The sequence below is a fragment of the Protopterus annectens genome, chromosome 1.part0 (genome assembly GCF_019279795.1).
Source record: "Protopterus annectens isolate FY-2018-M chromosome 1.part0, PAN1.0, whole genome shotgun sequence".
NCBI lineage: Eukaryota > Metazoa > Chordata > Ceratodontiformes > Protopteridae > Protopterus > Protopterus annectens.
Window position 1 is genome coordinate 1,106,760,607 of NC_056725.1, and position 72,089 is coordinate 1,106,832,695.

Consider the following 72,089-nt stretch of genomic DNA (forward strand, 5'->3'; position numbering starts at 1 on the left):
TGCAGTACCACAAGGTCCAGTCCTGTGTCTTGTCCTGTTTAGTATCTACTTCCCTGAAGTAAACTTCAACATGGAAGGTCTGTGGTTACTGAAGTTTCCAGAGGACTGCAAACTAGGAGCCATAATTGTAAACACTAAAGATGTGGACATCCTACAAAAGGGCCTCACTGAGACAGATGGCTGTTGTCAAAGCCATGGGCTCTAGCTCAATGCCAAAATGTGCATTGTCATCCCCTTTGTTAAAGGCTCTGTAGCCAAGAATGACAACATAGGCGGTAGTACACTTAACAATGAAAGTGTGACAAGAGACCTTGGGTCACAGCTAGACACGGGACACAACAGTGATAATCACATCCCCACAGTAGTCAGGAAACCCTGCTATGTGGCACACCCCATCACAAAATGCATCTCATGCAGAATAGAAGAGGACATTGTTCCCCATTACCCATCACTCACTAGAACTATAAAAGAGTACAACGCCACTTTTGCTACGTACCTCACAAGCCAACTGCAACAACTGGAAAGCCTGCAGCAATACCTCACAAAGAGCATTAGCTGCCTGAAATACATGCCATACACAGACTATCACAAAATGCTCCATCAGTACTCCCTTGCATATCGCCTAGTCAGATGTGTTCACTGCCTAACATACAAAGCTATGTCAAACGCAGAGCTATTGGACATGCTCCACGTTAAAACACTCACAATCCCCCTGACCTTTGGACCCAAAACCACGAGTGAAATATAAAAGGAAGGGGTGTACACATTCACCTTATGGATACCCCCACCTCCAGGTTAGTGGCACAGCAAGAGGCCTTGGAGACCATGCAAGTGCAACTAAGATTGTGCAAAGCTGCTCATCAGATTGTAGCCTTCTACAGATGACCTATCTTGTCACAGGAACCTCACAAAGTATTCCTGAGAACAGTGGAAAATATCAAGGTCCTATCAAACAACATTATATGAGGTGATTACAACTACCCAAACATTGAGTGACAGAATCACTTGTGTACAACGTCCATTGCCCAATGTTTCCTAGAGTTTAAAAGCTCTAACACCCTGGAACAGCTGGTCACTATAGCCACTAGAGGTGACACCATACTGGTCATGATCATCACCAACATGAGGTACCAGTGTTCCACAACAGAGATAAAACCCTTGCTGGTAATATCAGATCATAAAGTAATCACACTGGACGTCCACATCATGCACCCCCACCCAGCCAATTAAACCACCATGAAGACATTTTCAAAAGCAAACTGCAAACGTCCCAAGACAAAAGTGGAAGGTTCCAAAGACCTCTTGCTATAGGAAAATGGTATACAATCTGCCAAATCAGTTACAAGTGCATCCTATGAGCATCTACAGGGATGCATGGATCAAGACATCACAAATAAAACCAAGATGCACTCCTCCAAAAATAAGAAAACAATCTGGTGGTCATTGGCCATAAATAAGCTAGACAACAGAAGGAGGAGACTAACACCCAATAGAGACAACTTCACTAAAGGAAAGGCATCACTGATCATTATTAGGAAGTAGCAATGATCACTCATGGAATAATCCAAGGACACTGTCAAATGACAAATTGCCAAGAACTGTAAGAATAACAACCACAAAGCCTGCTGTAGCTTTACCAGACATGTAGGTGTCAACTTCCAAATATGCTGTCAGCTACTGACAAATGACAAGGAATACACTGAACCAACTTTCATTGGCCACATCCCGGGGGACAAGTTCAGTGTAAACCTCCCCCCATCACCCCCAAAAGGGCCTGTGTCCATCACAGAAGGATGCAGAGCCCCAGATGTCATGGACATGCAGGTAAGGACAGTTCTCTCCAAAGCCAACAGCACAGCATCAATGGGAATGGATGGTGTCCCAGGCTGCATCTTACACTAGTCCCAACAGGAACTACACACTCACCTACATTCACTGCCCAGACTCAATCCTACCACAGGGTATGTACACAAACAATGGCATACACTAACAGTCATCCAGCTCCACAAAGGGGGTGCCACAACAGAACCTGGAAACCATTGCCCTATATGCCTACTCAGCCTGGTCTACAAAGCTATTGATCAAATTGTCATGGAACCCATAAACAGAGACAATGGGGACCTCCAGACACTGGACACTACACAAGCTCACCTTGTTAAAGGCAGATCCTGCCTCCTAAACATAGTTGACTTACTTCAAACAGTCACCAAGGACATAGATGGAGGTGGAAGTAGTCCACACAACCCACCTGGACTTCACTAAGGACTTTACCCACCATTCCCCACTCTGTCATCATGGACACACTTACCAGCCTGAACATCAACAGGTATGTCACAGGATGTGTGGCCTAGTGTCTCACAGATCAAACACACATGTTCAGAGTTGTGGGTGCCATGTACGACTTGAAGACAGTCACAAATGGCATCCCACAGGTCTTGCTCCTGGGACCCCACCTGTTCAGTGGACACTGCTCAGAGGTACAGACAAGCACAGGATGAGTATGGCTGAACAGGTTTGCAGATGACTGCTAACTGTGGTCCATAATCGACTCAATAGCTGACACACACATCCTCCAGAAGGGGCTTACAGGCACAGATACCTGGTGTCAAAACAATGCCCCAACAAGAATGACAAAGAATGCATAGTCATCCCGTTTTGCTAAAAGAAAGTGCAAACAAATTACCACATAGGTGGTACACCAGTATGTATGGAGAAAGTCATGAAGGCCCTAGGGACACAGTTACATAGTGAATTCTCCATTGATGATCACATGGCCAAAGTATTCAGACATTCATTCTATGTAGCCCACCCATTGTAACCTACTGTAACCCACTTTGTCTAGCCTGATGATGTCACCATCCTACAAATATACCTGTATAAAGGACAGCTCACAGTCATATGTATAGCTTGTCGTGTAAATGCATACTCCTGTAGTGATGGAAAGCAGTTAGGTAAGGGTTTGAATCCTGCACTTGACATCTGTGTGTGTGTGTGAATTCCTTGGAAAAGAGCAACCTTTTTGGAGAGTAGTCAAACACCTTAAAGGTGGTATACTAATCTTTGTCAGGTCTGATGATGTCACCACCCATCAAATATACCTGTGGAAAGAGAACTCACAATAATGTGTATAGTGTGTTGTGTAAATGCATACTCCTGTAATAACATATACCAGTTAGGTAGGGGTTTGAATCCTGCACTTGACAACTGTGTGTGTGTCTGTTTGTGTGTGAACTCCTTGGAGAGGAACAACCATTTCAGAGAATAGTCAAACACCTTAAAGGAGGTATACTAAACTTCGTCAGGTCTGATAATGTCACCACCCTACAAATATACCTGTGGAAAGAAAACTCATAGTAATGTGTATAGAGCGTCATGTAAATACATACTCCTGTAGTGACATAAAGCAGCTAGGTAGGGGGTTGAATCCTGCACTTGACAACTGTGTGTCTGCTTGTGTGTGAACTCCTTGGAAAAGAACAACCTTTTTGGAGAGTAGTCAAACACCTTAAAGGTGCTATACTAATCTTTGTCAGGTCTGATGATGTCACCACCCTACCAATGTACATGTGGAAAAAAGAACTCACAGTAATGTGTATAGCGTGTCGTGTAAATGCATACTTCGGTAATGACATAAAGCAATTAAGTAGGGGTTTGAATTCTGCATTTGACAACAGTGTGTGTGAACTCCTTGGAGAAAAGCAACCTTTTTGGAGAGTAGTCAAACACCTTAAAGGTGGTATACTAATCTTTGTCAGGTCTGATGATGTCACCACCCTACAAATATAGCTGTGGAAAAACAACTCACAGTAATGTGTATTGCGCGTCGTGTAAGTGTGTATTCCTGTAATGACATAAAGCAGTTAAGTAGGGGTTTGGAGCCTGCACTTGACAACTGTGTGTGTGTGAACTCCTCGGAGAGGAGCAACCTTTTTGGAGAGTAGTCAAACACCTTAAAGGTGGTATACTAATCTTTGTCAGGTCTGATGATGTCACCACCCTACAAATATACCTGTGGAAAGAGAGCTCACTGTAATGTGTATAGTGTGTTGTGTAAATGCGTACTCCTGTAATGACATAAAGCAGCTAAGTAGGGGTTTGAATCCTATACTTGACAAGTGTGTGTGTGTGTGTGTGTGCGAGACTGTTGGTCAATGGGTTGTGGGTTTTGCTTTTACTACTGTATGACACCAGTATGTGCATTGCACATGTGAGGTAGCTGTGTGGCAAATACATTTACATACATGTGACCTCAATTATTTCATGCATGGAACCCTGCTTTCTCCAAGAACACATCTGTCATCTATTCAAGAGTGTGCTGCTGCTGTCCGGACCTTATGTCACATCTGTATGCTTGTGACAAGGCCAGCCACTGCAATGATCCCTGGCCTAGGTCAACTGTCACACACACTCATTACGGTTTCTATAGAGTTGTGTGAGTGAGTTTTTATGTCCGAGGTAGATGTCAGAACTGTTCAAACACAGCAGGGCCTATCGCTGATGGCTATTCATTATGGGTGTACAACAACCTTTGTGGATATGCATGCAGACCCCTTATTGCTTATGTGATCCACCGAGGGATTTAAACATACCTTTGGAAATGTGATTATCAAAGGAGAGATGACGTGCCACTTGGTTGCATGTACACATCGGTACCTGTTCTTCATGTTGGTAACTACTACCTATGTGGTACTATGGGGATACTATGTTCTGTAAAGGTGGATGACTATGCCTTGGTTGGCTTATAGCTTTACAGCAAGGATCTGTCTGTGTGATACCCTTGTGGAGGATGTGTGTGTCATCTGGAGAATGCATTATAGGCCACAGTATGCATCACCACATGTGGATGGACATATCCCTACTGTGATTGCTTGTACCTAAGAAAGATATATTCCAAACATTAGTGGTCTCAGTAATGTGTGCAGGTGAATACCACTGGTTACTGGCATAGTATAGTACCTGAAGTGTCCAAATGTTACTGTGTGTCCTACATCTGTGTGTCAGTTGTCAAGACATCATCTAATGATTGGTTATGGTCAGGCTGTTGAAGTAGTGTATACTAGCAGAATGCAAATCAATGACAGATATTAACAGTATCACCCACAGCACCATGTCTAACCATGTCATACACACATGTGTAGTCAGGTTCCAAAATGTGTGTAGTACAATGCATACTGGCCACCAATCGAGACTATGGAGTGTTACTGTGTAATACAGGGCATGACACCCTGCCCATGTGTCCACTATGCATGTACATGCAGACAGTGCACCTCCACCATGTTCACAAATGTACACCTGCAAATCTGTGCCACACACATCCCACACATACTGACCACTCTCTAACACATGCTGCCAATACTACACACATCAGCCAAGTGGCACATGGGCGGACTATACACTATTGGAACTAACACTGGTGTGAACATTACTACAATGACAATCATAGCTTACATGCATCATGCCTGCTCAGCCACACCTTACTATACTGCCATTAAGTCACCCTGTGCATCAGCATCATGGTAGCCTGTTCCTGCATTGATGTCACAGATGACAGGAGGTGGCACAGTATTCATCATATTCACAGGGTGTGTAGTTGGTTTGCCAGAGGCCTACAGTGAGCCATACAATTGACATGTGTGTGTGTGTGTGTGTGTGTGTGTGTGTGTGTGTGTGTGTGTGTGTGTGTGTGTGTGTGTGTGTGTGTGTGTGAGGGCCAAGAGTACTGCTATGGGCCAGTGTTGATGTAATGTGTGCGTGTATGTGGTAGCCCTAGGTGTGTTGCTTATGTGTGTCTGTGTGTGTGTGTGTGTGTGTGTGTGTGTGTGTGTGTGTGTGTGTGTGTGTGTGTATGTGTGTGTGTGTGTCTACATGCACATAGTTCCACCATGCGGCTGTCATATACGGGTATTTGTGGGACAGCCACTGACTGTACCTGCTAGGCTTTACAGATCACCGTCTCTGGCCACGGATATGGTACCTGTGCCTGGCAGGGGTGCTACTGACACTATCAAGTACTATCCCCAGAAGTATATGGATGTACGCTAGACCCAGGCCCCTGCTGGGACTGTTCAGAGCCATGTGCACGTGGTCTTCCAGGACGGTCTATGGACAGCCCAGCCCCAACATTGCTGGGGCTGGTACTGGCACTACGGGAGCGGCTGTGACTTGAGGGATGTCAGCGGCGACTGCCAGCTGCTGATGTTGCTGGCATACATCCACATCAACGTCTCACCCGCACTGTCCTGACACATTGACATGACATTGCAGAGGACATCTAATGTCTCACCCCAACGTCTATCCATGACCTCAGTGTAGTTACGGATGATACCTGCTAGGTCACGGATACTGTCATTTAACGCAGTATGTGCCCTCTGTGCCCTTAGCCCCTGTCTGGTGTACTGTTACATATGTTCCTGTGCCTCCATGACAGCCTGGAACATGCACGAGGTTGTAAGACCTGTGGCACATCTGCCAGTGGCATGATGGCCAGCAGTGCTCCGACGAGAACCCATGGACATCTGCCTATGTGGTACCCTTCCAGACATCTGGGTATGGCTGCTGTGTTGGGATGCATGTGCCATAGATACCACACTGTCATGGCCAATACCAGCTGTACGCTGTCCTTCAGCTAAGGGCATTGGCGATGGATGTATTGGCAGTATGACTGTGTGCATGGATGGGGTGGACACTTGTGTACTGTCGATTGTTGGCTCAATGACAGACCCTGGCAAACATGCCTGTGCCTCAGCACACCTATCATCATTATCACTATCATGCTCAGTGACATCAGTTTCCCTGCTGCAGTGAACCAGCCCAAAATCAGCACCTGTGAAAGGGAGACAGGAAACACACTTTACGACCTGTACATGATGTCTGCACACATGCACACATGCACACATGCACACATGAACACATGAACACATGCACATGCACTCATGAACACATGCACACATGCACACATGAACACATATACACTCCTCACTACTACAGACACACACAGACACACACGCAGACACGCACACCACCAGCAATCCAGAACATACTCAATAGCGTGTGATGGTGGGGTACAGTATCACAAGCCAAACATTTATATCAAATGTGTCAGCATGCAGGATGCGTGTTGCTTAACAGCATGCAATGTGAGTGTAGACAGCCTTTGTTAATAACAGTATACATGGCTTTGATGCATGTGTATTTTGTTCAGTGATTGGTCTCACCCTGGAACGCAATGTGTACATGGACGCAACATTGCTATGCAAGTATTAACGTCTCTGCAATGTCTTGTGCACCATCACTCACAGGTATACATACCATGGCTGAAAGTATCGGTGTGTCACATAGATATCCAATTCTGATTAGAGCATCTGTGTCTTTAGCAGACTATTGTGGACACAGGTTAAGCACATGCATGCTATGTATACACACAGGATGAGTGGTGCATGTATACCTGATGGAATACCATTGCTCAACATAGACATTGTACAGTGGTTATGGTGAGTGTAGGACATATTGTGGACATGCTAGTGCCAAGCATGACATGGCATGCTACCACACAACTGCAACATTAAACTTCACAAATACACAATGTGTGTCATGTGACCTATACACTCAATAGTATTATAAGACATGTGTGTCACTATGTACAAATGGTGATTGCTTTGCAGATTGTGTATTGGTGCATATGTTTGCACACACACACAAAACATTGAGGTGCATAGCAATTAATACTATGTGTAGTACTGCGGCCACTGTAACTGGATGTGGTGTAGTACCATGTGACAACATCATGCAGCATCATGTGGTCACTCAAGGCTACTAATGTGTGTCAGACCGGCACATAGCATGTTGTACCTGTACTGCAGTACCATGGCTACATTCACCATTACAAGGACAGTTGTTACATGGGTTCTTAAGGTGCACAGTAGGGGGCATTAGCTAACATGAATGTGTTATGTGTTGAAAGAGTGTCGCACAGCCACATGAGAGGACTCTACCCCTCAGGTATGTTATGTGTGCTGTGTGGATGACAATTGGGATACTGAAGTGTGACCTTACAGCGTGTGTATGAATACGCCATGTGTAGCATGTTAACATGTACTGCGTATGACATAGTTGTGTGTGTTGTGTGCATGTGTATCGACTGTGCCTATCCAATGTCCACTACAGTGTTGCCACAAATGTGTGAGATGCTCTGTGTGTTGCATGTGTTTGAGTCAGCTACTCATGTTACTGAGATCTGCATAGTCTCACAGCAAACATGCACAGCATGCATTATGCTCTGGTGTGTGACGTGTACATGGCCTAAACCTCACGTATGACATGCACATTTATTTAGCAATAATAAATGTAGAACACACTCACCAGCATGGGTGTGCTGCCTTGCTGTCACATCAGAGGGACCTACAAGGGTATGAGACAGTTTGTCAGTGGCAACAACTGTGGCATTGCTACTGTGTGTTTGCAATCTTACAGTAGTATGACTGTTGACAGTCACAGACCTGCATATTATATTCCAAAATATTATTATTGCACAACACTAGGCATCATATCTTGTAACTACACACTACACATCTCACATAAGCATGATCTACCAATAGAGATAACAGTAGTGTACAGCTATGCCATGTTACCTGCATGCTCCATGTCAACTTGCTGGGTGGCTCTGGTCTCCATTATGACACATGAAAACAAGAATAAGGCACAGACTCCTTGCTCCAGCACAAGCAAATAAATAATTACTTCAGTTGAAATTCAAAAATTAATAGCTTAAAGCTTGAGTAGTCTGAACGCAATTTTATTGTTGAAGCGTTTTCGCCATGCACACTAGCACAGCTTCTTCAGAGAACAAACAACAAATTTAAACTAAGTCAAGCTTTTAAACCTTAAAAAAGGAAATGATGTCATGACAGTTTTAAATTTTGCTACAAAGCGAAATACATATAGCAATCTAAAATTCATACATATATGATATAGGATGATGTTAAAAACACATAAATACAAAAGTAATACTCAATAGTTATGAAAACTAATGATAAAAACAACTTTAGTCTTTAAGAATTGTCGAAGCCATTCTGGACGATCTAGAGAACATATTTAATAAACAAACATTCTAAGAAATTGATTAAAAAACTAAGAAGATCCTAAAGTACAAATGGAGACCTAATACCTAAAAAAGTCAACTTTATGCTCAGTTGACAAAAAATTAATTAAAATCTGCTTAACTAGCGAGAATACTACTTACACCTACTATTGTAAAAATAAAAGAACAATAAGTGTAATTATGAAAAATGTTAGACGATTATCTTAAGTAACTCCTCATTTTCAGGACTGCAATAATATTGCAGTTCTCATTCAGTCCAGGGTGATTGAATGCGTCTGTTCTAAGTTGCCATTCAAGCTCACATATTTCGAGAAGCAATGGAATAGGGCCACCCCTAAGGTTACCTTGTATTTGGTCTATGGCCATAAATGAAAAACTATGGCCAGGTTGGTTAATAATATGCTTAGCAAGTGCATTGCTGTCGTTTTTATTTTTGATCGCGTACAGATGTTCGTACATGCGATCACGTAATCTACGATTGGTCTTACCAATATAAAAAGACGAGCAGCAATCGCACAAAGCAGCGTAAACAATAGATTTGCTTTCACAATTTAATGGGGCTCTAATTGTGTATTTTTTGTCACGTATATTAAACGTCTGACCCGATCTAACTTTATGACATCTATTACAAAGGCCACAAGGGTACATACCCACCTTCCTATTAAAAAGTTTATTAGAAGAGTCCCTTTGTAAGAGTTCTTTTAAATTGTTATTTCTTTTAAACACAAATCTTGGGAATAGACCAAATTTGTCAGTAAGTATGGGGTTACTCAAAATAAAATCCCAATTCTTACGTATAATTGTAATAATAGCTTTCGAATCAAGGCTGAATGTAGTAATATAACTTAAAGATGGGTCAAAAGAAATTGTCGTAGCAGAATTTTCAACTACTACAGTATTCGTGTTAGTAAAGTCATTAGAAGTTTCTAAGTCAAATGGAGGTATAATAACAGGGTTGCTCCTACATAAAATGGCCTTGAAAAAAACATTAATTCTCTTTATGTTTACTTCTATAATGAGTTCATTGATAAGTTGGATTGGGTAACCTCTGTTTGAAAACATTTCCAGTAAAAGATCACATTCCTTGTGAAAGTCTTCCAAAGTGCTGCACATTTTTGCCGCTCTCACCAACTGTCCCTTAACTATAGCTCTTTTTTGTTTAAAGGGATGGTGGCTGGAGAAATGCAAAAGCGAATTGCAGTACGTTGGTTTTCTGTAGATGTTTGAAACATAAGTATTAGACTGATAGTCCTTTGACAGTTTAACATCCAAATAATCAATGTCTAATGTAGAAAACTTGTAAGTGAATTTTAAAAATTCTGTGGTGTTATTAATGGAATTAACAAAAGAATCGGCCGGGATGGTCACCCTAAAAAGCAGAAATATATCGTCCAAATATCTCGTATAGAATTGAACTGGTTCCATGAGGGTAGGTGATGAAAAAAGGAGATGTTTCTCCCAATACCCCATAAAGAAATTTGCCACAGAAGCCCCACAAGAGGAGCCCATGGCAACCCCTTGTTTTTGAAGAAAATACTTCTTATCAAAGATAAAATAGTTTGATGACAACACTATGTCCAAAATTTCAGTGACAAGATCTATTTCTATCTTTGGAGCTCCCAGTTCTGCAAGTAAAAGTGCAATCCACTCTAGTGCTTCCTGGTGGGGAATTGATGTATACAAGTCTACAACATCTACAGTGAGGAAATTGTCGTCACTGTTAAAAGGTAGACTGTTGATTCGCTCAAGAAAAGACCAGGAGTCCTTACATACTCCTGGGAGGGATTGCACATACTTGGACAGAAGCTTATCAACAAGTTTGGCACTGGGGTATGTCATGGAAGACCTTCCATCAATTAAAGCCCTCATGGGTGGATTAGCCAAGTCCTTATGTACCTTGGGGATGCCAAACATAACAGGGATCTTTGGTAGTGTAATATCTATATAGTTGTAGGTATCGAAGTCAATCTTATTTTCAAGAAATAAATCTCGAAAATAACCTCTCATCCTGTTATGTGCACCATGTATTTCATTAATAGAAGCTTCAGTATAAGCTGGTGACTCCAAAACAGAAAGCATCTTCTCCTTATAGGTTTTGTTATAAAAAATAACCAGCCCACCACCCTTATCAGGCTTAATTAATCTTATTGGAGCTTTACAAAGATTTTCAAGTAATTCAATCTGTTCTTTAGAGGTGTTAAACTCATAAGTAGTCCTCTTCGCAAATCTATTATTAAACATGTGTCTAAAATCTACTTCACACACTTTTTCAAATAAAGATAAAGAAGGGTGAAGGGGTGGATTGAAAACACTGGGTAATTTCAGGGTTGGAGGAGCTGGTAGGGTACATTCATTGTTGAAAAACAATTTCAAGTTGAGCTTTCTTACAAAGCATTTCAAATTTATAATTTCTTTAGACCCCTTCACCCTTCTTTATCTTTATTTGAACAAGTGTGTGAAGTAGATTTTAGACACATGTTTAATAATAGATTTGCGAAGAGGACTACTTATGAGTTTAACACCTCTAAAGAACAGATTGAATTACTTGAAAATCTTTGTAAAGCTCCAATAAGATTAATTAAGCCTGATAAGGGTGGTGGGCTGGTTATTTTTGATAACGAAACCTATAAGGAGAAGATGCTTTCTGTTTTGGAGTCACCAGCTTATACTGAAGCTTCTATTAATGAAATACATGGTGCACATAACAGGATGAGAGGTTATTTTCGAGATTTATTTCTTGAAAATAAGATTGACTTCGATACCTACAACTATATAGATATTACACTACCAAAGATCCCTGTTATGTTTGGCATCCCCAAGGTACATAAGGACTTGGCTAATCCACCCATGAGGGCTTTAATTGATGGAAGGTCTTCCATGACATACCCCAGTGCCAAACTTGTTGATAAGCTTCTGTCCAAGTATGTGCAATCCCTCCCAGGAGTATGTAAGGACTCCTGGTCTTTTCTTGAGCGAAATCAACAGTCTACCTTTAACAGTGACGACAATTTCCTCACTGTAGATGTTGTAGACTTGTATACATCAATTCCCCACCAGGAAGCACTAGAGTGGATTGCACTTTTACTTGCAGAACTGGGAGCTCCAAAGATAGAAATAGATCTTGTCACTGAAATTTTGGACATAGTGTTGTCATCAAACTATTTTATCTTTGATAAGAAGCATTTCCTTCAAAAACAAGGGGTTGCCATGGGCTCCCCTTGTGGGGCTTCTGTGGCAAATTTCTTTATGGGGTATTGGGAGAAACATCTCCTTTTTTCATCACCTACCCTCATGGAACCAGTTCAATTCTATACGAGATATTTGGACGATATATTTCTGCTTTTTAGGGGTGACCATCCCGCGGCCGATTCTTTTGTTAATTCCATTAATAACACCACAGAATTTTTAAAATTCACTTACAAGTTTTCTACATTAGACATTGATTATTTGGATGTTAAACTGTCAAAGGACTATCAGTCTAATACTTATGTTTCAAACATCTACAGAAAACCAACGTACTGCAATTCGTTTTTGCATTTCTCCAGCCACCATCCCTTTAAACAAAAAAGAGCTATAGTTAAGGGACAGTTGGTGAGAGCGGCAAAAATGTGCAGCACTTTGGAAGACTTTCACAAGGAATGTGATCTTTTACTGGAAATGTTTTCAAACAGAGGTTACCCAATCCAACTTATCAATGAACTCATTATAGAAGTAAACATAAAGAGAATTAATGGATTTTTCAAGGCCATTTTATGTAGGAGCAACCCTGTTATTATATCTCCATTTAACTTAGAAACTTCTAATGACTTTACTAACACGAATACTGTAGTAGTTGAAAATTCTGCTACGACAATTTCTTTTGACCCATCTTTAAGTTATATTACTACATTCAGCCTTGATTTGAAAGCTATTATTACAATTATACGTAAGAATTGGGATTTTATTTTGAGTAACCCCATACTTACTGACAAATTTGGTCTATTCCCAAGATTTGTGTTTAAAAGAAATAACAATTTAAAAGAACTCTTACAAAGGGACTCTTCTAACAAACTTTTTAATAGGAAGGTGGGTATGTACCCTTGTGGCCTTTGTAATAGATGTCATAAAGTTAGATTGGGTCAGACGTTTAATATACGTGACAAAAAATACACAATTAGAGCCCCATTAAATTGTGAAAGCAAATCTATTGTTTACGCTGTTTTTGTGCGATTATGCTCATCTTTTATATTGGTAAGACCGACCCGACGTGGATCGCGCATGCAACATAACTGAATTACTACCAAAAATAAAACTAAAGCAAAACAAAACGACAGCATACATAACCAACATTGCCAACCAACCTATTTATGGTTTTAGTTTTTCATTTATGGCAACCTAGGTGTATACTTTCATTGCTTCTCGAAATATGTGAGCTTGAATGGCAATCTCAGAAACATGCATCAATGAACACTCCTGACAACTTTACGCTGCTTTGTTTTGCTGCTGCTCATCTTTTTATATTGGTTGACCGATCGATTACGTTATCGTCTGTACCAACATCTCTATCTGATCAAAAATAAAAAAATAAAAACGACAACTAAGCATTTATTATTATTAAACAACACACATAGTTTTTCATTTTATGGCCATACCAAATATAAAAGTAAACCTTTAGGGGTGGCCCTATTCATTGCTTCGATGGCAGCTTAGAACAGATGCATTCAATTACCCCGGACTGAATGAGAACTGCAATATTATTGCAGTCCTGAAAATGAGGAGTTATTTAAGATAATTGTCTAATGTATTTCATAATTACACTTACTGTTCTTTCATTTTTATAATAGTAGGTGTAAGTAGTATTCTTGCTAGTTAAGCAGGTTTTAATTCTCTTGTCAACTGAGCATAAAGTTGACTTTTATCAGGTCTCCATTTGTACTTTAGTTTTTTTAATTAATTTCTTAGAATGTTTATTTATTAAACATGTTCTCTAGATCGTTCAGAATGGTCATGACAATTCTTAGAGACTAAAGTTGTTTTTATCATTAGTTTTCATAACTATTGAGTATTACTTTTGTATTCATGTGTTTTTAACATCATCCTATATCATATATGTATGAATTTTAGATTGCTATATGTATTTCGCTTTGTAGCAAAATTTAAAACTGTCATGACATCATTTCCTTTTTTAAGGTTTAAAAGCTTGACTTAGTTTAAATTTGTTGTTTGTTCTCTGAAGAAGCTGTGCTAGTGTGCATGGCGAAAACGCTTCAACAATAAAATTGCGTTCAGACTACTCAAGCTTTAAGCTATTAATTTTTGAATTTCAACTGAAGTAATTATTTATTTGCTTGTGCTGGAGCAAGGAGTCTGTGCCTTATTCTTGTTTTCACTCGTCTACGTTTTTGTGGAATTCTCCATTATGACACATGTCAGTTGTTGTTATTGCTGTTGTTGGCCAGGAGCCACCTGGCTCAGGAGCAGCTCCTCCACTCTGGTCCTCCACTCTGGTGAGGTGGGGATGGATGGCTACCCCACCACTTGTGGCAAGCTGTTGTCTATGGATATCAGATGCATGCTGCCGGACATGTCTAATTAAATCACTGCAGTGATGGCGTACCTGCTCATATGTCCGGTTATGCATGCCTATGTCATTTACCCTATGGAAAAGATCTTGCCACAGTGCAGTCTGCTCATGCTGGTCCTGGCTGGTGCTTGAGAACAGCATGGTGTAGTGCTGAACCATGGTGTCCGTCATCACTTCATCCTCTGCTGTGCTGTATGAGTTATTACGATGGTGGGCCATTACCCTGGAAGACAAAGAAACAATATGTGTAAGCAAGTCAAGTGGCACACTAAATATTCTAAAGTACAGACATCATTTAACTGCCATATATAGCAACCTATTGGCTGTCAAAGGATACACACTTTCAATACCACATATCAGTGCTCAACCCACAGCTGTCTGACAGTGCCTGGCACACTCCATATATCAAACCATGTTCTGCACAGCAACAAAGATAAACCAGTATGTAAGACTATACAACAATATATGGCATATTGTATGCAACACAATGCACCACCTAGCCACAGGGGGTATATATCATGCTAATGCATAATGTAACATGTAATCCATTGCAATGATTGTAGGGTCCAGTCACAGTATTACCAGCATACCACACTAGTCATTGATGGCAAACCCCTGCCTAACATATATGCTCATTCGTCAATATGGGTGGCATAATGTTGTACTATACTATACATGTTGCTAGATACACACCTATATCCTGTAACACACATATGGCCGAGGCCATGGTACAGCCATACACACACACACACACATTAGACATACATACCAGACACAAAGGTATGTCAACACACATGACCTTTACCTGTGTACCATACAGTACTGTGTGTCAGTAGTTACAAGACCTTATGCCTGAGCTATGTCATCTGGAGGACTACGGGGAACAAACAAAACAGTGGTTCCAGGACATGTGTACATACACCTTACTGCGTTGTTTAGGCATACAGCTTCAGGTAGTACTACAGTTCAGTCAGGCGTTGGATTCACCAGCAGTCACACTCAATAAACATACATGTACTGCTGTGGCCTACAGTGGGACACCCCAGTTGACACCAACACACTATGTCAGACCATCTGGCATACTGCTTTTTGTGCCTAGCAATAGCATATGCATCATTTGCTGGGATCACAGCTAGGACACTACATACCATGACAGAAACAGTTTCCCACTTAGCTTTCACACATATACAGGACTCGTACACATTCACCAACACATTCACCATCACACTCAGTCAACCTCACAAAACAATTATTGCAACAGGTACATGTGGGTGTGCATCGGTTCATAGGTAGGTTATAGGCTATTGGCCCTAGAACCTATAGATGTATAGCCATATGCTACCCTGGCCTTTGACACACTGGTGATTTCATTTCACGTGGCCCTGTCAAGCAGAGCCACAGAGTTGATTCCCAGGGTGTATTTACTATCTCACACACAATCATCGGGTTTATATATGACGACTGCTAATTAGAAGCTTCGTTTTCTATTGATAGGTGTTTGTGCCAGGGTATGGGATGTCTCTGAGATAGGGATCTATCCATCCAGCGTGTGCTGTTTATTGAGGTGACAAGCTTTATGTCCCTAGAGCGTGTAGCTCATAGGGATTGTGATCTGATTACATGGAGCATGTCCAACAGCTCTGGATTTCACATAGCTTTGCGTGTTAGGCAGAGGTCACCTCTGGGTGGATGGTATGTGACACAGTCTGGCTGTAGTTTTGAGGGACGGTCTGCTTAGAGAATCTGTTTGAGGCTGGTATTACCCTTTGTGAGGAATGTCTATGTCCTTTCCAGTTACTGTACATGTCTTGTGAGGTACATACCACATGGGGCATTGTACTCTATAATGGGCTTTCTGCGTGTGTAGTAGGGGGGAACACTGACCTATACTTCCCTGGATGACACACATTTTGTGATTACGTGTGCCACCTAGACAGGTTACATGACTAGTGTGGCACTGTGAAAATCAAAGGGGAGACTACTGTCCACCTGTGTCCCATGATCTCTTATCACACCTTCAGTGTTAAGTAGACTACCCCTATGTGGTAGTTAATGGGTACTAAGTTTTTGCAAGGAGGGATGCCAATGCAGTGTCAACATTGAGCTTGAGTCCATGGCTTTGTCACCAGGCATCTGTTGCAGTAAATATGACCCTCTCTCTCTCTCTCACTCTCTCCCTCTCTATATATATTTATATATGTGTATATATACACACATACATATGAATATCCATTGGTGTACATATTGAGATACATATAGGCACATATGCAGTTCACCTTTCATGGTGGGACTATTGAGTATGGGAAGGTTGTGAGGTATACAGTTATGTCATAATATTGCACAGTGTTGTGTGGAATGCATTGAAGGTGTTCTCAGCCCATGTAGCTTTAGCAAGCCTCATTGGCTGCGACACTGTAAACCTGAAAAATCATACCCACAGCGTTCAACCACCACATGTCATATACCAGCACTGTGTGCTGTCTGGTTTGCCACACACTACAGCCTATATAGGAATATGCACATAACAACCTTCAACAACATCTATGTATCCACCTTTCACAAACAGTTGCAGTATGTCCCTTGCTCTATGCACATGTACAGATGCTAATACATCTGACACAGACAGATCTCTCCATATGTGTGTGCCATACACACACAAGGACCACACTGTTGTAAGTCTATGTACCTCATGGCTGACCTATTGTGCCTTGCTGCAACATGAACAGGTGTCACATGTGAGCACACAGTAATATTAGAGGGTGTATATATAGCTGCAAATGCTTAATTACCATACTAGCCTGGTACAGCTGTTGCCAATGCTAAGCTACACATTGATATGACTATCATGCATTTGTTACTCTGCCACATCCATGGTTATATAGATGTAAGCGCTACTCCCCCAAACAGACATTGTCCACACTACTGTACAGAACACAGATAACATGGTTCAGATGTTTGACATTTAATGCTGAGCTACATATATCACAGTTATGTCCCACTGCACAGCTACACACTGATATGTCCATGGCAGTAGTTTTGCAGGGCATCTGTGCATAGATACATACTGCTGCCACATATTGATGTTTCAAAGTATGTAGAGTGGTCTTCAAATACATCTACTACATGCCAGTAAATCCATATCTGTTGCATACCTTTCCTTTGTATGCATTTGTATTTTTCACTCAGCTGTATCTTTGGCTGAATGTACTATATTTTTTATGTTTTATTTTTTTTTATTAGTATATATATTTTTCCCACTGGTGTGGGTGGGGGTGTGAGTCTCTCTCTCACTCTCTCTGTCTCTGTGTGTGTCTCTCACCATCTGCAATGGGATGATTGCATGTGTGGCCAGCATGTACAATATGCTTTTATAGGTATCTGCACATGTGCATGTGATGGCCTCTGCACCACGTGGTGTCCACCATTTGGTAATTGCATGCAGCCTGCTGTATGGTGATTGCAGTACTCACTGTCATAGCAACCCAATGCTATAAATTGCTATGTCAGGTAGGCATAGCCCTTTTAGCTTTCCAGAGTGGGGCCCATGCTTGTTTGCAGTGGAGACCATTGTGTAAGTCAGAAGGTTGGTATAGTTCTTATATCTGAAGCTAGGGGTGTAGCCAGTGATATAATTGTTGTACTCGGACCTGAATGTTGCCACTTCCACTACACAGTTTTCAGTGTAGAATTGTACTCACCCCCACATATGCTAACACAAGATACATGGGAGTATGTAGTTTCTTTTCTACTTATACAATTTACTGCCATACAAAAGTAATTATTGAGATATATTCATTTGGCACATGAATTGTTTGCAAACTGCTATACTGTGAATATTTATTCACTCGCTTTTGAACAGTTTTTGCTTTTTTACTGTTGACATTAGCACAGGCTACTCAAGAAAACTGTACAAATTTCTGTACTGAGTATGCCTACCTACATCCTTGGTAGACCCTGAACACACAGGTTTATTGTACATTTGGGTAGGGGTGCAGTAGGACAGAGGGCATTATGTCTTAATATGTGAACTTTATCTTGCTGGACTTAAAGGGCTGATGTGTACCTGTTAGTTTACCAGGGCAAGTAGTCTGTCTGCGTAGCTCCCAACTGTGGACCTATCCAGATGGTATCCCGAGGTTAGCCTGTTATTCTTTGTGCACCACACCGGTCTTTTCAGCACTGGAACAATGGCATTGTCACAGTTGGTTGCTAACAGTACATGGCTACATCCCTTGGCATTTCAGTGTTGTACTCCTAAATATTGGTATGCTTCTGGAATTCTTTCCAAAGCTATTTTCACAGTGTGTAGGAGCAGAATAGCTGATATGCCTGTGTGTTTCTGCATCTGCCAGGCCTCTCAAACACTCAGGTACATATTTGAACAGACTCAGGGTAAAGTGGGTCGAAGTGAGGTACACCATTACAATATTAGTAGCATTAGGTTGAGACTTTGAGAGAACCAGAGCATATGGATTACTACACATTTCCTGAAGTACAAGTGGTGCCTAACTCTTACATTTTGTCACAGTTGGGGAGTATGGCCTCTACCCTAGTCAGGTATGCTAGTGTTTATCCTGCTATAATACTGAGTGGGGGTTGTAAAGTGCTGCTGTAACATTATTTCCTGCTAGAATGGATGGTTCTCTTTTCACTGTCATGTAATGCAATTCCACAAGAACTGCTGGTAAAGATCCGCAAAACAGGATTTGTGTTATGGCATTCCTATTTGGCCTTTACATTCACTCATTCTGATGCATGATATATTGGTGTCAGCACCAATTTGTTGTATTTTTACCATGGCTCAGTGGTACTTAATGCTGTCTAGTGTGTACAAGGTCCGGGGTTCGAGACTGACAGAAGTATTTTATTTTGCTGCTGAGCAGAACAAGGGCCCTGACATACAGAGTGACTAAGGCACTTTTAAGCAGTTGTAAGCGGGTTTGCGTGGGTTTGTACGATGCTTAGCTAAACGCACACAAGCTTAGCTAAGCGCACATTTGCGCAAACCCACTAACTACTGCTTAAAATTGCTTATTCCCGCTAACCCCGCGCTCATTTCTTTGAAAGAAAAGAAAATGGGGAGATAGGAAAGTGGTGAAAAAAGGGGCACAAAGAGGGAAAGACAGTAGGGCAAACAGCTCGGGATGTGCAGGATGGGTGTAGGGAAGGTCCATAGCTGCCCATTTCTTTAACAGCAACAGCTGTGCATATACTAGTATTTTGAATGGAATTTTGAAACCTTCCACCCCTGAGAGAGGGGTGAGGACAACAAAGTATGTTGTACTGCCAATTAAATTTCAGTTTGTGTCCAGCGGACATGTGTGCAAATTGGGCAGCTATGTATGGGGCGTAATTTTTTTTGGGTGCAGATTGTCCATTTTTTTGTTCTGGTGAGAGTGGAATGTGGGGTAGGGGTAGTAGGTATATTTTGGGAGGCAGGTTGGGGAGGTAAACAGACAAGACAAACAAGATGCATACAGGAGTGGAGTATGACACATGGGGTGTGTGAACACCATTGACAGGGAAGTTTGTTTGGAAATCGCAAGCCCATGAGCCCACAGATGGCAACAGTGAAACTGAGATCCCCACCCATGGGCAGTTACCACTGCACCTTCACAGCCTGGGGGTGGCTGTGCTGAGGGCTGTGTAGGAGGGGCAGGCTCACCTGTGAGTCGCGCCACTCTTGTCTTGAGCTGGCGTAGAGGATCAGCGACTGAACATTGGATCTCCCTATGCACCACAGCCCGGACCGTTCGGAGGGTGAGAGGTGGCCCTCCTCTGGCCACGCTTGCACAGGGGGGGACAAGCCCCATCCCCTGCAGCACTTCCACCCAAAGGTGGCACAGGACCAACAGAGTAGGGGGTCCTGGGCTGGGCACCAGAACTGCTGGTGCCACTTGCCATCGCCAGCTGAGGTGGGACAGGTGGGTCCACTGGGACCGGCCTTCCCATATGTTCTATATTTAGGAGGATTTAATGACAATATGGGTTAGTAATATCCAACAGCATTCCAGTTTAGTTGTAAAAGCATACAGTAGTATTTCCATTAACCCAACACACCAGAGTTCCAACAGTTGAACAGCAAGCATAACACATGCATATATAGAACAGCAGTGGACATTCCAACAGCATGCAGGATTGATTGGTGGCAACAGGCCACCAAGATTGTGGTATGTGAACAGGGCACATGCATTGAAGTAAATGCAGATATTTATATAACAATAGGACATGTGTTCCAAACAAATGTTATGAGATTAGACATACCCATTGAGGTGTGGACTTGCATTCTTTGTGCAAATACAGTAGGGTGTAAAAAGATACCTCCATTAACAACTTATCTCTACTTATAGTTTACACTACATTCCTATTGACTGCAGTTAAATATCCCCTACATGTATTATTACACTAGGCAATGTCCGTTAAATTGAGAAATGGGTTTTGCTAGTTCTTGATATACCTGACCTGTATCTGACATACAAACTGTTCTGGATGCAGATGTTACTGCTACATATTTATATTTTTCATTTATATTTATGTATCTACATATCTGGATGTGTTCAGGTGACATTATCAGGTATATGTTAACAGCCCCCTACATTTCTAGCAGCATACTGACATTTCTGGGGAACACATTAACAAGCTACTCATGTGCCAGATTAACCTGTACATGCCGGCCTTTAACCGACAGTTGAGGATTGTATATATGTTTAACGGCTACTGGCATACCCTTCATACACTTTATATGGGCCTACCCATGTGTGGGGTGACTGCACTTAATACAACAGTACTATTTCTATTATGCAAGGGTACAACAACATATCGAAGAAAGTGACATGGACACACTCCAGGAATTATACCTTTATTAATAACATTACACACTTTTATAGTGGATCTCTAAATTATTTGATATATATTGCATGCAGACATCTTATTCAGGATGCATTATACCTTCATTTATGGTTTACAACACTCTTTTTCTGGCTCTTTCAGTTATTCTATATAACAATACATGCAGAGGGATAATTCAGGACTTATTATACCTTCATTAATGGGTTACAACATTCTTTTTCAGGCTCTCTCACTTATTTTATATAATAGTTCATGCAGACAAGTTATTCAAGCCTTATTATACCTTTATTATTGGGCTGAGACACTTTTAGCCAGGCTCTCTCACTTATTTTATATAACAGTACATGCAGAAAAATTACTAACCTGTCTGGTGGTGCAGCCTTAGCAGCCTATCTGCATAGGCTTGCTGATTCGCAGCACAGACACCTGCAGCTGTGAAGTAAATGAAGTGATATTGAGACATATGCATATCCATACTATTGACTACACTAGCAATCTTTAGATACTTCAGTCCATGGTTACCTACTCAGTAGTGGGGCATTTTGCATCCCAAAGGCCTCCTGTATCCATTGGTTCAGTAGGTCCTGCTTGCATCTCTTCAGGTCTGCATGGTGATATCTAACCTGCTGACCAGTCCAAGGGACACCTGTGGCACTGGTGAATTCATGTGCGAGACGGTTCCAGGCCTCCGCTTTGTATTCCATGCCCTGGAACTGGCCCTACAGGAGTCTATCATCATGACGATGGATGAGGAGCCAAACCATCAGTTTTGACTCCTCAATGCCCCACCATTGCGCTTGGAATTGAGAGCCCTCTCCGACACCAGCCATTGCTGCCTGCAGATGGGAGCTGCAACCAGTTATGGTGAGTATTCCCACCTATGGAGCTTAAATATGCCTCATTTCCCACACTTATTTGTGACTGGCCGGATTTGAAAGTTCTCAACTGAGTGCACACCTGCTTAGCACTGGGTAAACTTTGATTTATATGTATATGTGTGTTGACAGTCCATGGACATCAAATGCTGTCATGGCTTAGTGGATTAGTACTGTGATTATGGTGCACACTATCCCGGGTTCGAGACCTGCTATTGCGTTTTTATTTTACTACTGGCCTGACTGGTAGGGGGTGTGGCTGGGTTTAGCTGACTTTGCTCAACTTTGCCCAACGCTGCTCGATGTTGCCCGATGTTGCCCAATGTTGTGCTAGTTAGCATGGTGCGCACCTCTACGCAAACATGTCTCGTTTTTGCTGGTTGGCGTGATGCGCAGCTCCGCAAAAAGCTATTGTGCTAGTTAAAGCAGTGCTTAGCTATGGGCAATTATTCTTAAATGTGCTTAATACTGGTATACGTTGCTTAGCAGTGCTTCACATTGCTTAACATAGGTTACTTATGCATTCATCATTATGCATGACCGTTTCACTTTCTTATATATATTTAAAATATCGTTCACTACTACATAGGCCATTTCGATGCATTTTAATGTAATTTAAATGGTAAATGTCAGGAATTATTTTTATTCACGGATTCCCTACAGAAAATGGAAAGGGGAGTTGTGGGACTCAAACCAGGAATGCCTCCTCTTGATGCGAAGGCTCTACCACTACACTATTGCTATTTGGCTTAATTTGTATCTAAGTGGTCTATTATCTTCTTCAATGTCTAAACTGTTAACTGTAGCTAAGAAATGGGCACACCTGCACACACATGCGCAAATATGGGCAGCTATATGGTGAGCAATAAAAAAAAAATTTGTTTTACATTTTATTTCATTTGTACATGGCTTTTTAATGTGGGGGAGTGTAGTGTTGGGTGTATACACATTTGAGCGGACTCGCTCATATCTGCTGACATTTGCAGAGTTAGGCACTTGCAGGGGCATGGATATTTGGACTGCTCGGCTGTCTGACATGCCCCCTGCACTCCTACACACTCTGTGTTAGCCTGGGAGTTGAGTCAGCGTGCCCTCATGCATATGCATGATGCGCTGATGTCTAACTCTTACACGGCAGTCTCCGAGTAGGACTTTGTTTGTCCTACATGGAGGACTACTGAAACCCCCCCTTGGTCTTATGCATTAATCATTTGTAAAACAATTAATATTAATGCAGCTGTTCTAAATTAAGGGTCAGGTATCCCACCAGCTGCATTATCCATCATGTAATCTTTATACTAACATGACTCAATAGCTTTTTGTGATATAGCTTTGAAATCATTAGTGTAAATATGGACAGGCTATAGAAGCTACATGAATCTATCACTTGGATGATCCCGTAGAAATGTATGAAGGTGAGACCTGGGTTCAGTTCCATGTATAAATAAGTTTACAGCATGAACAAACATTGATTGACTAGGAAACCAGAACCACACAATAAGACTTCAAAGAAACAAGTTGCAGACAAGGACAGGACCTGAAATGGAAACAGTTATCTTTATTGGGTACAACCACAATAAATGTTAAGTGCTTTCGTCCCCAATAAAATTACATGAGACTTCTTCAGAACAAAAAAAACATCTGCGTAGATCAGGTTTAAATATTATTCAAACACATTCTCAACCAAGCAAAGTTAAAAAACAATAAAACAATTAAAAACATTAAGCCTCAATGTGCCTGAGATTTAGTAAACAATATATACTATTATATGCATTCAGGCCAGGGTACTCAGATGCATTTAGCTTTAATTGCCATCTTAGTTCACACAATTCTAAGTGTTCTGGTAACACCCTCCCTTGACTGTCTAATACTATCTGCTGCAGAACAAAAAAAAAATTACATGTTCATTATGTTCTAGTATCTAGTATGTACTTCTACCATTTTTTATATCATTTAGTTGTTCATACATTCTTTCTCTGAACTTTTTACAGGTTTTTCCTATATAAAATGCTGGACATTGTAGGCATTTTGCAACATAAACAACACTTTTAGACTGACAAGTGAAATAACCATATATATTAACCTTATAGTCACCCAGTCTAAATTTTACCCATTTCAATAACATTGAGGCACTGCCTGCACATCCCACATTTAAAGTTTCCAAAGGGCCTATTAATATTGTCTTTTCCTACCCTATTATTTTCAAGTAGATTTTTAAAAGATATATCCCTTTTAAACACAATAAATTACTTAGTGCCTAATTTTTCTACTGTCATATAATCTAAATTAAGGGTGGACCAGTTTTTATTGACAATTTTTACTACAGCTAAATTGTCTTTATTGAATGTTGTAACAAAGGAGAAGGTCTATTTCTTTTTTGTTTTTCTCCTCTGTTCTTGCTCCTTCATCAATAATACCATCACAAGATGTGGACTGTTGACTTAAGATGGGCCTGAAAATCCCACTAGCGCTTTTTGTTTGAACTTCCATATTTACTTTCTGCAGTAGGTGTTCAGGGTATCCCCTTCTCCTAAACATGTCCATAATAAGATTGGTTTCAGCTATAAAGTAATCATCATTTGTTACTATCCTGGCTGCTCTTACCAGCTGCCCTTTTACCACTGATCTTTTTTGGTATGAAGAGTGGCAACTACTGTAATCCAAATAAGAGTTTGAGAAAGTTGGTTTTCTATAGATCCTTGATCTAAGTTTCTGCTTCTCTTCATCTATACTAATTTCTACATCCAAATACTATATTCTCTCCTTATGTAGAGTGAGTAAATTCTAAAAGGGTGGTACTATTATTAATGTAATCCAGAAATTCATCCAAGAGCTCTGATGACACGCCCAAACTAAGAAAAGGTCATCCAAAAACCTTGTATAATATTTTATATTTTCCACAAATCTACTTTTAAATATGTATTCAGTTTCCCAAAAAGACATAATGTAATTTGCATACATGGAAGCAGAAGCGGCCCACATAGCTACACCTACCACCTGCTTGAAGTATTGTCCCTCAAAGAAAATGTAATTATTGTGAAGAATGACTTCCATGAGGGCAATTATCAAATTGAAATGATCCTGTGTGTATTTCTTATTCATACGAAGCAGTGCTTCAAGCCATTCTAAACCCTCCTTATGGGCTATAACTGAAAATAAATTTTTAACATCTATAGTAACAAAAAATCATGCCTTCAAAAGCCGCTACTTTGTTTAAATCCTTCAGAAAATCCCCACAAATCTTTACATACATACCTAGGTTCTTCCACCGCCTCTTTTAAATAAAAGTCTACTAACTTTTGCATAAAGTGGGTCTTGGATCTTTTTCCATCCACTAAAGATCTAAATGGGGGTTGATTCTGGTCCTTATGGATCTTAGGGATCCCAAAGATACGTGCACTCACCGGGTATTTGTTTTTGATGTATTTATACTCATCCTGGTTAATTTGACCAAGAATATTGACAATAATATGTTCTCAGAAAATAGAAAAATCTTCCTAGTTGTCAAAGACCATTTCTACAATAACAATAAGAATAAAAAAAGCCTATTTTCACTAATTATATATTAGATAATTTTAAAAAGATAATAAACAAAAATCATATGATAAAAAGCTTAATATTTTTAATATTTCCGATAGCATACACAACATGTCTGGACTCTTTCAACATACCTAAAATAAAAGTAATGGAAGAAAATGGTTTAGTTTTCTGGCACCAGTTTCTCTGCAATAATAATATCCATAAACCATGTTCTGTTATAGCCAGGTATAACATAAAGCACAACAACTGGTTGAACATACAAATATTTAGAGAATACATAGTTAATGAATTCAAAATATGTCATATCAGCAGCACAACATCTTTACCTAAACTACTTTCTCTTCTTTGTGAAATAAACACTTTGCACATTAATAATATTCTTTCGCTGTCAAGTATACGTAAATCTTTAAGAACCAATATGCAAATCCCAGAGGACTCCTTATGGAATTTCACAGAAAGAATAAACAAATCCATTGTTTCAGATAGTGATAAAGAATTAGTACTTAAATCAATTAGCAGCACAACATCATCCCCTTCTTGGAAATTCTTCACTTGAAAATATATCCATAGGACCTTTATTACCCCACATAATATGGACTTGCTATCAAAAAATAATGTTAATAAATGTTGAAGATGTGAGGAAATACTTTGTGCAGATTGGGTACACATGTTTCTTACATGTAAAATAATAGCTCCATTCTGGATAGAGTTCAGAAATTTCATAAAAGCATTGTGGTCGGACAACTGCAAAGTATCTGACCCATTATTACTGTTTAATGCACCGATACCAACACATATCCCTAAAATACAGGTGCACCTTCTTTGGTCCTTGCTTGTAATTGCAAGAAAAATCATTACGTCAAATTGGAACTGTAAACAAATCCTATCATTTACAGATGTTTTTAATATTAGCTAAAGTTGTATTTAATAGGGAGATGCAAACTATTTCAGAAAGAACTACTAAGATAACACATAAGAAATTAGTTTGGTTAAAGCTTGAAAAATTACTAGATAAAATGTAATTACAACAATGACATTATATCTGTTATGGACATTGTAAATAGTTACTGTTCCATGGTATGATGTTTTTAAGACATACATTGTGTATATTTATATATCATATTTCTTGTATTATTTTATTTAATGAAAATCAATAAAAAATCTTTAAAAAAATCATGTCATCCAGCGTGTTGTCTATCCTTTTAAAAGCAATGTTAATTTCATTTTGTGAAACTCCTGCATAAGCACCATCCACTAAAATAACATTCATACTGTTACTATAGACTATTTTGTCCATGATTATCATCCCATTTCCCTTATCAGGTTTCATTACATGAATTTGTTTATCAGTGACCATATCAAATAAGCACGCCATTTCACTAGCAGTCATATTGTCTTCACTCACATGGGCCTCTCCCTTCAACATTTCCCTAAAACCCACCTCACAAGATTTTTCAAAACAATGCACAAGATTATGCTTAGGTGCATTAAACATACTAGGTTTTTCAAACAGCTTTTAACACAGTCTACATTTTCCCCATTTGAAATAAAGAACAAACAGAAATTTAATTTTCTAGTATATAGGTTCAAATCAAGTAGTAAATCTGCAATAAGGCTTATGCGTGCAGAAATAAAACTGAACCCCTTAGATAGCACATTTGCATGCATCTGAGTAATATTCTTACTAGAATAGTTATATATCTTAAAATATTTTGCAGTATTAAAAATAATATCAGGCCGTCTTTGTTGGTCTACCATTTCTTCATCAAAAATGTCAGCCACCATTGAATCAGATTCAAAAGGGCCATTCAAATTTATCTGTGTGTTAAGATCACTAAATAAATCATTTGAGCAGTCAAAATCAATTGAAATGTCCATGGGAACACTAAAATTGCTTGTTTCAGTGTTAATATTAAATATTGTTTACTAAAGCTCAGGCACATTGAGGGTTAATATTTTTTAATTGTTTTATTGTTTTTTAACTTTGATTGGTTTAAGGTCCTATCCTTGGCTGCAATTTGTTTTTTTGGAAACATTGATTGACTGCTATAGTTCTACTTGTGGTATTTAAGGTGTAGCTAAAAATATGTATTCAATGCCAGTGAAAACAAGTCTCCAGTGGTGTATAGTATGAAATAAGCAATAGAGGGATAACATCAAAAATCAGTAAGGGCTGTAATACTGTCATTGACTGCAAAATTTTCAAATGGCTTCACAAATTACTGAAAATGTCCCAAACACTTACCTCATCCATAACATATGGTGGAGTTCTGGATTATGTAATTCATACAAGAATGCTGGAATGTATACTGCAGTGTTCCTTGATAGTTGTAATCATCATTCATATTGGAGGCACAGGAATAGTTTTATTACATTTTGCTCTCTTCCAGTGCACATATCTTAGACAACTTAAATAACACAAGGAAATTCACATGAAAAAAATGAGGGTCTATTGCAGGTGTCTGGATGCTAGGAACTAGTAATATACTTGTTCACTGATATTTGTTTTAAAATGCAATCATTCAAACTCCCACTAGCCTGACCTCCCATTTCTATACCACCCTTCCAACATACAATGTATACCACAATGAGAACTCTAAAAATCTCTCCCCAATCTTTGCTTTCTGATTCCCTTTTTGGTCTCTAACCGTAAAACTCCCTTCTCACATATAAATTTAAAACTCCCTTCCTGCTCCCAAACCCTAAACTAAAACTCAGTTCTGTCTAAACCTGTAATCCTCCTCCAACTCTCTAACCCTAAGACTACCTGCTCATTCCCTAATACTTACTCTTCCTGCTCCCTAAACCTCAAATTCTCTTCCCTCTCCCTAAAGCCAACCCCCTCTCCATCTTACTAACACTAACACTGAAACTCTTGTATCTCTTCTCCTTCCCTAGCCACAAATTGCCCTTCCTGCTCACTAAACCTAAAATCCTATTTCTACTTCCTAAACCAAAAACTCCCTTGTTGTCTAAGGCCATAATCTACTCCAAACCCCTCCCACTCACTCACCATGTCTGCCTCACTTACCTTGCTTAAACCCAAGTATTATACTCATGTAGCTGAGACAGATGATTGCCTATCCTCATATTTAAGTTCAAGTGGCAGCCTACCTGAGCTACAAGGTGCTTGAATTCCTGGCTAAGAGACAGTAGTCTTTGAGCACTTGGGACTCAAATGCTTGTAGCAGAACTAACATATTATACATAAAGCAAATTGTATAATTCATGTTTCTTGCCCTCAGTGAATTTATAGCACACTGATATTTTTAAAACAATTGCATGTATGGTTCTTCTTCTGTTAGAATAAAAGTACACTAAGTTTTACAATATCCTCAGTTTAAAATAATGATGTTACATGATAAGCAATGTCATGGCTGTCTGCCTAAAGCACCTCATTAAAACGTATGCAGCATGATTTAATACCTGAAACATCAACATGAAATTGAAACACAATAACATTGACAGTTTAGCTTCTTTTACAACTGATGTCATATAACAACCTACCTTTCAACTCCCCAGAATTTCACAGAATGTGACTGATTTAGCCTCGTATATTTGCCCTGTCCCTCATAAAATGTTTGATGCCCTGGTAAAGTAGTGAGGATTACAATCAACAATGCAAGGCATTAGAGTTTCATACTTCTTATATTTTACAAAATGCCTGCTGATGAAAACTTTGTTAGGTGAGTTACAGTAATATTTAAAAAAATGTCCTATATGTTTGAGTCTTTGCCCCTGTATGTTTTTTGAAAGTTATGCATGACAAGATCAGTTTGCTTGTAAAAATGCTAGAAAGTAGTAAATGGATTGCTGAAGACATTAAGGCTCAAGTATTCAAACTAAATTAAAGATTACAAAGTCCACAGTCCTGTTCCAATAAAGGCTGTCCCTCCTATATAAATCCCCTGTTCAGAGGATAATCAATAGCAGAAAAATGTGTGCAGCAATCACAATTTATTGAAATAAAAACAAATTCAAGAACAAATAACATTGCCTATTTAGATGTTTATCTAACTAAAGATGTAATGGAAGGTTATATTAAAGCCTCCATTTACAGAAAGAAAACATATTCAAATAAATTTCTACATTATTCAAGTAGTCATCTTACCCATGTGAAAAAGGATGCAGTTAAAGACCAAATGGTAAGGGCGGCCCGGAAGATTACTTTGGATAATTAATTTATGGAGGAAATTAAATGGAGGAAATTAAATTTATAGGCAATATGTTTTTGAATAGAGATTACCCTAAGAGCTTAGTAGATACTATTTCAAGGGAAGTTATTAGAAAAAGACTCTCTGGAGTTTATAAACCATTGCTAGGACAAATAAGCAATAGTGAAATAAATAGTATTAATCAAGACAGACATATTGAATCCCAGCTATGTGGTACTAATTGTGATAATAATAGCTTACAGGAAACAACAAATAAGGATTCTAAATTGCGTAATGCCTTTGTTACAACATTTACAGATGATAGCTATAGTATTGCTAGTATTATAGATAAAAACTGGGAAATTATTTCATTAGATAGGAAAGTATCCTGTGTTTTAGGCACTAACCCTAGTATCATTTATAAAAGAGATAAGAATTTGAAGGATTGGTGTAATACCTTCCCAAAACAGGATAATTATGGAATAGAGAAAATGTATAAATGTAACATGTGCAATCAGTGTAGCTATATTTTGGAATGTAACAACATTGTATTGGGTTGCAAAAGTATTGATATGAGAGGACAATTTAATTTTAATACTAGGGGAGTAGTATATGCTGCAAAGAGTTTGGATTGTACAGCTTACTATATTGGAAAAATGAAACGTAGACTTAGCATATCTATGAACACTATTATGAAACTGGTAAGGCAAAATGTACAAATGCATTATTTAGACACATTCAAGAAAACAATGGCCCCAGTTTTAGATTTGTGGTCTTAGAACAAGTAAGGGATGGTTCAAGGGGTGGACCATGGAAAATAATGCTAGAAAATAGAGAGTACTGGTGGCAAATTTATTTAAATGCATCAGTTCCACCAGGTATTAATAATGTAATAAGTTTGTCTAGTGTTTTAAAAGTAAAAATATTTTATAGGTAATATTATTAAATTGCTTAATGTTTTTAAATATTAAGATATAGGGGTTACTTGTTTTATACTTGTTTTATGTGGTAAAAGTGTCATTATGGCTTTAAAATATTAATTAATTAAGTGATTGATTATTAAGATGGGTATTTAAGGCATTGTAAGTGTTTGTTCTGATGAAGATTGAAGGTCTAACCGAAAGGGCTTATCAATACATTTCATCCATTACTTCATGTCTGAGTACTCACAGTCATTATAATCACATTATCTCAGCTAGTCACTAAGCTGCAAAAAAAAAAAAAAAAAAAAAAAAAAACAAGATCCGTTCCCACCAGACAACCACATAAGAGTCAAAATGTGTTTTTGACTTTTGAGATATATAATTCAATAAAGGTTTTATCATAGTATTGTGTTACAAATATGTACAATATCAGCTTATTCTTCATCCTTACAAATTTGAAAAATTAAATGTGAATTTCTAAAATTTATAGCCATGCATGTAACCATTATAATTTATCTCAAACTGTGCAAAAATAATTTACTAAAAGGTATATATTTTAGTACGTTTGCTTAAATTTTCACTGCCAAGTCAATGAATGGTATATGCTGCCATACAAATTTGATTTGCGATATTGTTTGATGGATAAACAAAATAAATATTTAATTCCTTAATGCTTAAATTACTATTTCAAGGTTAATGATTTTACATTTAAGATAACTATCCATCACCTTTCTGATCGAAACACATACCATATTTTGTTACACACTGCTTAACAATTCAAAGGAAAGTTATTAATAAGACAGACTTTATTGAGAGTTACTTAAGGATTGTTAATGAAATCCAGCACTTCAAGTTTCTTAAAAGAAAATCTCTTAGTATTATTGAACCTTCCCATTCAATATTGTTTGTTACTGTTTGAGAAATTGAAGGATATTTTATAATTCAGTTATTTTAACCAATGAATGAATGACTTTTAAGTCAATGATAAATTTAGGACATTTCATTTTTTTTTTTTTTTGTAAAAATATTACAGATCACATAGAATTAATATTACATTGCTTTTTCTTAACTGCATTAATCCGACTAAAAAACAATAATTAGACCAGAATTCTGAGTAGTATGGAAGTTATTGTTGTGATCCATTTAAAACTATATATCTCCTGCAATGTGATAACAGGTATCAGGCCCATCTTTGGTGCTGGAAGACAAGAAATGCTTTAGGTCCTATTCTCAGTCCAAGTGATTAATTTGCTGACACTAGTGCATCACTGGGGGTACTGCACTCATGAATGTCTTATCTTTTGGATGAGATATGAAACAGAATTCACATCTGTTAGAGTTGGTAGTAGCTCATGACACCTATCTTGAAGAGTAGTCCCCAATACCCTGGCCAAATTTCCCTTAGTTATATAAATACTACCATATGTCTCCCTGAAAAAGAAGCCACACACCTAATGGGACTAACCAGGTCAAAAAAGTTTAGCTAGATAAATCAGTCAATCAGTAAATAAACACATAAATAAAAATATGCATGGTGTGCCTTAGTTGTCTTAGGGTTTGTGCTTGGCTCTGTGTTGTCATGTTTTCACAGTAGCACTCATGTGACATGTGCAGGAATGTACACAATCACAAGGGAAGACATAGCAGACCTTATCTGATCACAAGTACCTTAGTTGTCAGTGGAAAAAGTTGGTTCTAAAACAGAAAATCCACTCACATCTGACTTGATGAAGCTTATACTATGTCTGTTTATTGACCTGCTGATGGGGAACTAATTGGCACAGTGTTGGCAGTGGCTAAATGGTGGACAAGCATGGGAGGAGAAAATAAACATTTAATGAAAAGATGGTTCACATATTAACATTGATATTACAGTTAACAGTACAGATAATTTCCCAAAAACACATGGGAGTCTAAAATATGTTGAAGGACTAGTTCTAAAGATTCTGTCTTTGCTCATTATCTTCATGCAGTATTTACTGGAAAGTATGAAATTCTGTTAGCAATCATTAACTGGTCTCATTGCTTGGAAAATACTTTTTCAGTGAGGATTCAAGTGTACATTTTACCCGCAAGAAACACAAATTCTTAGGCTCATAAATGAATATCAGGCTAAATGCCCTTGCAAGTCATTTCAAGCTAACAAAGTATCCCATTAGTTTATATTACCCTTACCCAATTCTAAGGTCTATAATTATGTACTACCTACATGATAGTGATTACTTCTGTGTGAGATAGTACCTACTATAGGGGCCATATTGGAGGAAACCACATTAAGGTGCTGCCTCTGTCCATAAATAGTACAGCAGGCAGTCATTGGGTAAATTTCCTCAGTCTCATCCACAGATCCAAGATATGTCTGAATAAAGATAGGGATGAACAGTGATTTATTTGACATAAAGAAAATATGTTTCAAATATTAGCACTGATATTCTAATATGTAGCTTAAATATTTTCAGATCTGCTAAACAATGGTCTTACCCTCAAGAATGACTGTGCTTTTGGATACTGCTTTTCAGTTGTCCAAAATATTAAGATGGTAGCTTGGAATCCTAAATGGCTTTCTTCAGAGATAACACAAGTAATTACAGAGAAGACTTCTGGGAAAACAATGAATAGTGCTGCCCTGCCTACAACCACTGACCAGGTCACCAGACAATGATGAACAATCCAGGCCATTTAAAGGATAAGACTGGAGCTCAAGGCTTGGTATACATTTTTTTTCTTTTTATAATAGTAAGAGAGAAAATGTATATATGTCTTTTTTTATTTAATTTAATTAGAGCTTCGGATTTCTTTTGTGCAGTCTCAGTGGCTTCTGCCTTCCTGAGGGGTATAATGTGCTACTCTGTCTTTATGCCAGTAGTGGAAGTAGAAGTGCTAACTATCCTTTAAAGATTTTTAGTTTTCACTGGATTCACTGAAAAAACATCCCTAATATTTCTTAATATTGTTTGTCAATTCCATGTAAAATATGTGGTTTTATTACTAAATATTACACACTGCAGTCACTAAATCAGACTTCATCAAAAATATGTGTTAATGCCAAAACACTTATTCTAATAACTTTTTAATTGTTAAGAGCCTTGTTTGCTGTTCATTATTTGTTTTTACGTATTCCTTTATTCTTATGCTAAGAGGCTGAGAGGTTTATTTTTATCACAATCAAATGAGCAGCTTTAAAAAGTAAACAAGTTATAGGCTACATTCATGAATGGCTATATTAAGTGCAGCTATCATGTACATGGAGCGACCTACTACACACATGGTATCACACTATTTTATATTCATTAATGGCTTCATACTCAGGTGCAGATTCTGTAGTGTTCATGAATTTCAGTGTCTTTTGCTGTTGTCTGCTATGAAGTTGCAGATAAGCCTGCAATATGCAAATATGCCACAGTGAACCCAGAATATCTTTGCACAAAACAGAATTGCCCAGCAGTATCAGCACACTATCTAGCAGTCACAGCAAATCCACAATTAAAGAAATGTGTATCATACATTGTGATGTGCAGTAATAAAGCTACAGAAATTATCCAAGCCCAGTGCAAGTTGCAGGATATTTAAAAGAATACATATCCGGAGCAATCTATCTAGTAGGCCCAAAAAACAACTATGGATGGCTCCATAAGTTGTGTACTAATAAAATACATTTACCTGAAAATATGGAATCCGTAAAATTTCTGACAAAAATGAATAAAGATGAAGGGTATTCATGCCCACTTCACCAGGGAAAGCAGTACCTAACAGTGGGTGCGGTTCATATGTGGGGAACACAAGTAATGCACATGCCCAAGGAAACATGGAGATAGAAAAGCAGATGTGGGGTGTGGGTTAAGAAGAGGGCCACACAAGATGTCTGTTGGAACTAGAAAATTTGAGGGACAGTCAGACGGGCATGGGCATTTTTTTTTTTTTTGTGGGAATAGGCACCATTTCGAGAAAGAAGAGGAGAAGGGCAAAACAGCTGGTATACACATATAACAAATAGCACCAGACATAACAAAATTTGGAAATAAACATAAAGGAAAGGTAAAGTACACAGACAGCACACTCTGTAACCTGGGCAGTGGACATTTGACAAACAGGGTAGGTATATATACCAGCCATGGTGAAATGCAGAAATGCATATGTACCTTATGCATTGTGATCTTCTGACATGTTACAGAATCTGTGACAGTTATACCTGAATGTGTATGACTGATGACAGGTTAATGGTGTAGGAAAAGAAACAGGGATCACAGTACACATTGGATATGGAATCCAATACTCAAGTAGTCTGACAGCAGTGCAAGTGTAAGTCAAGCAACAGTAGAGATGAACAAATGAAATACTAGAGAAGACCAAACCCCATATAACCTATGTGTATTGTTGTAAAGATATAGTATAGTAAGAGGAAAAATTAGTGTGAAATATAATATATATATATACAAATGAGATGAGCAATGCAACATGGTCACTGGCTGCCTATTAACTTATTGTTGTGTCACACAGGCTTTCTACAGTGGAAGAATACAGAACACAAATTGGAGAACATCAGATTCAGACCTGTACCCCTCAACTATGTTCACACCATAACCCTGACACATACCTGCCTAGCAAATCCATCTTCATAGTAACTGCAATTAGAAACTCAGCAGTATGACTGTACAGGGAATGAATAAAAACATGGATTAGGGCTTTAATATTACAAGATTGGTACACTACAGTCCAACATGCCCTATGTGCTGTGCATTTGTAAATCAAAACATACAGGCCTGACTGCATATCAGCACATTGGGTACAACGGAAATACACAGCAGTAACATTTCATAACTCACAGTCAGAGACATTGCAAAAGAACACATATCTGCACTTAACAAATACACCTGGTCATCACTGGTATGTCATACATCAAAATGTAGGTTAGATAGGAGGGCAAGAAATGTCTAAACAGAATTTTTTGTTACATACCAAATCGTACTTCACACACGTCCCTGTTATTCAGGGATGTCCCTGATTTTGACTCAGATGGTGACTCTGTACCTCTCCCTCCCTCCTAGTAGCACTAGGAAAAAGGTGACAAATTACACTTAATAGATAATAAGTAGAGATATGTGCTACCTTAACTTTACCAAATGTACATTATTTCACATTCCTATATGCTGTTGATATTAAACATTAAAAATAAAAACATAGAAAAATGTGTGCCTGATTGTCACTGAGTATTTATGGATTAGTTCCTGATTATGTTTAGATTTATCTCTGATTGGTTGAGAGCTATATTCTAAGTATAGAGGTGAAGTATACCTCTATGACCAAAGGATAACACATACAGCTAATTGACATAACCACGCTGTTTCCAGGAAATGTACAGATAATGCAGATATTCATAGTAATCTGACAAATGTTATAAACATGCACAAACTAACTGTATATATGAATGAGCAGATATCTGAACAGTCAGTTTCAAAATGTTAATACTGACAGATAAAAATGTAATCTAAGCTATTCCCTGTGTGTATTCAAATCCAGATGCATCCATGATATACTTACATTAGCCTCTTGCTTACAGGTTGAGCTAAGACACAGCACAACACCTTCCATATTTACAAAATAATGTCCAAAGTGCCTGAATTCCTGTGGATAACATAGGAATATACACCCGCCTGACACATAAAAGCTTTTATGCTCCATACACAATTGAGATAGCAACAGTCAGATTGCATTAAGTTTTACAAAGTCCAGAATCTGATACACATGCCAACCTGTAGTGCTTTCTATTAATGTGTACAAAGACACATACAATACTGCACATCCATTTTGTAAAGCACAGGAAAATAATGTAGGTCTGTATGCCGCTGTATTCACACATACAGAAGTAAACTATGTGATGATCTCAAACTATTGTGGATAACAGAGAACTGTGCAGTCATCTGTAACCTAGGTGCTATAAGCATCAGTGAAACACAGCCATGCTGGATGTGTAAAATGATGTATTGTATAATTTGGCAAACAAACATTGCAGTTATGTTCAATAGTATGTACATAAACACAACTAAAAAAAAAAAATGGAAATTGAACCCATACATAGGGGAAGAGCACTCACCTTGCTTTATTCTTTAACCAGGTGAGCTAATTGACAGAACAGCTAAGTAACGACTATAAAATGAATATTTAGGACATATGGGTCACAGCTATATGTGTGATGTCCATGGGAATGTGTAGTTAAAGTGGGTATTATGACACTTGGCATATGCAGGCTGTTTGTACCTTACCTACCCTCCGATGAAGATCCTCTGCATACCTCAGATGTAGGTCACTGTAGTGGTGGCAAACCTGCACTCCTTTCCTGAAGATTCATGTTTGTCATCGGTGCTCCTTCACAATCTGGTTCCATTTGTCAATCAACATGGAGTTCTTGGACCATGTTGACATATGTTGCTCAGTTCCAGCGTAGATGGTGAATATCTGGGTCATCTCCGCCTCAATCTGGTTCAGTGCCTGGACTTGCTGAAGCCTCCTAGAAGTAACCATCTCAGTAATGTAAGTCAGGAAAATAGCCTTCAGAATTTGATCACTGAGGTCCCAATCAGTTTACAGGTAGCAATGGTGCAAGTAGTAAATGTGTCAAAATCACATTTTAAAAGTTGGGCTTCTCAGATAGTATCAGGTCATTGGAGGGTAATGGGTATGTGCTGCACATGGTCCTGTTTAATGATGCCTGCTGGGTATTTGCATGGACCACTTTCCTGTAATGCCAAGCTATTGATTAATGCACTGAATTTTGAGAATTTACATGGGCATGCACAAATGGAATTTTTAAAACCTTGAATGATACTGAGGCTCATTAATTATGAATGGTGCAAATGGTACTTAAAATCTATGTGCACATAGCTGGTCTTACTTTACCTGACTCACAGGTAGCTTCAAAGATAATGTGGCACCTACTGGGAATGCTGTGGTGGGATATATTGCTTTTATTACAGCTGTGTTATTATTACTCTTTATAAATATATTTATACATGTCGACAGTCACTTTATTGGTAAAATTATTTGTAATATAAAAGTATGTGTCATACTGGAGGGGTGCAGAATTGAACAAAATGTATAAAGGTGGGAAGATCTGCATTACTGACAAGTAGGAATTCCAACTATGCACTTTTGCAGATAAATGGGAAGAGCCCCAATGAACAGTGCATACAGAAGGACTGACAATACACCTGCATGCATTGCTGGTGAACCTGTACATTCTTTCCTATAGTTAGGGGAAATTATGCATTCCAAGTATATCCCTACATTGCATGCTAATCAGTATTCATTAATATAAATATTGATTGTTGTTGTTGTTGTGTCTTTCGGCTTCTCCCGGTTAGGGGTCGCCACAGCGGAACTCTGGACCGCTAATGATTGGCAGTAGATTTTTACGTGCCGAGTTGCCAGCTCTGACACACAACCTTCAATGAAGGTACACCCATTCACGCATGTCTCCACACAGAAGACGCTCTAGCTGAGAATTGAACAGGACAACATCTTACTGTGAGGTGACAACGCTACCGCAGCACCACCACCGTAGTCAATATTGATATTTTGATATATTGATATGATAATCATCAATGCTTAGTTATACATGCACTATAAATAGTGCCAGAATTAAAATATATCCATGTTCATGTTTGGCTACCTTGTAGTGACTGTGGTATGCCTACAGATAACGAGACATTCTGAGGGTTTGTGTAACTTGTGCAATTGCTAATATCTATATACTTTCTTATAACAGAAACCTAACAGTGGCTGTTAGTGCATTTCATCTTATGCAGACACAAAGGGGATGACAGCACCTGCTCACTGTTTATTATGTTGATATGCAGGTATGCACACGAATGGAGTGCAAGTCAATTCAATTATGCTTGCAAAGTCATCATGTCCATTTCTTAGTCCTATATATAATATACCATGTGCATATCACTGTCTTCCAGATGGCAAACCAGAAAAAAAGACATCATCATTGATGCTCTGCATCAGTACGGATGCAGTCTCCTTGAATGGGTGCAAAATACTGTATGAAAGAATGAAGTGTGGACAGTTCTGACCAACATGATAAACACTGTGGGAGGTCACAATAGATTCCAGGAGGCCTGTTAGTGACATTGCTCTGGCATGATCCCGCATGCAGCCAACAGGATACGCTGGTATGAGAGGTTGGGAAATGCCATGAGTGGTCACCCACCATCGATTCTGTGGGAGAGATAACACTGTTCCTGGCATCCCTGCATACCATCTGTTGCAATTATCATATACCCAGTGAAGGTATAGAATAGAAGCAGGTGTTCCAGGCTTTAAATGTATGTCATACTGTATGGACATTGTTGCATATACTACCTCATTACAAATTGTTGCTTCATGCATATTCATGTAGTGTTATTTTTGTGTTCTAGCAGCAGAACTACACCGTGAAAGAGGCAGTACACATGTTGATGATAACCAATATAAATGAAATGGCATGTTATTCTACAAATGTGGTACATTCATAACACTTTAAGCAACATATCTAAGGTTGTCTTTATTTGCTTGCACATGCCTATCCACATCTGCACAGCGGCAACACATATCAGGTGAGTGCCACCATATACTGTTATTGTGACTAATAGCTATTATTGCCTCTGCTGCCTGTCATGACAGTGATGAATACTGACATGCTGATATATCCCTGCCATTGTTACCTAGAGATACATCAGCATGAGACATCGGCCATGCAAGTGCACCTAGTGAAAGATCAGGTATGATTTTCCACAATGTGCATAGTTTGCAGCACTGTGTATCACACCTGTGATGTATGGTGTTCAGGTCACTGTTTTCCATACACAGGAACATTTGGACAACACATGCAATGTATGTCACGTGTGTGTCTCCACATCCTGTTAGTGTGGCCTATGTCATCATGTGCTGCTGCCTGCATTCATGACAGTGCTGCCTACCCATATTGTGCACTTTACTTGTTTTCCTACTACAGGATCCACATTATGACAGCTGAGAAACTCACCACATAGGGAGGATGTAACTGTTATGACATTTTCTCTGTTTCACACATCCGTCTTGAAACTCCTATCAGTGCCCTCCATTAATACTGTGTCAGTCTACATCTACATAGTGTAACTGCCATCTACACATCAGCATCAACATGTCAGGATGAGTATATATTACATACTGTGGTTATACTTCTGTTGGAATAGTACACAATGGTGAGTATGTGCTTACTAATACTGTGCTGATGTTTTTCTTTCCGTATGACAGTTTACATTTCAGCCCTCATCCCCAGATTTGGATTTCCAAGAGGATATGTTAGGTGTGTCTTATTTTGTCCTTACTCACGTATGTAATATATTTTGCAAATGTAACTTAAATGTCTCCTTCCTTTTGAGTCCATATCACTTGATCGAGTTTTCAGAAACTCAAAATTCATATGTTCAAGACCATATGATTCAGTTTTTGAAAAAAGCTGTTGAATGGAGAGCACAGTACAGTGCAGATTGGGAAATTTAGCCTTTTCCTCAATGTAGTGCAATCTCATTAAAAAAAAAGATTTTTGTGTTTTTATCTTTTTCTTTTTTCTTTTTTTTTTTTTTTTTTTTTTTTTGAGTTTTTGGAAACTTGATCATGCGGTCTCAACCATATGAATGTCAAGTTCCTGAAAACTTGATCATCTGACATTAACCTCCTTCCTATTAAATAGATTCCCTGAGCCAAGACTACACATGACCTCCTGGTTAAGTCCATAGCCTCTCTAACATTGTATTCATATAGTTGTCTTATATGTTCATAATAAGCTTAACCATGTAACTTCTGTCATTGTAAGTGATCTGTATCCCCTATCTCTTCTTATAGCATGTCCATGGCCTGCCTTCTCCAGTAGCCCATCCCCTGATCCCAAAGTGGGATGTGATGTCTCTCACTGAGCTAGCATGGCCAAATGCACAACGGACACAGAGTTAGTGATACAGTCTGGCCCAGATGATGACATGGTAGAAAAGATGTCCAGCCATTCTGATGATGTGAGAACATCAGATGTTGTCCAGGATGATGCCTGAGCACAACTGTCTAATTTGGATCCATTAGTGATGTTGACTTTCCCCACACCAGAGAAATACCACCTGGCATAGAACACATGGGCGTGCAGCTGGTGAGCGTGTGCGTGTGTCAGAGGGTGTCTGCCTACTCCTAGAGACAAATGAAGTTTCCCAGTGATGTCATTTAGAGATGTGGACTGTTACTGACCATGTGTCTTGTTTCGAGCAGCATTTAATATTGGCTAAGAAAAGAAAGTTCAAGAGAGACATTAATGGTTTTAAAAATGAATTTGTGTTTTCATGACCTAAGACAGATAATATAGGTCTGTGAATGTGCAAGACTGAGAGAATTGTCTGTGAATGTACTGATATTCCTGTGAATATTACAGCTATCACACCTGCAGCTGTTATTAATGCAGTCATTGTTTCAGTTTTAGATCTAGTGGATTTTCCATCACTGTAGATGGATGCCTCTCTGCCTGTGAAACAACTACTAAATAGGGCTTACAAGAGGGGCAAAAAACTCAGACTCAAGACAGTAAACATTATATAGTATGCATCTCTCTTCATATGCCCTAACAGCTTTGGAACTATCTCTTCTGAATAAGGGCATAACTTTTGTACTGGCCTTGAATGGTGATCTAACTGATTCATTGACTGATTTATGTTTATTTACCAGGATATTAAACTTAAAATTGTTATTTCCTTAAAATAATGATTTAATTCCACATGAAGGTAAAAAGTTAAGTACATTTATTATTCCTAATAGCAATAATGTAGTGAATATTTTTTAACAAGTGTGTGAAAGGAACATTTATGCTTTGTTTCAAAATCAGAATAGAGTTCATTATGCAAGCAATAATGCTCAATAGAGTTTGTGTTATTGTGGAAATAATGCCATCCCAGGGTTGCTCTGATGCCCAGTGCCACAGGTGTCTTCTTTATTCACATCTGCAGTTGGTGCGTTGAAGTTTCACTTCGACGTGCTGCACTGTCTGCAACTTTAGGAATTCGACCCGGTAACTTTTATGACTCACACATATGCCACACTTGTGAGCTGTACATAAGGTTTGCTAGAGGCAACTTTCCACAAGGGCATTCAGTGAGGGATGATGTTTATGCACTGGAATTGTGACTCATGACATCTATGAGAAGCACACACAACCCCAGAGAGCAAGGATATAAAAGTGCCTATGCTCAAACTAGGAATAGCATAGAATGTGTATTTGGCTTGCTTAAATCAGAGTTCCAGTGTGTAGCCATCTCAAAAGGTGTTCCAGAGAATTATATATATTAATTTCTACATAACAGCAAGTTATCTTTGCAGCAAGTCAGTTGTGAATGTAGCAACAAGCTTTCCAAGTGAGTAGCAGTATTGAGCTCTCTAGATACAAACAGTCTCCCCTACTGCAAGTTCTTTATCTACACAATTACATTTATATAGTGTATATTCAGCTCTATCAGCAAGCAGCAGTGGTGCAGAGGTAGAGTTGTTGCCTCACAGCAAGAGGTTTTCCTGTTCGATTCTCGGCTGGAGTGCTTTCTGTGTGGAGTCTGCATGTCTTCCCTGCGGTTGAGTGGCATTTGAAAAACATGTGTAAATGGGTGTGCCTTTGTTGAAGGTTGGGCATCGGGCTGGCAACTTGGCACCATAAAACTCTACTGCCAGTCATTAGCAGACTGGAGTTCTGCTGTGGTGTAAAAGCCGAAAAGACAAGCATATTAAGCTCTATCAGCACTGTGAGTATGCAATGAGGCATGCACTCATTAGCATTTGTGAATTTCAAAATCTGCACTAAGTGCAGAAAATGTAAACATGGTTAACAACCTGCTTGGTTACATGCACAACAAACCTTACCTCTGCAAGAGAGGATAAGCACTGAGAAGTGTTACCTGCTAGTGTGAATGATAAGTCTGACTGCAGTAACAATCAGGTTTTCACACTGAGTCATCTTTGATGCACTCCTACAGAGAATATGTCAGGGGGACTTAAGAAAGTTTGTGAGTACATTGACTGACTTAGGAGAGCCTTAGGAGAGCAACATTGCTAACATTTATATGAACTGTGTATGACCACCGTTTGTCTCTGAGTACATTGTGTCTGCAATTCTAAGGAAGTAGATTACTCACTGAAACATATATCAACTGCAAGGCAAATCAGCAGTCTTGGTAGAGAATCATAGACAAGGGAATTATATAAAAAGAAGAAAAGAGCTGCGTTCTTCACATTTTTTTTCTTTTATGTTGTGTGAGGAAAGATTATCTTTACTGTTGCCTGTATTACATCCATCAACACATCTGATTGCAAATTACTCAGGACAAAGTTAATAACTTGGTTCTGTTGCACCTGTAATGTCAATTAATATTATGTCACATCTTGAGTATATGTAACCTCTTTTTGACTTCACAGTAGAATTATGTGTGTGTTTGTGTTTGTGTGTATATGACACATACTGCTAAAAATCTCAAGTGAGGCTTGGGAATGCCCAGCTGTCCTAGCGTTCCAATCCAGAATTGGTGGTGTTTATATGAGCATAGTGATATCTAAGGAGTATATGTTCATGTTGCAAGTTGACAACAACATTGAGGAAATATCAAACCTGTACATTTTAACTACTTGTTTCATGGTGTTTCCTCTATTTCCGTATTTTTTCTCTTTTTCTCTTTATAACTTGTGTGCCATTTGACATTATGCACTGCGGACTGTCAGTGGACCCTAGCAGTGAACTACAGTTTACTTCCTAAGGAAAAAAATGAAAAATTTAATTTGGGCTGCCTTCTTATAGGATCACAGGTTCATAAGATAGTACTAGGCTATTTGTCTTTGCAGGGCATTTTGAGAATATCCAATTTACCAACTTAAAGTAAGAAACAAACTCTGTACCTTGTGTATATGAGGTGAACACATTAACAGTTGTGCCAACCACAACCTCTTACTTCTGTAGAGCAAACGAGCCTGGCACCAATGCATGGAAATCAGAACTCTGGATAGCACTAAGTGAATAGTTTCCAGCTGTCAGTTAAGCATTTCTGTGGCATAATGTGTACATGAGGTGAGTGTAAAGTTATAAGATAGATGATTGAAGGTTCAAATCAAACTTACAGAACTTTTAAAGGCTGGATTCAGAATAACTATTGATACCTTGTATGTGAAATGAACAGGCTAAAGTATGTGATACATGCTAAAAATCTGTCTGTGTTAATATATGGTACATATGTGTTCTTATAAACTCACCTCTTCCCTTTACTACTACTAATACCTTCTACAGATGTTATAAGATATGAATTTTTTACAGCGTGCTAACACTAAAGTACTGACATGAGTGATGTAGACATATGTATCATGCACACTGGAGAAATTATCTATATGTCACGATTTATCATCGTGACACATACAGTATATTGTATAATTTGATGTCATGAGTAATTGTATGTACTGTTTGTAAGAATGACCTCCTGACATTGTGTTTTCCCTTTCTGAGTAATTGCCATTGCATGAAATACTGGTTAAGTTTTAATTTAAATGTTACTTGTAATATTACAAGCAGATGTGAAAAGCATGGCTGTCATGCTAATGCTATAACAACTTTGTTCCTTGCTACATATATCCATTAAATGTGTTAATTTGCATTGGCACTTTGGTTGGCGATGAGCAAGTATGGTTCATTGTTCATCTCCTAAGGAAAACAGTGAAACATTTCAACTTTTCTCAGTATTGCTAACAACGTGTGTGCTGTTGTATGTCCCCTTTCCCCATATTTGGCATTACCTACCCTCCTAAAATGTACCAGAAATTACAGTTCTGATGTGGCAAGGAGATGTGAGAAGGCTGAATGTGTTAGTGTAATGCATATCTTGTTCTGGTCCTTGCCAGATATACCATTTCATTGATGTAATTTTGGTTGAATGTGTTCCCATTTTTTTAAATGTCCTTTGAATTTGTCTCTGATCAGCAGCACAGAAAGATGGTTCAGTTACTAAGAAAACAGTGAAAAATTTCATTTGGGCTGCCTTCTTTAGCACAAATGAGCATGGTGCCAGTGCATGGACATCAGCATTCTGGATAGTACTCAGGGAATACATTCCACCTGTCAGCTAGCTATCCCTGAGGCAGGAAGTATATGTGAAGTGAGATTAGAGCAAGACAGCAGTTCGTGTAGGGTTTTTATCCAGCTGACAGATACTTTTCCAGAGGGGGTCAGAATGACATTCGTCACAATTCTGATTAGCAATGCCACAATAAATGCACATCATGAGTATTGCATCTATGCTTATTGTAACAAATGATTAATTACTGCTTGCTATAGAGGCCTGATATAATGCATGTAAAGTATGTTAAACATGACAGTGATGATACATAATGTATAATGCACATGTACAGTATATGTATGATGCACACTATATTTGTGTTCTAATTACTGAGTTCTCACATATCACAAGTATGTTTTGTGAAGTATATATGTAAGCTAACACACCATGTGTTATTCAGGTTATGCAACTGTATGTATCTGAAATGCACTTACAAACAAACGACTACCATTTACATAGAAATGCATTTCCCTGAGTAAGTAAAGTCACAGACATACAGGCATCTCTTAAGTATATCTTCATTCAGTCTTAAATTAGTATACATCTAAGTACCATATTAAAAAGTAAGTCCTTTTGTGGCAGTGACAATTAATGACCAAAGTTTAAAATTGTATCCTTTTTTCTCTTAGGTTCGATTCCCAGGTGGTAATGCTAAATCTTACTGGTGTATAACTCTCAACAGGAAAATATGTTACAAATCATACCATTTTTTCTGCAAATAGCCATGATTGATACCAACATCATAAAGCATAGCAGTGTTTAACAGTGGAACATGCCTCAATAGTTTGAACATCACACATGGCAAAATCTTATTGTCATTTTTAATAACTTCTGTACTTCTTGATGTAGTCAGTACCAATTTATCTGGTATACCATTGTTGTGTTTTCAATTGCACAAATGCAACTGTAAAGTTGTGCATTGGGCACAAGCTGTTACACATGAGATCTGCATTGGGTACTATTTCAGACCCATATTTCTAGCTTAACTGTTGCAGACATGGTTGGTGATGGTAGGGATGATGTTCCATTTATAGCATAAAGGTTGGGTACTGAGGTGTCCAGGATTTTTGTGGCACTCCTTGTGAAGTGCTACAGTCAGAGGCTACTGCAGGAAAATATCCCTGGTTTCGGTATAAGGCTGAGGCTTAGAATAGCCTGGTCAAGGCTGTCTCCAATGCAAATGGCATCCCATGCTCTAAGCAATAAAGTGGTCACCAAACACTGACATGAAGAGGCACAAGCAGAATCTCCTGAGATGATGGGAGGATGAATTTAAGACTGCAAATACTCCTCAGTTGTGTTAAGTATACTGACCCATCACCTATCTATTATATGGTATTAATTAGCCAGTCAATTCAGTTATTCATCATGCTTTCGAATATCTATTTTTTTTCTTTAGACTGCTGTACAACTGCATTAGAAATAGCAGAAAACTGTGAGAAGTTTGAGCAAAAACTAACTTGCCTTAGAGACACCTGGAGTAAATATGTACCATTTCTGAATACAAGGCAGATAAGTATTTCAGGCAATCACTGCATATCGTCTTCAGCAAGCATACCTTAACTTTTATATCAAGCATACATGCTTGCTTCAATAATTCTTGGTGTGTACATTAGGCAATATGTACATCAGTTTAATTGTGTGTGGGTTCATTACCCCAAAACACACACTAGATGTTTTCAGAATATCATTTGGAATATAATAACTGCAATACTGCATGACATTAACAATTAAAGTTTGACAAATGCAGTTATTACCTTAGATAGCAGGTATCTGATATGACAAAGTGAAATACATAATTCTATTAGTCATATCATACCATTGTGATTGATTGATTATGATGACTCCCATATCTGGCACAACTTACAGCTCTATGAGATGTTTTCCAGGGGTGATATCCCACAAGGCCATTACTGAGAGATGCAGGAGATGCAGGAGATGCATTCAATCCTTGGCTGATAATGCCCATCAGAAATGCACAGCCACACCCACACAGGAATGCTATAATGATGCAAATGGTGAAACAAGAAATATCATAGAATGTGTGTTTGGGCTGCTGAAGTTACAGTTTCTGTGCCTAGATACATCACAGGGTGCTCTGCAATGCGATCCCAGTACTTGTGCTGAAAAGCTCATAGTCTGTGCTATCCTACATAATGCTATCCTGAGAAAACAGCTGCAACAGGAACACCAACAGGAAGAAACACACATTCCACCACCAATGTCAAGGTTACCACAGCCAAACGCAGGTGAGAACTCAGAGGGGGAATCCCCAGCTGCTGTGGGTATAGGTATATCTAGACATGCACAATATGCCCTCACTCTGGCCAAGAGACAATGGATAGCACACATGCTGACCACTTAATGGGTATAGCTTTCATCCTATGCACATACATACAGTAAAATTGATGCCAGGCGATGCTCACAACCTTTACTTCTCAATGTAATTGCTGTGTACTGCTAGCATCACACAAAGTCAGCTCCAAATGACAACCTTTGTAACTGCAAGACTTTAAAGGTAAGTGTTGAATTGAACCTGTATGTATAAGAACATGGATGAATGGCAGATACCTACATACTATTACTTGAAAACGTACATAAGGAGAATGTGTGTGAGTTGTCCAGCAATGACATCAGTATGTGACAGGACAGACTTATGTAATATATATTTAGGCAGTTTAGCAGCTAACATGACTCATGCATCTAAAATACCCGTATAGAGAAATCAGTCCAACCTCTATTTATTCCTACATTCTCACACGTAGAACGATAAGCATGACTGCTTTATTATGATTTCAAGGTAGAAATCACAACACTAAAATGTTGTAATAAATCAAAAAAAAAATCCAAATAACATCACTAAGACATATCCTAAGCAATCATGTAGCTACCTTTCCTGTGCATCAAATAATATATATATGTAACCCTGAGTCAAAAAGATAGAAATAAGGTGATGGCACAGTTATCATTTGCACAGTGTGTGGGTTGTGGGGGCGGGATGCCAAGGCTGACACCGGAGTAGTGAGTTTGTGCAAGTAAGAAACACAGGCAGGCAGAAATATAGATAATATCAAATGGCTACTGAGACAGAATGACCTGCGACCCTCATTAATGCCACATGTAGCTGGTATGTGTGGGTGTCTGTATGGACACTTTATGTTAAATGTGTGCGTGAGTGTCTGCGTGAACATAACCAAGCTCTGTGCTAGCACTATATCATGGCATGTTTGACAGGTGTGAGCTGTGCATGGTAGAGGTATAAGTTCATCATCATCACCCCCTGATTGCGAGAACTGACTCTAACAGGAGTTGCACCAGAATGTCCATACTCATGGTCAGATGTAGTGGTGCTACCCGAACATGAGTGGTGTCTGCTGGACAAGCTCTCCTCACAACTAAGCACAGGTCCATGACCCCATAGCCTACCATGTCTGGGTGTGGACACCTCAACCCCTGAAAGAGCAGTGGAAGTAGTGCCACTACGGGAGTTGGAATGGGTGCAGCCACATTGGCGAACACCAGATGATGTTAGGGCCCTACAGCCACGTGGATGCTGTCCCCTTTTCAGCAAATCTTTCATCATAGGCACTCCCCATTCCATTGTGGCATTAATCTGATGCACTGAATCAACCACATGGTGGAGGCAGTCACACACACCAGCTTATGCCACATCTAGAACCCTAGCATGTTCTCAGAGGCCGTATTGGAATGTGCCTGTGCCACCATTACAGCCCTAAACATACATCAAGTGACATGTAATGACACACCAGCATCAGGTGGTGAGTGGACAACAGGCCTCCTCCGATCATCCATACCAGCCCTCCTGAATGACACCACTCCCACACTTTGGCTATGGCCAGAGTCAACCAGCACTGAAATTGCAGTAACCTCACTACCCTGATCAACTGTGTCATCCTCAACCTTTCCACTATGTAAGGGCTCAGTGGAATGGGTATATGTAGCATACTGACTGTCTCAGAAAGAAATCCCTGAGATGTGTTAGTCACAATCTTAGTGTCAGATTCAACCTCTGTATCTCCTGACTGCGCCTCCGTTTGGCCCCCATCATCATCAGAGCCTACCAATACTCTGACATCAGGTGATAGGAGGCCTACACTTCCACTGTCAGGATCACCTTTGATAATAAGCTACAAATATAGGAATGAAATTACCATTCACCTAAATATTAACCCAAAATATCTGAACAAAAGGTAACACTGTTCACACCATTGCAGATGCTACAGCAATACAGAATTACACCATTCTCACACATACAGATAATCTTAGTAAGAACAAAAACAAAAAAGTTGCTTACCGTGTATAGATGACTCAACAATCTGAAGTGAGAATGGACCTGGAAGAAATGAAGCAATGAAAGGACCGCAATTAATCATCACAATGGGAATAACATAGCAACAGTGAATATGCAGTCACGTATATGCCCTGTAAGAAATAGCTCTACCTGAAACTTGTCTGAGCTTTCCTCTCATACCCATGTCTACTGAACTATTCTCATGTATAACTGTGACTTATCAATAGGTGCACATAGAAAAAACATGTATAACAAGCAGAAGCAGCCAAATTACAGTTTAGTCTACATGACAATATAATGTTGCCATATATAAGCTTATCTGAAATGTGCTCCTAGGAGACACTAGGCCTCACAGCCACTTCAAGACTGACAATAAGCACACAGTGCACAGGCTGTGCTGAGCTGTCAGGATCTTTGACAGTGGACAGAAACTCCTTATTCAGTGTCAGTAGTGGCAGGACCACACTTTATAACCAGCTATTCTTGGGCAAATGCAACCACCCACTTCCATGCTGATGAAATCATATCAGTGGCCCGTTGCTGCACCTGATCATAATTGTAGCCATGGCCACCAACTGTGTTTACATCAGTAACTAACTGGTTCCAAATCCCTTTTCTGGCAGACATATCTCCCCAACCTGTCTCAAGCAGGAATGTTTCACATCGCCTCAGAGCCTGGATGATAACCTCATTCTCAGTATCACTAAAAAAGGGGTTCCGTGGATTTGTAGGTTTGGGTGCCATAATACTATGTGACATAAAACAAAGAAGAATAAAACAAGTTAATATTACACAAGTAATGTATTTGTTCACAAAAATAATCAGTCTGTGTTCCCCTTGTCAAAAATCTACCCAAACACCAGAGACCTCCAAGGCAGAAATGCACTCGACCACCACAACACAACACTAATCATGAGACACATAACTCTCCTAAACAGTATGCCACTCAACCAAATCCCCTAAGGCAAAACAGCATGCCCAACACACTAGTCATAGGTGACTCGATAGTAAGGCACACTGATGTCCCACTCGCTAGGTTGAATAAGGAGAAAGTAACAGTCAGCTGCCTGTCAGGTGCCAGGATCCACCACATAATGCACGCACTCAGGTCCCTCAACAACAGGTACAAATATGACTCAGTCATTGTACATGTGGGTGTGAAAGACCTGAGACATACCTCCCTGGACTACATGAAAAGACACATGGAGGAGCGCTCAGATTATTTAGCCCAGGCGGGTATGACCCTAGCCCTGAGCAGCATCCTACCATCACCCAGAATGATACCACAGTACAAGCAGAAAATGATTGATTTCAACAATTGGCTATGTTTCTGTTGTCACTCAAAGGGGATCCAGTATCTGTCTGCCTGGAATGACATGATTGACAGACCTTGATGCTTTGCCAGAGATGGCCTGCATCTGTCAACCCTGGACTACCAGATACTGGCCAAGGCTCTTGCCACCCCCTATAGTGCCTTTTTTAGGCAGTGTTTCAAAGACCAAATTACCACCATAACAGCTACAAACAAATGCAATCTGAGGGTCATGCTGCTCAATGCTAGAAGTCTAAATCTCAAAATGGACTCGCTCGAAGCACTCCTTAAAATGGAGAACATCAACATCTGTGTTGTAACAGAGACCTGATTCAAGGCAGCAGAAAGTACCCCTGCACTACCAGGCTATAACTCTTTCTACACATTTCAGCCTCATAACTTGGACCGAAGCTCCAAAGGCAGTGGGGTTTCCATATTCATAAAGGATGCACACACCTCCAGATTGGTAGCCCAACATAATGCATCAGAGATACTTCAGGTGCAGCTAACACTGGGTAAGACTGGGTAAGGTCATAGCCTGATATAGGTCCCCAACCATGTCACAAGGCTCACACTCCATATTAGAGTCCAACCTAACACTCTCATACTAGGTGACTTCAACTACACCTCCATTAACTGGGAGAACTACTCATGTACCAATACACTTGCTCAATATTTCCTGGAGTTCATTAGTTCCAGTTCCCTGAACCAGCTTGTTCTTACCCCCACTAGAGGTAGAAACATCCTTGACCTGGTCATTACCAACATGGGCGGCCATTGCTCTACACCAGTAGTCAGCTCCTCCCTGGTTAGATCTGACCACAAACTAATCACCTTGGAAATCCACATCCCTCCCACCCCACCCCACCCTGCAAAGGTAACCACCATGAAAAACTTCTCCAAAGCTAACTTTGGGCTCTTAAAAACAGACGTGGCAAACTTCACGGCACCCATGCAAATGGGGAATAGTTGCATGACTGCCGAATTATACACCAAGGCACTGCATAACATATACACAAATGCATGGATCTCACCATACCCAATAGAACCAAGATGCTCTCCTCCAAGAAAAGAAAGCCAGTCTGGTGGTCCCCTGTTATAAACAAAGTCTACAACAGAAGGAGGAAACTGATGCGGAATAAGGTGAAGTCCCAAGGTTGGAAAAACTCCCTTATCAGCCTCAGCAAAAGTTGAGATTCCTCATCAAATCATTTAAAGTTAGCTATGAAAACAGAATTCCAGCAGACAGCAAAGACAACCACAAGGCCTTCTATAGTTATGTAAAGAATCTCCACAGCAATACCCAGATTTCCTCTGAGCTACTGCACAATGGCACCTTCTAGACCTAGCCAACAGATATTGCCAATATACTGGTCAACAGATTCAGTGTCAACTTTACCCCTCTCCCCCCATAGGACCAATCACAATACCAGTAGATTGCCAGGCGCCCAGTATTACTGCTGCACAGGTTAAAACAGCACTGTCCAAGGCCAAGAATACAGCTTCGATGGGACCTGACAATATCCCTGGCTGTATTCTACATGAACTACAGAGTGAACTGGCACCTCACCTGTGTACCCTGTTCAATCACAGCCTCACCTCAGGCTTTGTCCCTACCGAATGGTGCACTGCTACAGTCATCCTTCTCCACAAAGGAAGAGTGACTACAGATCTTGGGAACTATTGCCCCATTAGTCTGACAAGTCTGATATGCACAGTTATGGAATGCATCATCATGGACTTAATAAACAAGGATATAGAGAATCTCCAAATTCTAGATACCACACAGTTTGGCTTTGTGAAGGGCAGATCATGCCTGCTCAACTTGGTCGACTTCTTTGAGTCAGTCACCAAAGCTGTGGATGAAGGTATGGTAGTTCATACAGCCTACCTTGATCTGGCCAAGGCCTTTGATACCATTCCCCACTCAGGAATCATAGAAAACCTCACTAAGCTAGGCATCAACCCCATATCACTAGGTGGGTTGCAAACTGGCTCACAGATAGAACCCACAGTGTGAAAGTAGATGACTCCAAGTCAGACTGCCGACTAGTCACAAGTGGAGTCCCACAGGGTTTGGTCCTGGGTTCTCTTCTGTTTGGTATCTACTTCTCTGAAGTCCAGGCCAACATGAAGCAACTCTGGCTGACAAAGTTTGCAGATGATTGCAAGTTGGAAGCTATTATTAATTCCCCAAGTGATGTTGAAATCCTACAGAATGGCCTCACTGAGACCAACAACTGGTGTCAGAACCATGGCCTTAAGCTCAATGCCAAAAAATGTGTCATTATCCCCTTTGGGAAAAACCCATTTCCCATGAATTACCAAATTTATGGTAGTCCACTGACTGCAGAAGGCATTATAAGATCTAGGAACACAGGTTGACAGCAACCTCTCTTTTGATCACCACATTGCTACTGTGGTCAGAAAGTCCTTCTATGTGGCACATCTCATTACTAAGGGTTTTGCATCCAGGAAGAAAGAGGTCATTGCCTCCTTCTACTCTTCACTCATTAGGCCAGTCATTGAGTACAATGGCCAATTTGGCATGTACCTCACTAGACACCTGCAACAACTGGAGAGGTCACAAAAGTACCTCACAAAGAGGATTCTAAGCCTTAAACTCTTGTCCTATGTGGACAGACTCAAAAAACTCCAACTATTCTCTGTCTCATATCGCCTACTTAGAGGTGATTTCTGCTTGACTTACAAAGCCATGTCTGACCCAGCTCTGTTAGAAATGCTACATCTAAAAAAATCCCAATCCCTCCACACCACACACTACAGAAACCTCAACCTCATTACAACAATCAACAGAACGTATTGTAGGGACAGGTTCATAACCCAGAGACTGCCCATGCTATGGAATAGGTTTCCCATACATGTCAAGCAGAGGACCTCACTGACCCTCTTCAAGAGAAATCTTGATGAGTGGATGGAAAATAGAAATTCACCCCGGGGATAACTCCAGTGGCTCTACTCAACAGAGGCAGTGGGAACTAAGGCCTTGTGGCATGATGCCAAGGTAATCCTATGGCTAAGCTTGTAAAGGCCCCAGGGCCATTAGCCTAGTACACACCTATAAAACTATGAACCTAAAGCACTTGAAACGCACTTCTCATTTAGGACAGCAAAGGGGTAGGTGGCTTCCCCCTCTACACACACACGTGCACACACACACACACACACACACACACACACACACACACACACACACACACACACACAAATGTTTGTACGAACCAAGGAATACCACATAAGTAATATATATATATATATATATATATATATATATATATATATATATATATATATATATGGTTTAGCTTTACATGTGCGTATTGCACAATGACAAACAGCAGTTTTCCGAAAGGCAGTTTGTAAAGTTTGCAAACGACGAACAGAAAAAGGTTTGAATGTGCAATGAGTGAGATTCGCTCATTGTACATTCAACATTCTGGGGTGGATTGCACTATAATGGGGAACGGGAAATGGTTCCTTTCCCCACTGTAGTGCAATCTCGGAGTTAGAATAATAAAGTTTTTTTTTTGTTCGACATTAATGTTCAAAAAACAGTGAATCTGCTTTTCGATTTTCTGTTTTTCGAACATTAAGGACTGTTGACGTTTTCACTTTCATGGTTTCGAGTTGCTCATATGAGCACTCAAACCACTGTGATTTGAGTTTATAAAGATAAACCTGTATATATATATATATATATATATATATATATATATATATATATATATATACGTTTTCCACCAAATTCTGAGGCAGTCTACACATTTTCAACAGAAAAAGCACTTGAAACACCCTTCTTATTTAGGGCAACAGAATGATAGGTTGCACCCCTGACAGTCCAAAAAAGTAGAGCTCATTCTATTAACATGCATATAGTGAAGACGGAAAATTAACTGATTCCTGGCTGATACTTATCATTGCTAAATAGTAAAGAAGTCAAATTATTAATGCTAGTCAATTTTCCTTTTGCACACCACTCCTGTCGAGTCTGCCCTGGGCCATCTGAGAAGCATAACATCAGTGTCAGCTTTCTCTTCAGTACCATACAAAATTGCAAAAGCAAATGGTAGGAACATAGTTGTGCTAAATGTGCTAAAAAACCTCAGCTTTGGCCGGCTAAGAACTTGCTATATTCAACTGGACGTATAAGAGAATTTAAGTACCTTTATCTGCTCTTTTTTTCCCCCAAAAAATACAGTATTTAAATTGATTTTAACTGTGTGGAAGGAATATTAGCTGAACTGGACGTTAGTCAGTGTTTGCTGAATTTTGTTATTTGCTAGTAATTACAGGTGTGGGGGTAGTCACATTCTTTGATTTCCTGTCCTTGCCTATTTAAGTGGTACAGTGTGAAATATTTTCTGCTTAAAAACCTCAGCTTTGGCCAGCTAAGAACTTGCTATATTCAACTGGACGTATAAGAGAATTTAAGTACCTTTATCTGCTCTTTTTTTCAAAAAATACAGTATTTAAATTGATTTTAACTGTATGGAAGGAATATTAGCTGAACTGGAAGTTAGTCAGTGTTTGCTGAATTTTGTTATTTGCTAGTAATTACAGGTGTGGGAGTAGTCACATTCTTTGATTTCCTGTCCTTGCCTATTTAAGTGGTACAGTGTGAAATATTTTCTGCTTAAAAACCTCAGCTTTGGCCGGCTAAGAACTTGCTATATTCAACTGGACGTATAAGAGAATTTAAGTACCTTTATCTGCTCTTTTTTTCAAAAAAATACAGTATTTAAATTGATTTTAACTGTGCGGAAGGAATATTAGCTGAACTGGAAGTTAGTCAGTGTTTGCTGAATTTTGTTATTTGCTAGTAATTACAGGTGTGGGGGTAGTCACATTCTTTGATTTCCTGTCCTTGCCTATTTAAGTGGTACAGTGTGAAATATTTTCTGCTTAAAAACCTCAGCTTTGGCCGGCTAAGAACTTGCTATATTCAACTGGACGTATAAGAGAATTTAAGTACCTTTATCTGCTCTTTTTTTTCAAAAAATACAGTATTTAAATTGATTTTAACTGTGTGGAAGGAATATTAACTGAACTGGAAATTTTCACTCTGCTCTTCAGTTAGTCCCACCCACCCTCCCTGTTTTTGTTTTGGTTTTGGTGTTAATCTTAGTGGCCTTGCAACTGCCCGACCCTCTTGTAAATTTGTGTTTGGATACTCCTTCTGGGCCCATCTCATTTGCTCACTCAACTGAGTGCAGTGAGATTATATTCTGATTTCAGGCACTCCTACTGTGTACAAAGAGAGCATCTGGGAAACAGAAAAATAAATACATAAATAAATGAGCTTGTTTCCTGCCTTTCCTGTTAAGTGGTATAGACTATTTGTAGGCTTCTGAGCCCCCAAGCCCTTCTGTGTTGGAGGGAAGCCTTCTAGCTTATTTTTTTTTTCTTATAACCAGCCAGTTTTCTAGTTTCAGCACTCAAATCTGTTTCTTTGATCTCAGCACTTGTTCAGGAAAAAAAAAAAAAAAAATGTCATCTGCTTTTACTGTACTTGTGTTTCTACCTACTTTTTATTAATTTTGCATCATCTTAAAAGTACTCAATTGTATTTATTACTGCTTGGTGTAACTCATTCTAAGCCTTTTGGTTTAAACACTTGGGCTTCGGACCAGTTGTTTTGCACTGAGAAGGTTTGTGGTCTGCACTGTAGTGGCAGAACAGGTAGCTTACATCCTTCTAGGTTGGGAACTGCTGATTGAGGGCTCAGTGTCTGTTATTCTAAAAGTGTATTAATTCTGGTTTAAGCACTTGGGCTTTCAGGCCAGTTATTTTACATTAAGAGGGTTCGTGGTCTGCACTCTTGTGGGAGGAGAGGCTGGACTCTGCCCTTCTGAGCTGGGAATTTCTGGTTGAAGGCTTATATTGCATGCGTATCTGAACTGCTTCTTACTGAAGTTGGTGCGCCTTGTTTGCTGTGGCATAGACTGGATTTGGGCCTGCTGGATCTAGCTTTGTTTGTGTAACTTGAGCACTAATCCAGGCATTCTCTAAAGTATTCAATTGTATTTATTACTGCTTGGTAGTAACTTGATTAAAGTGTAGCTATCATTCTAAGTCTTTTGGATTAAGCACTTGGGCTTCAGACCAGTTGTTTTACATTAGGAAGGTTTGTGGCATGCACTGTGGTGGCAGGACAGGTAGTTTTCATCCTTCTAAGTTGGGAACTGCTGATTGAGAGCCCAGTGTCTGTTATTCTTAAAGTGTATTAGTTCTGGTTTAAGCACTTGGGCTTCAGGCCAGTTATTTTACATTAAGAAGGTTTGTGGTCTGTACTCTTGTGGGAGAAGAGGCTGGACTCTGCCCTTCTGAGCTGGGAATTTCTGGTTAAAGGTTTATAGTGCCTGAATATTTGAACTGTATCTTACTGAAATTGGTACACCTTGTTTGCTGTAGCATAGACTAGATCCAGGTCTGCTGAATCTAGCTTTGTTTATATGCTTGTTGTTTGTTTGCTTATTTCCCTGGAACGCTAATTCCACCTAATACGCGGCTTCTCAGCGCTTCTGTGGATCACTAGTGATATCTGCATTGCTTACTGTACTTATTTCCTTGTTTCACTTGAAAGAAAGTTACTGTTTGTTGTTTTTGCATTTGTTACCTGTAACACATTGCACTTAAGTTACCTGGCACTTGCTCACTAAAGCAATTATATAAGTCAGCACTAAAAATTAAAAGCACTACACCCTCACTCCCCACTGGCCCTTCTTTTCAATTATTAAGGAATTCCCAATATTATTCTAGCATGTCCAAAGGTCAGTTGTCAATCTCCTCTCCAGTCCAGCTGGTGAATCTGGGAATCTTGAGGCAATGTTACAACTGCCTCATGTATACAGACAACCCTCTCCTCCTCCCAACAAATTCCAACACATGTGAGAGATGCAACCATATAGCCAAACTGGAGGCTTAGCTCTCTCAACTCAATACTGGCATAACCAGTCAGGAGGAGAAGGAAACCACACTCACTACATTTCCAGTCTCACATAGACCTACCACGACAGCAAACCAAACACATAATCACGCAAAAACATACTCGGAGGCTCTAAATAAAGATCTGCCAAAGCAGCAGAGACCTCCAAAGCAGACACCCAAGCAGCCGCTACCCCAAAATAAAACACGTGCAACACATATCTCACAAAGCCAGTGTGCCAAACAGTCACAGCCCTTAAGACTAAACAACACACCTGATACACTTGTAATAGGTGACTCTATTGTCAGGCACACCGACGTCCCGCTCACCAGGCTGAACAAGGAGAGGGTCACGGTGAGCAGCCTGTCGGGCGCTAGGATCCGCCACATAACACAAGCACTCAGGTCACTCCAAGGCAAGTACAAATATGACTCAGTCATTGTCCATGCTGGTGTGAATGACCTGAGACGTACCTCCCTGGACTACCTGAAAAGAGACATAAAGGAGCTCTCTGAGCATGTAGCCGAGGCCGGTATGACCCTGACCTTGAGTAGCATCTTACCCTCACCAAGAATGATGCCACAATATGAAGACAAGATGATCAATTTCAACAATTGGCTTAAGTACTGGTGTCATTCAAAGGGGATCCAATGCCTGTCAGCTTGGGATGATATGCTCGACAAGCCACGATGCTTCGCTAGGGACGGCTTGCACCTGTCACCCCTGGGCTTTCAGATATTGGCAAAGGCTCTTGCTACCCCCATAGTGCCTTTTTTAGGCAAGGCTCAAAAGACAAACCCACCTCCATAGGTATCACAAGGGATAAGAAACTAAGAGTAATGCTACTCAATGCCAGAAGTCTAAACCTCAAGATGCACGCACTCGAAACTCTCCTTAGCATGAAGAACATCAATATCTGTGCAGTAACAGAAACCTGGTTCAGGGCTCCCGAGAGCACCCCAGCACTACCAGGTTATACCTCATACCATGCTTTTCGGCCCCAAAACTTGGACCAAACCACAAAAGGAGGGGGAGTATCGATATTCATCAAAGATACCCACACCTTCAGGTTGGTGGCAAAGCACGAAGCATCAGAGACTATCCATGTGCAACTAACAGTGGGTAAAACTGCCTTCCAGTTTATAGCCTGCTACAGACCTCCCTCCCAAACCCAGGAACCCCACTCGGCCTTCCTGAGAACACTGGAAAATATGAAGGTATCTCCAAACACCATTATATTGGGCGACTTCAATTACCCAAACATAGACTGGGAGCATTACTCTAGCTCCAACACCCTAGCCCAAAGGTTCTTAGAATTTATAAACTCAAATGCTATGGAACAACTTGTTACCACTCCCACAAGAGGGGAAAACATACTGGACCTGATCATCACCAACATGGGGACTCTATGCTCCAGACCAGAAGTGTATCCCTCACTGGTAAGATCAGACAATAAACTAATCTCACTGGATATTCACATCCCGACCCCACCCCCTGCCCAGAAAACCACAGTGAAAAACTTCTCTAAAGCAAATTTCACACTCCTCAAAACTGAGGTGGAATCCTTCAAAGCCCCCGGGCCTGTGGAAAATATGGCCCAGACCGCAGAATCCTTTATAAACGCATTCTATGAACACTTTCAGAAATGCATGGATCATGCAATCCCAAATAAAACCAAGACCCAATCCTCCAAAGGCAGACGTCCTGTCTGGTGGACCCCAGCCATAAACAAACTATACAATAGAAGGAGGAAGCTACTAAATGATAGAGCAAAATCCCAAAAAGGGAAGGCATCACTGATCAGTATTAGCAAAAAACTACGGGCACACATAAAATTGTCTAAGGCCAGCTTCGAGAGAAAAATTGCACAGGACACTAAGGATAATCACAAGGCTTTCTTTAGTTATGTTAGGAACCTGGGTGGTAATTCCCAGATATGCTCAGAATTAGTCCAAAATGACAAAAAATACACCGAACCCACAGACATTGCCAAAATCCTAGCTGACAGGTTCAGCGCAAACTTCCCCACCCCTCCCCACCAAAAGGGCAAATATCTATCCCAGCAGAGTGCTGACCCCCGACATCTCAGATGCTCAGGTAAGAGCCACCCTCTCCAAAGCAAAAAACACAGCATCAATGGGACCAGATGGTGTCCCGGCTGCCCTACATGAACTCCAAGAAGAGCTAAACCCAAACATAAAACTACTGTTCAATCTCAGCCTTACTACAGGATATGTGCCCAAAGAGTGGCGTACAGCAACAGTGGTCCCTCTCCATAAAGGTGGTGCCTCAACAGATCCTGGAAACTATCGCCCCATAAGCCTGACTAGCTTGGTCTGCAAAGCTATGGAAAGGATCATCATGGACCTCATAAATAAAGATATTGGGGACCTACAAACACTGGATCCTACCCAGTTCGGCTTTGTTAAGGGCAGATCCTGCCTCTTAAACCTGGTTGATTTCTTTGAAACAGTCACCAAGGCCATTGACGAAGGGAAGGTGGTCCACACAGCCTACCTGGACCTCGCAAAAGCCTTCGATACAATACCCCACTCGGGCATTATAGATAAGCTCACCAGCTTAAATATAAACCCCTATGTCACTAGATGGATTGCAAACTGGCTCAAGGACAGAACCCACATGGTTAGAATTGCTGGAGCCATGTCAGACTCCAAACCAGTTACAAGTGGTGCCCCACAAGGCTCAGTCCTGGGACCTGTCTTGTTCGGTATATATTTCTCGGTACAGGCCAACACGGAAGGACTGTGGCTGACCAAGTTCGCAGATGACTGCAAACTGGGCACCATAATCGACTCTCCAGCCGACACAAGCATCCTCCAAAAGGGCCTCATAGAAACAGACAACTGTTGCCAGAGCCATGGCCTCAAGCTAAATGCCAAAAAGTGTATAGTCATCCCCTTTGGCAAAAACAAAGTGCCCACAAATTACCACATAGGTGGTAATCCATTAAGTACTGAAGAAGTAATTAGGGACCTGGGGACCCAAGTTGATAGCAATCTCTCATTTGACAACCACGTGGCCAAAGTGGTTAGAAAAACATTTTATATAGTCCACCTAATCATGAAGGGATTCACATCTAGATCAGGGAGGTCATCGTGCCTCTTTACTCATCCCTCATCAGGCCCATAATTGAGTACAATGCCCCTTTTGGGATGTACCTTACCAGACACCTGCAGCAACTGGAAAGTCCCCAAAAGTACCTCACCAAGAGGATCAAAGGGCTCAAACAGATGCCATATGCTGCCCGGTTAAAGAAACTCCAGCTCTACTCAGTGGCATACCACCTGTTCAGAGGCAATCTGTGCCTGACGTATAAAGCCATGTCCAACCCGGAATTAATGGACATGCTGCACCTCAGAAAATCCAAATCCCATCGAGCTACGTGCTCGAGAGATTTGAACCTCAGCACTGAAATAAATAGGACATGCTGGAGGGACAGATTCATAACCCAGAAGCTCCCTTCACTCTGGAATAAAATCCCAGTCCAGGTTAGGCAGAGTCCCTCATTGACTCTCTTCAAGAGGAATCTTGATGAGTGGATGGGAGATCGTAGGTTTACCCCGGGTATCACTTCTGTGTCACTGTTAGACAGAGGCACAGCATACTAACCTCGAAAAAGGGCATAGCAAAATAAATTTAAAATGGGTGGCGAAAGCCAAACACATTCTGGCAAGGCTTATAAATGCCCTAGGGCAGATAGCCTAGTATGAACCTATGAACCTATGAACCTATAAATGTATAACCCTTCTATCTCACAAATGTAAACCTGCCAAAACTGTCTGCATCAGCAGTGAAGTATAAGAAGTGCATACAAATAAAACTTCATTTTTCTCCTGGCTATATAAATACGTTTGTGAAAAGTTTACAAAATGTAAAATGTCCTCAAATAATAGAAGCATAGCAAAATAAGGTTTTCTCTGCAGAGAAATCACATTCAAAGAAATACCAGTCTCCTATTTTGTCCAAATACACAAGTCTCCTCACCTTTAGGTTTATTAGCTACATGGTTACCTTTTTTCTTTTTATAGAGTAGACTAAACCCTCTGAGTGGTGTGAAGATGCAAATTGGGTGTGACCTCATTAGAATTGCTGAATGCCATGCTTTTGACTTTGTGCCGCAGATTTAAACATAGTGCAGCATCTACATCATTGCTAATGGCTTTCAACTGTGAATGATTACTGTGAGTGAAGGAAAACACAACAGCAATTCAGACACCCTTCCCTGTAGCGGGTGTGTCAGTGAGGATACACTTACAAACTGAGGAACTAACTTTAGTGAGCAAAACACCACTCAGACATATTTTTTGTCCATAATAGCACAAGTCTCCTACCTTTGATGAAAGCTACTGTCTACTGTTATGCATTTTTATCATACCCTGAAAGCAAAACGATAGAGAATTCAGTATAGACTGCATGTCTAAAAGTAAAACACAGATAAGGGAAGAATGACCAGAATACAAAGAAAAGACAGAGCTGTATTTCTGCAAACATATTTATAAATACTTGCGTGATCATTCATTGCCTTAAATATGTTAGCTATACATGTACAAAAAATTGAGAATGTCCACTTGTATGAAATGGATATGAAATGTGAATTGCTTGTATGAATATGATTTGATTGGTGTTGGAAAGCTGTGTCTGTTGCAAAGAAAGATAACCCATTACAACTGTGCTGTGTAAGTTCATAATCTGATGGTTCAGATTTAGAGCTATTTAATTGTTTAATCTTCATTTCACTGTTTTATCTTTTTTTGTTTATTTATTTATTTATGTATTGGCTTTACCATTTGTGCGGCACTTGTCTTAGTGAAAACATAGTTCACTACCTTAAAATTGAAACTTTAATGTCAATTGCCTTACAAAGTGCAAATATGCATAGCAACATGGATGATAATAACAGCAGAATTACACTTGTTACACAGCTTTCTCTATGGCACAATGTGTAAATACGTTCAGCTAAACAAGAGAGAACATAGGTAAAGTGGGAGTGGATTCCAACAGTAGTTATTTTTACTGAGGAATGGTCATAATGACTATTTATACAAGTAATACATGTCCACTATTGCCTTTTACATTTGCACTTTGCCTACCTATGAGCAAACAGGATTCACTACTTTAGTAAAACAGCGAAAAAATTTCATTTAGTTTGCCTTCCTTCATGCAAACAAGCTCAGCAGTGAGGTGTGGCTGTCAGCACACTGGACAATACTGAGAGTGGAAAATACACCTGCTGCCTAGCACCTCCTGTGGTACCAGGGTGTACCTGCAATGAGTTCATGGTCAGAACACGGGTGAGTCAGGGTTCCAATCCAGCACAACCCACTTTTCAGTAAGGGTGTCCCATCATCATTTTTTCAAAAAAAACTGTGATTATAAAGGAAATATTATATAACAATAACTATGTATAGCAGGTTGACTGAGTATACGCATAGTTTTGTAGGCATCATATGCATTATGTGTATAGGTGGTTTATTGTGATAATGAAAATTATGTAAAATACGGCAGATACGTATCTGTAATGGACACAGTAGTTTACGGGCAATCATCTAAACCCATCCGGTAAGCCAGGTAGAACTGGAAAACAGAATGTTATGTGAAGTGTGTACTACAAATCACAAATCTATTACTAAAGTAATGCAAGTCTATCCATTTCCAGTACATTGTCAGACATTAGCCCTGCATCACGGATGAGAATGCATAAGCGAGGACCTTGTAATATCACACACATGCAGTCTTAATTGAAGTATAGCACAAGTCACTCCTTAAACTGTATATCTGTCATGGCCATGATTGGCAAGCACTTCTTATGTGGTAACAAGGAATAATCACCCATTTGGCAACATATGCATTCTCTTTTTTACAAAATTTGAATTCCGTATTGTAGAAATGACATTTAGCAGAGTGTAAGTATCTGCAAGATATGTATCACGTGATCACTATGATCCCTCCAAAGACATGGCTTAAAGGCAAAGTCATTTACCATTTCAGTGTTCAGCATTGTACAAAGTGTGACCAGGTATAGCAGCACACATGCCCTAAATCAATGCCAAGTCTCAGATTATTAACATTACTATTTCACAAACTCCATTCTTCTTTGTTTGATACTGTTTCTCTTGGTTTAAAATCATGCAAATAAGGCTGATATAGTTGCATGGGCCTGTGCACTGGTCTTAAAAATGAGATATCACAAATTGGTGGGAAAAAACTTGTGCTGTTGTTGGGGGACCTTTGTAGACATAGCGGGAGATGAGAAGGATGATGCCAAATTCAGGACACAGTGGTGAGGTGCAGAAGCCAAAAATATTTGTTGCAATCCTTGTGAAGCACTAAATTCATAGGCTGCTCCAGGGGAACTATATATAGGCAAGGCTGTCTCCAGTATGACTGACATACTATGCATTGGGGAGCAGTGCAGACACAATTACAGTGACCTGAAATGGGGCAAGCAGGCACAACTTGACCAGTGGCTGGATGAATTTAGAACTGCTGACATCCCACTGTGGAGTAGATATACAGCTAAAGCAACTAAAATGATATGGGATGGTGTAGATAGGCAAAACTGGTATACATAATGCCTTCATGTTTGTTTTTCTCTCCTTCTTCATTCTACGGCTGCACGGGAAATCTCAGTGAACAGGGATGCACATGCTGAGAGATTGGAGAGACTAAGAGAGGCAAGGATTGTGTATGCAGTATAAATGAACATTACTGTTTTAAATATAGTGGGATTCTATACATCATTAGCAGCATTAGCATGCAGATCTTAACTGTAAAGGCAAGCATGACTGCTTTCTTCTGTAGCTGTCGGTAATTGTATTAGGCAAGTGCAATACTGTATTCAGATTAAGTGGGTTCAATTCCTACAATTAAACTATATATTCACATTCAGCAAACATCATTTTTAAATTTTAATTGCAGCAATATTGGCTTTAATGCTATGTTGTTAAGTTAATCTGTAGGATCTTTATAAGCATATGTGGAGTATCTGCTTATTCCAAGGATTACTTATAACAATTCACAATAATTTTTTGGGAATGGGAAAACTCTATAGGTAAAATAATAATAAAAGTGCATTTATTGTAATAAAGCATGTATTTGAAATATAATGGTTCAAATCATCTTTTTTTGTCTCACCCCACCCCTTATCTCTCTCCCTCTTTTTATTTTTATTTTATTTCTTTAACTGAAAACACACCATTCTGATATCATACCTTTCTGCCAACAAACCAAATGCTTTTCAGCAGAAAGAGGTAGGCCACCAACTGCATCTCAGCCTGCCAACCCTCCACTTGCTGTCACCAAAGCCCAGCCCCTTTGGAACACAACCTGGCAGTACTGCCTCCACAGCCCCTGCACTACCTGTCCCATCCACATCAGGTAGCATTGCCTTGGCTGCTGGTGCAATTATTCCCTCCCAATGTATTGGAGGAGGTGGTGATTACATCACCCAAAAAGAGCTGCCAGAGATGGTGCATGATGTCACAAAAACTGGCCTTGGTCCCCGCATCAATCACCTGGAGAGGTTGTTCATTAAAATAGAAAAGAGACTTCCATATCAAGCAGTCTCACAGGGAACTGAATAAGAGGAGAGTGATAACAGTTCTGAAGGTGAGGACTAGATTCTCAATTTTCTCGCACTTGATGGGCATGTGCCTCCAAAGTCCCCTAACCTATTCCCAGTCATGCTGTCCTCCATCCTTTTGTCTCAATCACTATCCCCATGTCTATATTGTTTGTACTGTTTGTCTGCATTCTTCCTCACCTACTCTACCTACCTGACACTCATAATCCTATGTCCCCTCCCTAACATTCCTCTCTTCTTAAAATAAAAAAAAAAAAAAAAAAAAAAAAAAAAGTGGGCACCTCTTCAACAGAAAAATATTGTCCCATAAAGAGCTCTCCACTTTGCATCTGTGTCTTCTTGACACACCTGATTTGGTCCAATTGACTATACAAATTCAATGCCTTGTTGTCACCCATCTGTGCTGTGGTGACAGTCCAAATTCATCCAATGTTCTCTACATGTTCACAATATGATGTTGAAGATGTGGATATGTATGATTCTTTCCTAATTCCCTCCTGCAAATTCCTTTATTGCTTTCTCTTTGTTCTTCCCTCTGCTTGCCACCGCATTTCATTACTTTCCTATCAATACCATTTTCACACTTTTAACCTGATCAAAAATAAATTCACACACTACACACATGGCCAGAAATGTCCCATAAAAAAACTTCGCTTTTTGTATTCTGCATTTGTGTGGGGTTTGACAACATGCACCAATGCAGAGCTGCAGTGACTGACTGTTCACATGCTGATGCAAAACCTGGTGAGTTTTTGCCATTGGCTGCACTAATCTGCTTATCTCAGTGCAATTTTGCTTAAACCTGCTGCACTAAACGGCCACAGAGTCAAAACAGAGTAAAGGCACTACTTTGAAACAGTTACTCTGGTGGTTCCGAAGACTGATGAATGTAACAAAATGCGACTTCTTATTTGGAGTGTTAACATAAATCACTTGACTGAAGATTTTTTTTTTTTCCCACAGCATCAAGGGTTTGATTACAGATGCATCTCACATCATTTCTTAGTGTCATATTATATGTCTATGATATGTTTAATCACCTGCATCTTAACATTTGCTACAGTTATAAGTTTTAATGGAGATAAATTGGATACTGGCCAAAACTGAGTATTTGAACTAACATCCATCCCGACAAATATAATATATTTATCCAACCTTGTTCTGTTTGTCATAAGCCTGTTGTCCCTCTCCTAATTCTTTATCCCTGTATCAGTCACTTCATGCTACACAGCATGGCAGGTTAATAATGAGAACACATCACAAGCATGTCCATGAATGTTGCATTAAACCCTACATTATTATGTGTTTATTCATCTCTTTGTGTTCATTCTTTTACTCCCACTCATCTTGACATGTGTGTGTCCATTATGCTGAGTGATGTACAGGTCATCTCATGGTTTCTACATACTGACATAATTCTGCTGGTAGATAATCAAACATGTTACCTTGATTCAATAGTTTATCAGTGATCCTGTGGTGTGCAAGGCTTCAAGATCTGCTTTAGGATTCCCTTTCTGTCATGTTCAGGTGGTATGTTCATCTAATGTCATGTGGAAACTGTCCTTACTGTGAAGAAGCATACATCACACTGTTTTCAGAATATCTGGCCATGCACAAATAGTTAGCAGATCTGCTGAGTCAGAACAATCATTTCAAAAGATGCACCACCCTTATCATTTCTAGAAGGCTGTGCACACAACATGTGATTTGCAGTGAGGCCTGCAAAGCAGCTAATAGCTGTACAAATGTATTGAGGTAGGCATTACTTATAAAAGCTGGGGAAGACACATGCTTTAGGGTAGTCATTGATGGTCACATTTGCACATACTTTACGGTAGTCATTGATGGTCACATTTGCAGTTCTGATCACATAGCTAATGCAATCCTGATACAATTTGTAAAAAAAAAAAAAAGGGGAGACCAATCTGGATTTGAATTCTGCCTTACCTGTGTTCTGCATAGGAGCTTACTGCTCTTACCTACCGTACCACAGAGAAAGCTAGGCCTCAAGGGTCTTTTACACACTCAGTACTGACCAGAGTGCTGATGAATGCACTTCTCCACTGACATTGCAAGAAGGAAGGTGAATCAAATTAAATCTTATACTTTTTTCTTAAGCATAAAGCCATGTTTGCTCAACATTTAACATCTCATAAATGGAAAGGGCAATGGCAACAGTTATTTATGTAATAAAACTTTGCTCCCAACATTTCAAATATATACTACAGCATGAGCATCACAGTATCAGACAGCAATTTCTCCCATAACATATCATGCAAATTGCTTCACAAGAACATATCAAATTCATGAAATGCGAATCACGCATGTGTTAACACTTTGCTATCATCTGTCCAAATCAGTTTCTTGATGATGTGCTACGTAAAGAGGTGTTCAGCATGCTTACTCTGGTTACTGGTCTGTTATTTCCAATTACATGGAAAGACATTCATAAGTACAAGAGAAGGGGAATGACATGTCTGCTTGACTAAATACATACTTTCAGATATGTACGTGTGCTCTGCAAAAATGCATTTGCAAATGATATATCAGTTCTTGGGCCATTGTCAAGCAGACTACAGAAATACAGAGCATAACTATATTGCTAGACCTGGTATGGGTTTACATTGACACTTGACTTTGGTCACCCATGATCATGTCACATTGATATTGCCAGCAAATGCTATTAATGTGGACATAATCTCATCTGAATATGAAGACACATACCTCCATCCTTGCAGTACTGGTATTTCCAAAGTTTGATGTGTATGTGTGTGTGTGTGTGTGTGTGTGTGTGTGTGTGTGTGTGTGTGTGTGTCAGTGTGTTATCTAAACAACATCCCGAGAAACAGGTAGATGTATGGCTCAGTTCTGCAACATACATTCATGACAGCTTCTTTCACGTAGGTTACCAGGATGCAAACTGCAATCATACAATCATATCCTAAGTCCTGCCTTTGCACACAAATCTCATAATAGTATATGTTACCTCTTACACTACAAAGAGCACTGTGACAATGATAAAATCAGACATCTGTGATGGTGCGAGTGTTAAGTACTGTATTCTCCAGCTTGCATAACTAGTTACGTAGGGGATCAATTCGAGCAACAGTCAACTTGTGTGTGTGTTCAAGTGTGTGTGTGTGTGTGTGTGTGTGTGTGTGTGTGTGTGTGTGTGCGCACGCACGTGTGTGTGTGTGTGTGTGTGTGTGTGTGTGTGTGTGTGTGTGTGTGTGTATGTGTGTGTGTGTGTCTGTGTGTGTGTGTGTGTGTCTATATCTTTGAGTGTATATGTGTGCATAGTCAGAAGAGATTGACTCCAGGTCCTGTTGCCCTCACACAAATTTAATTCAGAAAATACCTTTACACTGTTACATGACTACACAGCAATTTCCTACAGCCCTCACACCGTCATCTTTTTACCATACACTGATGATGTCATCCTCTATAAAGTGCATTCTGATAGTGTTAAAGTCAGACTTGTGCCATGGCACTAATTTTAAGTACACTGTTCTCTAGCTTGTGTAACTAGAGAGGTAGGGTTTTTAATCTGACAGCAGACAACTTGTGTGTATTAATTCAGCTCTCAGTCTGATGACAATTTTATACTGGGATGTGAGTCCACTAACTACTATGTCACACAATCCTACCAACATCTTCTCAGCGCACACTGATGATGTCATCTTCGATAAAGTGCACTGTAGCACTATTAAAGTCAGACATCTGTTGTGGTTCTAATCTTACATTTTATGGAGTCCAGCTTGTATAGCAACACAGGTGTTGTGTTTGAATCTGATCTCAATCAGTTGGTGTGGTTGGTGTTTAATTATGGTCATTGTATGATGCTTTGAATTTTTTTTTAATTTGACTTCCTCTCAGGAGAACATTTTACATAGCCCCATGAATCCAATGTCCTCTATTCCCTCTGTCCACGTAACATCCTTTCTGTGGAACACTGAGGATGTCATCATCTCAAAGATGCATAAACATATCATGAAGTAGAGCCCCTGCATTACTCTGTGCAAACCATCTGCAGACCACCGTGTGTGTGATTGCTAATTCTGTCATGGGGTGGTGCACGTCACATAAGGACACAGGCAGTCTAAAATGAAATCAAAGGCATACACAAATACACACATTAGCCTTGTATCTTCCATCACATAGATCTAGAAATGTTGTTTTAACTGGTATAATAGTGGTTAGACTTTTATGAGCTCTTGACCATTAGCCTAGTAATTATTTATTTTTTTATTTATTGCCATTTGTTAACCGGGTTTGTCCAACTGGGCTTGTGGCCCATTTTCAGTGGAGACCCAAGGAGAAAAGCTCCAGTAATATATTTTAAAACAAGTACAATTTTAAACAATATTGATATAATAGCAGTTATAGCAAAATGATTCACATATGTTGGGTTACATGCATAACGTTAACATTGCATTAAAAAGAAGCTAAGTAACAATTTTACATTGATATAATTCAATAGGTCAACAATAAACATTTTTTGTTTGTAATACCTTATGTCCCTCTGAATATTGTACATATCAATGCTGTTTGCCATCTGCATGTGCTATGTTGAGGTGTGGATGCAATGTAGCCCTACAACAGTGTATTTTAATCTGTGATTTGAGCTAATGTCTTAACGTTTGCTGCTGCCATTTGGTTATATTTTCCTTTCATAACAGGTGTAGTAATATGCCTCCTGAGGACTATTGACATGGGATGATGTTATGTATATTGTTGGCTTACTATGGCATGTATTCTTGTAGTGGAGTATATTAACATTCTACACAGTTCTCTTTCAACCATCACACTAGCAGCTGCAGTATGACAAAGGTGCGCATGTGCATACCTAACATCTGGAAATGTTATCTGACATATAGCAATATTAAATCACACTGATTACATAGACACATATTCCTGGGTTTATCCACATATTGTAATTCTGTCATATACAAAAACATATGACATATCCAGATTCACTTGCAGCCTTGGGGAATTCATTGCATGCACAATCATGTTGCTATTCATAAGGAGTATTCATGTGTTCCACAGACAATTTTGGGACTGTCAGCATTTGTGTCATTAACTGTTCTGCATGAACCACATCCACAACAGTTGTAATGTGTCCATATATGATGTCAAGGCCATCACCTCCACATTTCCCCTGATAAACATATAAGCATATGATGTACAACTGATGTAATGACATGAGTTAGGTTGAGTTGCAGGACTGTATTAACAGTTCTACTGTGTGGCATGCAATTCATAGACAATGTTATATTTGGAGGTGATATCACAAAGCATTTTGCAACTATGTTTGAAGTCTTAAGGGGAATACCCAGCTATGTGCAGAGCTAGTTGTGAATAGCACCACCTGTACTCAACCACAGGAAAAAGACAACATGTTAGCTGACAGATTTGCATCAAACTTTAACTGCTTGCCCCCACCGATCATCACCCAAAGTATAACTGACACCACTCTTCAAAGGAGCAGGTAATCTCTGACCTCTCTAAGGCTAAAACTTGGCATCAGTGCACACAGAAAACATCTCAGGTTGAATTTTAAAGCACTTCAAACATGACTAAGCAGATCCAAATGGATCTCTATTTAAACACAGAATCCAGACATTCCAGCAGAATGGTGGACAGCAACAGACAAACTTCTGCACAAGGGGAGACCATCAACATAACAAGGGATATATAGACACATAAGCCAGAATAGCCGTATTAGTAAGGTCATGGAAATAATCATCATGGACCTTATGAACAAGGTTGTAAGATATCTCCTGACTCTTGGACTAACCCACTTTAGATTTGTATGTCTTTTAAATCTGGTTGACCTCTTTGAGAAGGTCACCAAGGCCATGGATGAGGGATTGACTGGGCATCCCACTTATCTTGACATAGCCAAGGCATTTGATACAATTACCCACTCAGGTATTATAGAAAAAAGTGTTACAAATGGGCATAATCCCCTATGTCACCAGGTGGATAGCCAAATCAATCACCACCAAAAAAATAGTGTCAAAGTGGATGCATTCACCTATAGCAAGAGGTCAGTCAACAGGGACATACCACAAAGCGCCACCATTACAGAGTGCTATAAAGAGTTGCCTAGCAAGGTACTGCCATTCTGGGAACATTTCAGTGTGCTGTATGCAGTTATTCACAAAGTACAACTACTTCAAACGTTATTGAGTTTTGGGCAACAGATGTTTGATTTATTCATATTGTGCAGTTGCTTGACATGTTTCTTACACTGATAAGAGGTATTTCTTGCAAAAGATGATATTACAAGAGTATTATGGTGCTCATGAGTTATTCAATTGAATTGTAAAGTTCTTGAAAGTTTCTTAAAGTGAAAACTTTAACAAAGTGATGGTGCATGGCTTTAGCATTTCTGCATTTACCAATAAGATTCACAAGTGATGGTAAATTACTTTAGCATTTCTGCCTTTACTGATAATATTCTGAAAGCTTTGAGAAGTTATTTTGCAAAGTTCAGTAAAGTATCAAAAAGCCAGAGAAGTTTATTTCACAAAGTCCAGTTATTCAACGGTACTACAAGTTCGTTCATTCGCATAATTCTGACAAACAAGAATATAAGTTCAGACAACAAAGGTATTGGACAAGTTCTGTTTATGCTAGAAACTTCTGCATATGTGTATGTGTGTGTATTCAGGGTTATTTGCAAAACACCCTTTTGCTGGTATGTGTTAGTATGGCAGATGGATTTCGAAACCCCCTACCACTTGTGTGTGATCAGAATATTGCAGAGAA